Consider the following 72,089-nt stretch of genomic DNA (forward strand, 5'->3'; position numbering starts at 1 on the left):
ATACATTTCGAAAGTAATTACAACAATAAACTACACTTACCGTGGATTGACTGTTTTATCCTCCTGGTTCATCTTGTTTATTTCAGTTGAAGATGTTAATATGGTTGGCATTTTAACAAAAAACTTTTTTGGTGGTGATAGGCCTATGTGTTGGTGTGCTGTTGTGCTTCAGTTATTTCAGTTAATAAGAGCGGGATGTTTTCACAACCCTTTTTATGCAGTCTTTGCGTCATCAGTTTAGAATCACCTAACCACAAAAAAAAAGAAAGAAAAAAAGAGAGGAAGTTTTTTATGGTGACGCTAACTAGCTTAGACAGGCGCAATGTTTTTGTCTATGAAACCAGCTGCAGCAGGTCTGTGCAGAAGCAGAGATGCAAATCAGACTGGAAAGTTTATGGACAGATAAGCAAATGCTGACTTTTACATCAAACTTTTTTTTTTATAAGCGCTGTGTTTGAATGTAGAAAACAAACAATGTTTGTTCTTGTTTGGTCTTGTTTGCTTTTTCCCATCATTAATATACTATCATGTGGTGTATTTAAGGGTATAATTTCATCTGAACGGCTACAAATGTAACACATAACCATGTAACAAATTACTTAATTAGATGTATTAAAGGGGTGATGAACTGAGAAATCAACTTTCCCTTGAGCTTTTGATATATAAAAGGTCATGGTAATATAAGAATATAACGACTCATGGAGTGCTCGTGCTAGCTGGTCAACAACAATAAACATGCTGAGGAAGATTAAGATATTGCGCTATTCCTGGTTGTGGAAGAACTCAGTCGCTGCATAAGCTTCCTTCAGATCCTAATATTAGGATTTTTAATGAAGTTCAAGCTCATGATGAGAAGACATGTTCACTTCATTTCACTGCAGAATCGTAATTTCGTGCAGAATTGTAAACAAATCTCCGGTCGATGCTGGATTTGCATCCGACAAGAATGGTGCAATACACTTCCGTGAGTAAACATGTTTTTATATGTAATAGTACTGCATTGTTAAAGATCGTTTTGCTTATGTGTATGTGTCTAACAGAGCAAAACTTTAGCACGCTGGACTCAGACACGTATGGGCCAGGGCTTGCAAAGCCCGGCAGGCCGATGAATCTCATTATATTCCGTTCTTGTTCTGCTATTCTCTCTCTCAAGTTGACATCTGAAAAGCGGCACGCACGTGTATTTGTGTGTGCGCGGTTCGCGCTTATATCGTCTGATCTTGCGGGCTATGTATAATATAAAAATAATAGTCCAATCAATCGTGGGTCGATGAGAAATAAATGATTGTGTTTGTTGATAAAGACGTTTACGAGCCCTGTGATCGAGAGAATCATTCTGGTTGCTGCTTCTCCCTCAATCTCTCCTCTCCCTCGTGAACTGACAGGGGGGCTTAAGCTCATTAAATATGCAAATCTTATCCAATCCTATCCGTGGGCGATACTTCCAAGTCTCCAGTGCGTCACGCCCATCAGAACCCAGCGTTCAGGAGAGAGCCTTAAAACCAGTGTAGAAAATAATTACTTATTGGTTATGATGTTTTTTAATGTAAAAACCACACGGACATCATTAGTTGACCTCAGACAACAGTATATATATAAAAATGCCAGTTCATGATACCTTTAAAAAGGCTAGTTAGAACCAAGATATTTTGCTGCATCCTATTTTCAACCTTTGATGCAGTAAAATGTGTTAAATGTTCAACAGCAGTCTGAATATGCATAACTTAAATAGTTTTTATAAGATCTCACACCCCCTGTTTTAGGGGCTGTTTACATGCCACCGTTTTCAACTACAAAATTAATTTACACAACAACGGCTTTTGGTGGCCTGAAAAAAGCAAACATTTGAAAATTACAAAATTTGTAAACAATACCGTTATCATCAATGTGTGGACTGCAAAAACGTGATTTTGCACAACCGATGATGTCATGCGCATGCTTATTATGTGTTCAGCTTATAGGCGCATAGTGTTCCTTTACAATATGACCGCCAAATACTGGCCTGGAAGCAGAATACATCATTTTAGTGATCGTTTTAACAATGTTGCCATCTGGACCAAAAACAAAAACATTTAAGTACATTTTTGTTTTATACCCTTAGTAATAGGTGTCACAATGTATTTTTCTTTAGTTTATCAAAAATGCTTAAGTGTTTAGTGCTATGATAAACCAGGAGGCTAAGGTGTTTGCTATCCAAAGGAATTGTGGTCAAATAAAGAAAGGGCTGTTTTGTTGGTTGGTTACAAATGTGCACTGATGCCATTGCTGTGTCCCAATGATATACTCATCACTATTCCCTACATAGCGCCATGTATGTGCATGTGAATTAGGGAAAATTTTCAAATACAGCTTTCCGCAAAAACTCTACAATATCCCAGTTTTGTCATCTCAAGAATTGTGCTTATTCAGTAATGAGCTCCACCATAGTTAGCAAAGAGATGACAACAAAAACAGATGGTTAGCTAGTACCTGGAGTTGCAGGGATATTTGCTTGTGGTTCATAAGAAATATGATATAGCAGAAAATCCAGTAAAATTGTAAAACAATTCCAAAGATAAGGGATTTTTTTTCTGAGGAAAATAATGTAGACAAGCCACTCTAAAAAAAACAGAAAACCCCATTTAAGTCAACAGTTTCACTTCTGTTTTTGATGTTTTCTGAAACATACATACATATAGTCATGTGAACAAGGTGTGAATACTAAAATGGATGCAACTAAAACTGAGAAATAAGTGTTATATAGAATAATATATGAGAAATATATGTAAAATAGAACACACACACACACGCACGCACGCACGCACGCACGCACACACACAGTATCCTCCCATGCTCTGGATTGAGATCTGGTAACTGTGGAGGCCATTTGAGTTTAGTGAACTCATTGTTGCGTTCAAGAAACCAATTTAAGATGATTTATTTTGCTGGAAGTAGCCATCAGGAAATGGAAACACTGTGGTCATAAAGGGATGGAGATAGTCAGCAACAATACTCAGGTAGGCGGTGGTGTTTAAATAATGTTCAAATGGTACTAAGAGGCCCAAAGTGTGCCAAGACAATATCTCTTACACAATTAAACCACTATCAGTGGTTTGACCCAACTATCTGAATGCCACAGCAGAAATTGAGAATGATCAGACCAGGTAAGATATTACCAATCTTGTATTGCATATTTTTTGTCGAGCCCATGAGAATTGCAGCCACAGTTTCCAGTTTTTAGCTGACAGGAGAAGCACCAGGAGTGTTGTGCATTCAGAGATGCTCTTCTATAGATCTCTGTTGTAATTAAGTGGTTATTTGAGTTAGTGTTGCCTTTCTATCAACTTGAACTGGTCTGTTCATTCTGAGCTTTGGCATCAACAAGGCATTTTTTACCTACAGAACTGCCGCTCACTGGAAATGTTCTGTTTTTTGAACCACTATCTGTAATTGAGCACTATCTAGATATTAATGTATGTGACAATTCCAGTAGCAGTTTCAGAAATATGCAGATCAGACCATCAGGCACCAACAACCATGCCATGGCCAAAGTCTCTTAAATATCTTTTCTACCCCATTCTGATGCTCAGTTCAGCAGATATATATTAAAAACTTGTTCAGTATCTTTCAGATTCAAAGCCTATTGCTACTGTAAAAGAAACAAGGAAATATGAGATGCGTATGAACAACTGGCATACTGCAGCTTGTGCATGTTCATATTCAAATCTCTCTCAAGCAATTAAACAAGCAAATTGCGCTTGGTTCAATGCGCCTGTTGTACAGCAGGCTATCATTAGAGAGATTATTGGAGCAAGCACCGTGTTTTCAGAAGTGTTTTACTTCTGTTTGCAACCTTATGTGTGTTTAAAAATCTAATTTGATGTGAAATGTGTGGAGAACATGATGGTTGAGGCTTTGTTAATATAACTACTTTGATGTGTAGATAAACAGTCACAATGAGTGACAGTCAAGGCCTTTAGCTGCAACCATGTCTAAAAAAACAGAATGACACTAGAGTTTTCATTTTACAGCAGGTCAAACTTTAAGTGAAACAGCATCTGCAACACATTTTATTTCCGTAATGCAATATGCGGCAGAGTGAAACAAGATATTTAATAATATGAAAATGTAGAACAGGTATTTCAACCTGAAAAGTAGTTACAACACCTATTTGTCAATTCAATAATATTATGTAATCTAGGTAATGTAAGGTTGAAAAGTAGTTTCAGTTTGTTATGAATTTGTTAAACATGCAATGATAGATTTTACACAATAGGTCTAAAAATGTGTATTATGAAACTAACTTTGACTAGGGGTCAATTGATTTTACGTTAACTTTATATATCTATTTTCCTTAAGCCACATTCATATTAGTGAAATTTTGGCAAAATTCTATGGTCAAAAAAGGCCCATTGTTTATTGTCAATATTTTTGCAATAAATATAGCACAACTCACACAAAAGTCACTTTCATACTGTCATTATCCCAGCCTGTGTTCCCCTATTATCTTGAATGGACTTTCTGAGCCGTTCAGCTACATAATGCCCCTATGGGACCCTATTTGGACTCTAGGTTTTTGTATCAATTTGGCATGGCAGCTGAGTGGGTTTGCTTTTATTGTGGGTGTAATGGAGCATGAACATGAAATTCACACTGTAGCTGTCACGCCAGAGTCTACGGCCCTCATGTCTTCCTGCGGCTAAGTTCCCAGCTATCATGGGCCACCACACTAGAGTTTTCGGCAATCATGACCACCATGCTATAGTCTCTGGCCATCATGACCACCATGCTATAGTCTCTGGCCATCATGACCACCATGCTATAGTCTCTGGCCATCATGACCACCATGCTAGAGTCTCTGGCCATCATGAGCACCATGCTAGAGTCTCTGGCCATCATTACCAGCATGCTAGAGTCTTTGGCCATCATGACCACCATGCTATAGTCTTTGGCCATCATGACCACCATGCTAGAGTCTTTGGTCATCATGACCACCATGCTAGAGTGTCTGGCCATCATGACCAGCATGCTAGAGTCTCTGGCCATCATGGCCGCCATGCTAGAGTTTCTGGCCATCATGGCCGCCATGCCAGAATCTCCAGACATAGACGCCACAGCAGAGTTTTCAGCCGTCATGGACACCATACCAGAGTTTTCAGCTAGCATGAACGTTGCACCTGATGTCAGTGTGAGCTGCTGTGGTGTTCATGTCATTTGTGTTGTGCTTCACCGTGTCGAACTACAGTGCTGTCTACTATGCTATGGTGGTCTTCTACTCTTCTACTGTGGGGATCTTCAGTCGCATCTGCTGTGGTGGTCATCTGCCTAAATGTTTGCTGCATCTGGATCCTACTCTCATTCCTCTGATACAGCCACGGTTACACATCCCAAGCAGCATTATATTATTGGTCAACAGGGGGAATTAATGTGAAGAACATTAAAAAGCGAAATCTGCAAGGGCAAAAGCAAAACTTAGCTTAGACAAAACTCTTGATCATGCAGATTTCTATTGAATTGAGTTGATTTCCTATGCAACATTTAGAAAAAGAGTAAATGTGTATGCACAATAAATCAGACTAAATCATGCCAGAGTACCCGCATAAAAGTGGCTAAAACGGGTGGATTGCGACATTTATAAAATTTACGGGCGGGGATGCGGGCGGATAATTAACTCTGTGCGGGCGGGCGGGTAGTAGCGAGGATGGGCGGATGAAAAATATGTGCAATATTTCTGTGGCAAAGTGAGAGAGAGAGAGAGAGAGAGAGAGAGAGAGAGAGAGAGAGAGAGAGAGAGAGAGAGAGAGAGAGAGAGAGAGAGAGAGAGAGAGACCAGGGCGTGATTGTGAATGAGTGTCACCTGCGAGCCACACCGGTCTCGAGTCCTCTGAGGGAGCTCGGAAGCATATAAGGACGAGAGATCACCAGACCTGGATTTGACGTTGAGTTGTGTTTACTTTTTATTATGTGTGTGGGCTTGGCAGATGTCCATGAGGGGCTGGCCCCTATGGGCTGGCCACGTTACTTTCGTTTTGTTTGGTGAAAGTCTTTTAAATGTTCGCCGGTTCCCGCCTCCTTCATCCCCCATCGAACATATTGTAGGCTATTACAATTTCTATGTCCAAATTACCATTACACACACACACGCAACAACGATATGCCATTTGACCCATCACGTTACCACCACTGTGACATTGAAACTTTTGTTGATGCCTCTCGTAGCGCAGATGGAGCGAGCGTTGCAGGAGTAGCAATGGATGAATTAAAAGTAAAGTTGGTGAGTGGAGTATATGAAATTGTTGACAATGAGTCTTTAAAGGCACTTTTGCCTGTTTCATTAGCCCATTCATGACGCTGTTGATGTTGAGAGAGGTGCAGGATAAAAAATAAAGCATTTTAATTTGAATGTTTTAGCGTGTGTGATTTATCGCGGGCACGGGTCGGGTAACGGGCCAAATATTAAAAGGTCTGGGCGGGTACGGATTTAATTTTGAAATTTTCACGGGTCACGGGTCGGATCTGGTGCTAAACCTTCCGGGTACGGGCGGGGGCGGGTCTCCAAAAATGGACCCGTGCAGGACTCTGAATCTGGCTGCACTCTATATTAGGTTAAAGAGAATGTGCTTTGAGAAATAAAAGGGCCAAGTTCGACCTAATGAGTTGTGTGCACCGATTTGATCTGAATGCAGTGTGCACTCAATATAGCCCATGCTCATATATGAGCATGGGCTATATTGAGTGCACACTGCATTCAGATTATAATATGGTCTTTTTACGTGGATAGGTAAACAAAGAAAGGTTATGAAATTAAGTTAAGAAGAGATATTAAGTATTCTCTGCTATTTTTTTTATTTCAACTAAATTTGCAATATTGATAATGGGAACTAATTTTACTGAATGTCAGATGTTCTTCCAGTGAAGCACAAAATGCTCTTTAGATCATTATAATATCATGCTGGAGAACATGATCATGATGTTTTATCTTACAGTTCCTGCAGCTTGAAGGTGTCATATAATGAAAACACGTTTTAAAAGTTCATTATTTTGTTTATTGGGTGTAATCAGGCTTAATTAGTGATTAAAAGCTTGAGCTGAGGGATCTACAGGACAAGGCGGAGCTGATGATTGTGAAGCCCCAGGCAGATCCATGCAGCTGGCTTGAAACTGGGCTTATCCAGAGAGATGACTGCGATGATTTAGAACTGGATGGAAACTGCAGAAAAGACCAGCAAATATATCCTCCTCCAGCTCATCTAATATTAAAGGGATACTCAACCGCTTTTTCATATTAAACTGTGTTATTCCCTTAACTAAGATGTGTTGATACATACCTCTCTCGTCAGTGCGTGCACTTAATCTCTCTGACGCGTGGTGATCTGATAGCATTTAGCTTAACCCACTAAGCCCAGTTCATTCGGTATCGAACAGAGATCAAGTTAGAAGCCACCAAACACCTCCACGTTTCCCCTATTTAAATACAGTTACACAAATAGTTGAACAACCATGGTAACACAAAATAAAACGTGGCGCTTTCCTAAGCGGGTTAAAAAGGATAACTATAATGTATGGTGGAATAGCCTAAGTGCTATCAAAATGTCACCGCGCGTCAAAGAGATCGAGTGCACACACTGAGACGAGAGAGGTATGTACCAACTCATCTTAGTTAAGGGAATAACAGTGTAATATGAAAAAGCGGTGGAGTATCCCTTTAATTCCACAGTAACCCAGGTTTGTTAATGCACCCCAATGTTGGGAGTGAGGGCGGAGCTCCATTTAACTTTTTACAGGTCCATTTACAACCCTAGAAATTTTCCCTAGGATGTAACGCTCTGTTTTTGCCTTATTTGGAAGGGTTGTGAATATTAATGCAGAGTTCTCCTCTGATTGGCTGTTTCACTGCACAGCTAGCACATCTATACTATCCGTCATGGCAATGATTTTACAATGATATCTTCTTAACTGGGTACGGCTGAACTGGGTAGCGCGTAAATATGTTGTTTGTACAGTACAGTTACAGTTTGACAGTAGAGTACTGATTTAAAAGTCGATTTATTTAGCCAAACAAAGTAATGTGGAAGCCACTCAAAATAGTCAGTGTCATGTTTACTACTCACCCGCTGCAAAATAATCAAACTTCAGTTCTCAAAAATGTATATTTATTAAAAAAATTGACTACGCACTGCGCAGTTCCATCTGACAATGAACATCGGCTGACATGCAAATGTTAGGGGCGTACATATTAAGGATCCCAGCGATTACGTCACATGTGGAGTTATGTTGAAAATATTCTGTTTTTCCGTGGTGTTTTTCCCAAATAAGATTTACATATGAAGGAGGAGGCAATGGTGTTTGAGAATTACTGTATGTGATGTCCATGTACTGAACTCTTTTTATTTAACTATGGCAAGGTTAATTCAATTTTTAATTCTATAGGGCACCTTTAAAATTATTGTTTTCCTTTCTGTATTTGAAAGGTTTTCAACAAAACTACTCCATTTCACATGGCTTCACAAAAAAATGCTGTATTATGCATGCCAGACCTCTAGTTGGCAAGGTCAGACATATCATTAGTTGGCAATGTTGAACAGTGTCATGTAAATGGCATAAATCCCCTTTGTGGGACACTGTGAGCTTTGTAACTTTGCAGATCTTATATATGCACAAATGGATACATTTGTCAGAGATTCTAAATGAGGGAGGACCCAGGCACAGAATGAACAGTGAGATTTTATTGACAAGACTATAGACAGGGCACAAATAGGAGAACATTTCATACATCAGGGCAGGGGACAGACAACCAAAATGACAGGCAGGGAGGATGACCACTGAGAAGTCTAATGAGACACAGACTTGAAGACAGCTTGGGAGGCAAAACCAGGCAGGATGATGGCGGGAAAAAACAGGCAGGAACAGAAGGACCCCTGGGCTTGATCCTTTATCACTCAGAAGTATCTCCAGTCTTGGCAGCCAGGCAGTTAAAAACAGTGGCCAGGTAAAACTTAGGGCACAGGGGAAGAACCAACACAAGACACACACGCAGGCACACACGCAGGCACACACACACACACACACACACACACACACACACACACACACACACACACACACACACACACACACACACACACACACACACACACACACACACACACACACACACACACACACACACACACACACACACACACACACACACACACACACACACACACACACACACACACACACACACACACACACACACACACACACACACACACACACACACACACACAAGATAAAATAATAATAGTTTTGTCTTAAAGGGGTCATGAATTGAGAAATCAACTTTCTCAAGTTTCAGAAAACTTCCTTGTTAGTCGAATAACAGCTTTTATAGACACCAGGCCCAGAAAATGTTCAATTTCAGAATATGCCTCATCTTAACGTCATCGACTGACGAAATAATAAGCGCGTCTAATTCAGTAGCCCCGCCCACCGACTCATGGACCTGTTCGGATCACGCTAGCCAGCAGCAATTAACATGCTGAAGAAGATAGCAAGATATTGCACTACTCCTGGTCTCTGCATAAACTTCCTTCTGATCCTAATATTAGGAATGTGTGGTTGAACTTTCTTTATTTCACTGCAGAATCGTTTGTAAAGAAGTTTCAGGTCGATACTAGATTTGCAGATATATTGAAATTAAAACACAATGCTGTGCCTAATATAGGATTCACCAGGAATGGTGCAACATACTATGTGAGCAAAACATGTTTTTTTTTATATGTGACAGTATTGCATTGGAATTAGACTCGGACATGTAAGCTCGTCGGCAGGCCGATGAATCTTAAATAATGAAATAACATTCCTTTCTTGATCTACGTACGTCAATCACACTCTTGAAGTGATATTTGAAAGGGTGCGCGTGCACGTTTGTATGTGTGCGGTTCTTGCTTTTATCCACCGATCGGGGCCAATGTAATACAAAAATCATATTACAATCCATCGCTTGTGGATGAGAAATAAATCATTGTGTTTGTCTGATAAAGACGTTTACGATCCCTGTGATCGAGAGAATCATTCCGGTTGCCGCTTTTAAAACAATCCCTCCCTCATGTGAACTGAACTGACAGGGGAGCTGAAACTCATTAAATATGCAAATCTTATCCAATCCTAGCCGTGGGCGTGGGTGTTTCTCAAAACAAGTGTAGAAAATAGCTTTTTACTTATTCATTATGGTGTTTTTGAATTTAAAAACCATAAGCTGACCTCAGACGACAGTATAAAAAAAATTAAAACTAACACCTGTGACTAAAGCTGTACACCTTGTCAGATATCAGCTTTTAGACATTGTTCGTTTTTTTGTAATAAGTCAGAAATTACAAGGAGTCCGCTTCATGCAATACAAAGTCAATGGAGATGGTTGGTCCCCCCGTGGGCGTGGCTTTCAGATTATGACGCGCGACGCTCTGTCTCTGTCTCCAACAAAGGGTGCTTCTCAATTCTTGGCTGTGTCTAAAAACCTAAGCAGCTGACTCTGTGCCTCGATGCCTTATCAGACAATGACTCTGCAGGCAGCGTTTTTGCGTGAAGGCACCACACGAAATGGACAGACTTCTAACTGGCAAGAGCGTCAAGGTGACTGGAAGTCATTCATTTTCAATGGGAGCCGGCGGCAAGCTCTGGTAAGAGCAGCGCGTCGAGGAGAGTTGAAATTAGCTGAGCTTTATGCTAATGAGCTATGACGTGGTTTGGTGGCAACCAGAGCCATAGAGAAAGATATATGGCTCTGGTGGCAACCGGCGGCAACAAATCAGAATGTAGAAGTGCTTCGCTTGAGAGAAATCCAGAGAACGCAGGCCTGTAAGGTTCCGAACGCAGGTTCCGACCACATTAGTTCCCAAGCAAAATGTAAGAGAAGTTGATCATTGCTGTGCGGGTTTCCGTATCATTTATGACAAGATCATTAATAGTGATGTGTAATTTGTTAAGAAGGCACGCAACACTCTTTTATAGGCGCTAAAACGCTCATTTTTCAGCGGGAATGCAATTCATTTTTACTTTCAAATTTTAAACGATTAAATGAGGTTAACTAAGGGCTGTGCGATATTGAAAAAAAATGCGGTATGCAATATTCTTGTTAAATAATGCGATATTCGATATTCGATATGATATTGCTATTTGTGTGTAAAAGCTATTTAAATTACATATTTTTTTTTTTTTTTTAGCAAACATTAATGTCACAAATCGTTCACATTTGTGTGTGTGTGTGTGTGTGTGTGTGTGTGTGTGTCAGAAAGCGTGAAGACTGCAAGTTATTGTTTTTCACAATTTATTGTGTTTAATTCTCTTTAACGTCAAGCAAGTCCCATAAGTAACAGTCGTGTACCCAGTCTGTCGACCTAAAACATACACTTTTCACAATGTTGAAGTAGCATATAAAAATCATTCAGATATTGTGATATGCATATTGCGATATGTACATTTGCGATATTTCGATAATTTCAATATATTGCACAGCCCTACTTGTACCCTATTGTGGTCAGTCTGTCCATAAAAATGCTTGTTTGCTTTGCGGCGCCTTTATACAGTTTTAAAAAAGACCAATCATTCGATCTACGTCAGAGCCGCACCGGGTCCACGAAGCTTTCTACAGCGTCATTGGCAGGGCAACAAGAGCGAATTTTGACACTCTCGCCAGTGGCAGTGTGAATGCACGGTAAGGCAGTGTAACAGTTTAATGATCTACAGCAAAATAGAGAGAGCCTTGGTGAGAACTAAAATATGTAGGCCTAATTACTACATTAGTAATTTCTCGCTAGAAATCACATCAGAAGTGTAAAATGTTAGTAAAAAAAAGTACATTTATATCAGTACTTTAAGAGTGCGTATTAGTACCTTAAAGGTACATTTTATAACTTTTTCGTTTTTGTACCTTAGGGTACCGCCCCAGTGACAGTGATGTACCTTTTTTCCTGTGCTCAAGCACAAGACAAACAAAGAAACATTAAACAAGGACAAAACTGACAAAACTGTCAGGGCAGGATCATGACAACATTACATTACTAAAGGAAAAGGGAAATGTTAAAAAGCGTCATATGACCACCAGATTTGAATCCTACTGTGGGACAGTTTGAGATTTTTAGTGTGTGAGTTTTGGACATTGCAGTTATTTTTTGTACATGCTAAATATGTGGTGCTGATGTTTCCAGTGTGGAATGGAACAAACGATTTGGTTTGACCTTGCACATGGAAACTGATAAGCATCTTGAATTACATGACTTTAAAGAACACCAAGATGTCCTTAACATGAGACAAAACTACAAATACTAGACACTTCTAGATCCTAGATCACCTTGGTGCTTTAAAATGCAAGACAAGATTTTCTTGTAAACCTATATGCATTATATAAGCAAGCATCAATTGTTGGGAAATTTTGAAAAGTTTTTATACCCTATTAGTTTCAAACCTCTCACAATTTACATCCTAATGCCTGCACAGTCATTTCCTCTCACGCACCGCTGCTTAATCAAGAATGAGAGCTGAGAAAATAAATGAGTGAAAATGAGAGTGTCAGACAGGAAACTGCAACTGCAACTTCATTTGACATGGATTCAGGCTTACATTATCACTGTGACCTGTTCTTGCCCTCTTAAATATAATTCATTGATTATTTTTCACAAAAACTTTAAATTACATCATCTCAGAACAAACTATATAAGCAGATAGAACCAGATCTCTGGGATTGGATCCTATTTGCATAATTCTGTCCATCCCATTATGTATCAGACAATTTCACGTGACAGTATCACGTTCTTGCCTAAAGGGTGCAAATGCCTGGAAATGTTCTTTGTACTTGATGCAAAGCAGCTGTCTCTGTACGTCTTGTCTTGCGTACACGTACTGTATGTGTGTATTTGGGGCTTACTAAGGCAGACATCACTATTACTATTGTTCAGTGTTTAGAGGGTTGTTAGAATATAAAATGCATCCTACAAAAATAGTTTTCACCTGGTAGTAGGCAATAAAGAAACAAATTAATGAATATATTATAAAATATAATAAATTCCATAGACCAGCTGTGAGGCCAGAAAAATAAATAAAAATTCTGTGGACCTCTATTCTATGGCTCTATCAAATGATATTATTCGTAATGGACTCTGTTCAGGCTTCTGGGGTTCTCATGTGAAAGTCTTATATATTTATAATAAGGTAATATTATTATATTATATAAATATACCATATTTAGGTAAACTTTCATAGTGGTGGTTAATGGAACTAAAACAAATATGATTTTTGCATTTTCCATTTTCTCCAATAGTAAAAAATAAATAAAAAAATAATCCAGGATAGTGTTTCAATGACTTTACAAAATAGGACAAGAAAATATAGAAAGCTTGATTACGGAGGTCAGATAAGAGAAATATGTCAAATTTTCCATCACACCCTTAACCGTCGTGTTAAGAACTTACGCAGCAGCGTTAATTAGTTCCCTTTCGAGGGAACTTGACACTGCGTCATGGTGTTGATGCTATGGGAACACCTTCAGTGTGTGTTAAATGTGGCATGTCTATAAAAGGGCACTGGCATTAAACATAATCAGCTCCTTTATTTTCAGGAAACTGCTTGTTTTAGAGTGTGTCTGTAAATGAAAGGCTGCACGATTTTGGGAAAAAATTTAATTGTGATTTTCCAGGTAAAAAATGCAATTTGCAATAAAAAAAGTACAAAAATAAAAAATAAATAAATAAAAATATGTATATATCCGACCCTCTGAGGGCACCTCAAACACGTTTTAGTTCAGTGAACTCATTGTCATGTTCAAGAAACCAATTTGAAAGGATTCAAGCTTTGTGACATGGTGCATTATCCTGATGGAAGTAGCCATCAGAGGATATATACATGGTGGTCATAAAGGGATGGACATGCTCATAAACAATGCTCAGGTAGGCCGTGGAATTTAAACAATGCCTAATTGGCACCAAGGGGCCTAAAGTGTGCCAAGAAAACATCCCCCACACCATTACGTATCTCTCGTCTCGTATCTCTCATGGAGGAGCTCAGATGCATAAAACGAGAAGTGATGACAGTGAAGGATGAGAGAAGACCAGGCCTGGATTTTACGTTATGTTTTGTTAATGTTTTATAATGTGTGTGCAGCAGTCGTCCGTGAGGGGCTGCCAGCTTTACTTTCATTTTGTGTTCATTTTGTGTTACACATTAAAGTGTTAATGGGGTGGTTCCGTGTTTTTTTTTCTAGGCTTGGTTGTGTTTATGGGGTGCAGTATAACATGTCTTAATACTTAACCACTTAAAGCTACACTGTGTAACTTTTTTAGTTTATTCTTAGCTAAAAACACTTAGTTCTTTCAAAAATATATGTGCTCAGTAATGTATGTTTACTTCTTTCAAGTAATAAAGTATTCTCGTAAGTTTATAATATGCCATTGAAAAGACATAAGGGTGAGGGGTTCGAATGCCGGTCGCCATGTTGCCCCTCCATCTTGAAAGTACATTAGCCAAAGAGGGACATACCCATAAATTCAATCTTCGCCTTTCACGTTTTAACACTCGATGGCACCGTGTCGAATGTGAAGAGGGATTGAGAGGGACAGAAACTATTATTCACTGAATGGTCATATACCTTTTCACCGCTAGATGGGGGAAAATATCACAGAGTAGCTTTAAAGGGTTAATTCACCCAAAAATGAAATTGATGTGATTAATTACTCACCCTAATGTCGTTCCAGACCCGTAAGACCTCCATTCATCTTCAGAACACAGTTTAAGATATTTTATATTTTAGTCCCAGAGCATATGCAGTCTATGCACACTGTACTTTCCATGTCCAGAAATCTAATCATCAAAGTGGTCCATATGTAACATCAGTTAGTTAATTAGAATCTCTTGAAGCATCGAAAATACATTTTGGTCCAGAAATAACAAAAACTACGATTTTATTCTGCATCAGTCTTCTCTTCCGCGTTTGTTTTCAAACCTCAATTAAAGAGTCAAACGGCCATAAATCAGTAAATCGGTCAATGATTCGGATCGCCAATGTCACGTGATTTCAGCAGTTTGGCCGTTTGACACGTGATCCAAACTGCTGAAATCGCGTGACATTGGCGATCCGAATCATTGATCTGCCCGTCACGTAACATAAGAACTTTGTTACACTTATAACCCCCCCAACAAAGCAAGCGAAAGGCGACAGTGGCAAGGAACCAAAACTCCATCAGCTGACAAAATGAAGAAAAACAATGGGAGGTCAGTTCTCCTCTGGCCAAACAAACATAGTGTGATTTATGATTCAAGGCTGCATCACTCACATTAGTACACTGATATTATTCAAACTTTCCGCTCAAAGGTCTAAATCAGGTGGACAAAAGCAATTAGAGGTATATTTTTGGATTAACTGAATGCATCAGACTTCCTAACACATATATGAGAGAGAGAGTTAGAGAGAGAGAAAGCAATTCACTTAAAACAAACTTTCCAATATGAGAGAGACTATGTGATTCAGAATGAATCACATTCGCCAGATTTTGTGAGAGAGATCCAAAAGTGGTTAGCAACCTTAGCAAACACATTGCAACGGCTTGACGACTATCCACAACACCCTAGCATTGTGGTAAAACAATGTGCTAACTTAGTCTAAAAAGGTAGCTTAATGTATCATTGCAGAAAAGACACTGTTACAGTCATTGTTATTGATTAAAAAAAAGGTCCTAAGGAAAAAACAAGCATGACGTCATATCTACAGAAACAGCGTGTTCTTGTGATGATTAAGCGAACGTTTTCTCTTTGGATAAACTTTAAAAAAAAAAATAAGTGCAGAAGAGGAAGTCACTGGTACACAGGCACACCCACAAGCAGAAGGACATGGGCAGCCTGTCTGTTACCATGTCAACCACTGAGGCAAAGACATCCAAATATAAAAAGACCAAACAAAGAGGAAAAAGTGTGAAAACCATAACCGACTTAGCGGTCTGACTTCCCTTACCCTTAAGGGTCTTGTTGTCATAGACTTATTTTAATCTTGAATCGTAAAACTATTTAAAAACATGTTGACTAGCCAAACGTGTTAACACTGACTTAAACTACGCAGGCCTATTTACTGTAAGAAAGCAGGTATTGTTTTGGAAATTTCTGATAAGACTCTGCTTCCTTATTAACTTCTCACCTAGCAAGTTGTAAATGATGCAGCAGATACTTGGAACTACTTTAGATGCATTGATGGTGGTGGTGTTCTCTTTTTAGGTTGAAAGTACATGACGCTGTTACTGGTTTCATACGAGACTGTTCTGCTGTGTTTAGGTGTGCTGACGTAAAAACAGCCAGATATTTTGCATACAATGTCTATATTGTAACCAATGCAAATTTTTCTAAACAATTTGTTTGCAGACAGGCACATGTTTTCTCCTAAAACACATTCAAATGGGAAATTTTGATAACTGTGAACATTGTTCGTGAGTATATTCAATTGTCATCATGCCTTTTATTTACTTATTTATTTTTGTCTTCTGCACTGTAAAAAATTATATGTTCAATAAGTTATGACAACATATGTTTTTACATTGTTTTAACTCATCAAAATAAGTTAAGAAATGATAAACTTGTTTTTATTAGTTATACAAGGTGTAACTCATTTTTTAAAGTCAGTTTAACATCATTTAATTTGAAATAACTTAAACATCAAAGTCGATTGTACTGCAAAAGTTCAAAATTTGCCTTTTTTTTTTACAGTGTGTAAATGGGCCAAACGAACAAGCTAAATTTAGGCCTACTTCGTTCCAATGGGGCATCATCTTCCCTTTAAATGTTTGTGCTGGAAGTCCAAGGGAATATGACATATAAACTACATTTTGACTGCTGGAAGAAAATGGTTAGAATTTTTAACCCAAATCTCATATGTGTGTTAACCCGCTTTCTTCATGGAGTAAATTCATAACCGGGTAAAGCATAAACCGATCGACACAGCTATATTTTTGCCCATTTTTTTGTAAACATTGACATATGCACAGAACGTTCTTAGAACTTCAGAGCTTAAGCCAGCAATTGAAAACTTCTGGTGAAATGTCACTTGTTGGTGTGTCAGTATCGTCGACGTCCTGAGTAAACTTAAACAGCATCAGTAGTGAAATACTTAGTTTATAATCAGAATATAGTCACTTAAATAGGCAGACCTAGCATTAATTTAGTTATTCAAAAGTAAGACAATATAAAAAAGACGTGTTCTTTGTTCTCAGTGTTCCTCCTCAGCAAAAAAAGAAAGAAAAAAAGTCAGCACTGTAAATTAAACAAGATATATTATGCACTTTAGATTAATTGAACAATATGGTATGTATTTTAATGCAGTTATCACACTTACTTATTTGGTCAATAAACCAGATTTATTACTTGCAATATGGGATAACCTATGTTGCTAATGGGAGCATTGGAATAAGGAACACAATGTCTGTAATTGGACACACACAGGCTACATTTTTGTTCCAGCACTTAATTATTTTTATTTTTTTAAATGTGATGACCAAAAACATTATTTGTTCACCCTACTGAGATTTGTCCCCATTTATAAAACAGAAGATTTCAAGATATACAGCATTTAAAAATAAAAAATACATTAATTACCATTTTTATACCAATAGATGACGACAGAGGAGCATCCACAAGTTTTTTCACAAGTGTTTCGCTTTTGAATAAATATTATAAAAAAAGCAAGATCACTGATTTCAGCACATTTGTGAAATTTTCCATTTTGTTTAACAAATCTATCTTTAATTCTGTGTTTTGACACTTTTTTTCACAGGAAAGAGTAAAAACTACAGTGGCCCAGTAGTGCACAGCACAACGAAATTTAAAAAGCAAGCACATGTTAACAACAATGTAGTCAAGCCACAACACAAAGAATCAAGCCACAACACAACAGAATCAAGCCACAACACAACGAAATCAAGCCACAACACAACAGAATCAAGCCACAACACAACGAAATCAAGCCACAACACAACAGAATCAAGCCACAACACAACGAAATCAAGCCACAACACAACAGAATCAAGCCACAACACAACAGAATCAAGCCACAACACAACGAAATCAAGCCACAACACAACAGAATCAAGCCACAACACAAAGAAATCAAGCCACAACACAACAGAATCAAGCCACAACACAACGAAATCAAGCCACAACACAACAGAATCAAGCCACAACACAACAGAAACAAGCTACAACACAAAGAATCAAGCCACAACACGACAGAAACAAGCCACAACACAACGAAATCAAGCCACAACACAACAGAATCAAGCCACAACACAACAGAATCAAGCCACAACACAACGAAATCAAGCCACAACACAACAGAATCAAGCCACAACACAACGAAATCAAGCCACAACACAACAGAATCAAGCCACAACACAACGAAATCAAGCCACAACACAACAGAATCAAGCCACAACACAACGAAATCAAGCCACAACACAACAGAATCAAGCCACAACACAACGAAATCAAGCCACAACACAAAGAATCAAGCCACAACACAACGAAATCAAGCCACAACACAACGAAATCAAGCCACAACACAACAGAATCAAGCCACAACACAACGAAATCAAGCCACAACACAACAGAATCAAGCCACAACACAACGAAATCAAGCCACAACACAACAGAATCAAGCCACAACACAACAGAATCAAGCCACAACACAACAGAATCAAGCCACAACACAACGAAATCAAGCCACAACACAACAGAATCAAGCCACAACACAAAGAAATCAAGCCACAACACAACAGAATCAAGCCACAACACAACGAAATCAAGCCACAACACAACAGAATCAAGCCACAACACAACAGAAACAAGCTACAACACAAAGAATCAAGCCACAACACGACAGAAACAAGCCACAACACAACGAAATCAAGCCACAACACAACAGAATCAAGCCACAACACAACAGAATCAAGCCACAACACAACGAAATCAAGCCACAACACAACAGAATCAAGCCACAACACAACGAAATCAAGCCACAACACAACAGAATCAAGCCACAACACAACGAAATCAAGCCACAACACAACGAAATCAAGCCACAACACAACAGAATCAAGCCACAACACAACGAAATCAAGCCACAACACAACAGAATCAAGCCACAACACAACGAAATCAAGCCACAACACAACAGAATCAAGCCACAACACAACGAAATCAAGCCACAACACAACAGAATCAAGCCACAACACAACAGAATCAAGCCACAACACAACAGAATCAAGCCACAACACAACGAAATCAAGCCACAACACAACAGAATCAAGCCACAACACAAAGAAATCAAGCCACAACACAACAGAATCAAGCCACAACACAACGAAATCAAGCCACAACACAACAGAATCAAGCCACAACACAACAGAAACAAGCTACAACACAAAGAATCAAGCCACAACACGACAGAAACAAGCCACAACACAACAGAAACAAGCTACAACACAAAGAATCAAGCCACAACACAACAGAAACAAGCCACAACACAACAGAAACAAGCCACAACACAACAGAAATAAGCCACAACACAAAGAATCAAGCCACAACACAACAGAAACAAGCCACAACACAAAGAATCAAGCCACAACACAAAGAATCAAGCCACAACACAACAGAATCAAGCCACAACACAACAAAATCAAGCCACAACACAACAGAATCAAGCCACAACACAACAGAATCAAGCCACAACACAAAGAATCAAGCCACAACACAACAGAATCAAGCCACAACACAACAGAATCAAGCCACAACACAAAGAATCAAGCCACAACACAACAGAATCAAGCCACAACACAAAGAATCAAGCCACAACACAACAGAATCAAGCCACAACACAAAGAATCAAGCCACAACACAACAGAATCAAGCCACAATACAACGAAATCAAGCCACAACACAACAGAATCAAGCCACAACACAACGAAATCAAGCCACAACACAACAGAATCAAGCCACAACACAACAGAATCAAGCCACAACACAAAGAATCAAGCCACAACACAACAGAATCAAGCCACAACACAACAGAATCAAGCCACAACACAACGAAATCAAGCCACAACACAACAGAATCAAGCCACAACACAACAAAATCAAGCCACAACACAACAGAATCAAGCCACAACTCAACAGAAACAAGCTACAACACAAAGAATCAAGCCACAACACAACAGAAACAAGCCACAACACAACAGAATCAAGCCACAACACAACAGAATCAAGCCACAACACAAAGAATCAAGCCACAACACAACAGAAACAAGCCACAACACAACAGAAACAAGCCACAACACAAAGAATCAAGCCACAAGACAAAGAATCAAGCCACAACACAACAGGATCAAGCCACAACACAACAGAATCAAGCCACAACACAAAGAATCAAGCCACAACACAACAGAATCAAGCCACAACACAAAGAATCAAGCCACAACACAAAGAATCAAGCCACAACACAACAAAATCAAGCCACAACACAAAGAATCAAGCCACAACACAACAGAATCAAGCCACAACACAACGAAATCAAGCCACAACACAAAGAATCAAGCCACAACACAACAGAATCAAGCCACAACACAACAGAATCAAGCCACAACACAAAGAATCAAGCCACAACACAACAGAATCAAGCCACAACACAAAGAATCGAGCCACAACACAACAGAATCAAGCCACAACACAAAGAATCAAGCCACAACACAACAGAATCAAGCCACAACACAACGAAATCAAGCCACAACACAACAGAATCAAGCCACAACACAACGAAATCAAGCCACAACACAACAGAATCAAGCCACAACACAACAGAATCAAGCCACAACACAACAGAATCAAGCCACAACACAAAGAATCAAGCCACAACACAACAGAATCAAGCCACAACACAACAGAATCAAGCCACAACACAACGAAATCAAGCCACAACACAACAGAAATACTTCTGACCAATAGGGGTCTTTTGGAGTCCAATGGCTCAGAAAGGTCTCAATTGACACAAAATTAAATTTTAGTGCACTGATATTGCACTAATCAAAAAATCACTTTTTTTTTGTCGCTAATCACTTTTTTTTGTCGGCGCAACCCCTTTTATACACTGCATCTAATTTGCATATTAATGTTTTTTTTGGTGCAACATGAAATTAAATATGTAGTGATGCAAATAGTAGTGTAATAATGGGATAATTTATTTCCCTATTCCCTTGTTGTGTCTCCAAAATACCTGATAAACCTGGCATTTATGAAATCAATGCCCAGCTGTTATGTAACAGAAAGTCATATTTTGATTAGAAACCCCATAACATTTTCCCAAGAAGGGGATTTATAACAATTTGAAAATTAATCCAATTTAAATTATAATTACAAAATATTATTATATTTCCATAAGAGTGCTAAACATAAACATTTTGGTAGTATCCCCGAATGTGCTCTTTAGAGGACATCCAGAATTAGGCTAAGCTGTGATATGTAGGCTGTCAGAGAAATTAACTAAAAATATCGACTACAGTGGACAAAAGTCTGTTCTTGGGTCTCAGGTTATATTATTGCTGACTCCAAATCTTTCTTGACAAAAAAAAGTTCTAAAAATGTGTTCTCATTTCGTGCCGCCGAAGTAGAAGGGGCAAAGTCAAAATTAATTAACATCACATCTCATGTAATAAATGCCACAACAGAGAAGAAGAAGAAGAAAAAAAAACTAACACATTAAAGAAATTAAAAATAAAACACATTTCCTGATTTTTGGTTTGCTTCTTGTAAACCGGTAGAAAGGATTAATCCAATATGCTGACTTGATATGCTGTGAATTATCAGCGTATTGGTGTCTTGAGTTTGTGTGATACATTTGTTTGATGTTGCTGTACTACAGCAACTCTGTCGCCACCAAGTGGTCAAGTATATGCAATAAGTTTGAAAAATAACAAATAAATTGCTCTAACCTCTCAGACCTCTCATGGTCCATAACTTACCGTAATGTCCAAGGTCACTCCCAGCTTTATCCATATAATATAGTGCTCCTTGTGTAAACTATATAAATACTTGCTTAAAGGGTTAGTTCACCCTCCGTTCATCTTCAGAACCTCCATTCATCTTCAGATCACAGTTTAAAGGGTTAGTTCACCCAAAAATGAAATTGATGTCATTAATGACTCACCCTAATGTCGTTCCACACCCGTAAAACCTCCGTTCATCTTCAGAACACAGTTTAAGATATTTTATATTTAGTCCGAGAGCGTATCCAAGTGAATGCACACTATACTGTCCATGTCCAGAAAGGGAATAAAAACATCATCAAAGTAGTCCATATGTGACATCAGTTAGTTAATTAGAATCTCTTGAAGCATCAAAAATACATTTTGGTCCAAAAATAACAAAAACTACGACTTTATTCAGCATTGTCTTTTCTTGCTTGTTTGTGTTCAATCCTCAAATAAAGATTCAAACGGCCATGAATTAGCGGATTGATTCATGATTCGGATCGTGTGTCAAACTGCCAAACTGCTGAAATCCTGTGACACTGGCGATCCGAATCATTGATCGATTCACTGATCCATAACCTTTTGAATGTTTATTTGAGAATTGAACACAAACAAGCAAGAGAAGACAATGCTGAATAAAGTCATAGTTTTTGTTATTTTTAGACCAAAATGTATTTTCGATGCTTCAAGAGATTCTAATGAACTAATTGATGTCACATATGGACTACTTTGATGATGTTTTTATTCCCTTTCTGGACATGGACAGTACAGTGTGTATACACTTGGATATGCTTTTGGACTAAATATAAAATATCTTAAAGGGTTAGTTCACCCAAAAATGAAATTTATGTCATTAATGACTCACCCTAATGTCGTTCCTCACCCGTAAGACCTCCGTTCATCTTCGGAACACAGTTTAAGATATTTTATTTTTTAGTTTCAGAGCATATGCAGTCTATGCACACTATACTGTCCATGTCCAGAAAGGGAATAAAAACAGCATCAGAGTAGTCCATATGTGACATCAGTTGATTGATTAGAATCTCTTAAAGCATCGAATAATATTTTGGTCCAAAAATATCAAAAACTATGAATTTATTCAGCATTGTCTTCTTTTCCGCGTTCTTCCAAAAAGATTCAAACGGTATGAATCGATCAATGATTCGGGTCGCCAATGTCACGTGATTTCAGCAGTTCGAATCGCGTCAAACAGCCAAACTGCTGAAATCTCGTGACATTGGTGACCCACAGCATTGATCGATTCACTGATTCATTAACCGTTTGAATCTTTTTGGAGACACACGGAACAGAGGACAATTCTGAAAAAATTCATAGTTTTGGATATTTTTGGATCAAAATGTATTTTCGATGCTTCAAGAGATTCTAATTAACTAACTGATGTCACAAATGGACTACTTTGATGATGTTTTTATTATCTTTCTGGACATGGACAGTAAAGTGGGCATTGACTGCATATGCTCTGGGACTAAAATATAAAATATCTTAAACTGTGTTCCGATGATGAACGGAGGTCTTACGGGTGAGGAACGACATTAGGGTGAGTCATTAATGACATAAATTTCATTTTTGGGTGAACTAACCCTTTAAATGATAGGCTATTCTTTGATATCATTACCATTTTCATAAGATAAAGTACATGTGAAGTTGTTTCACAACTGTCCAGTGCCCTCTCTGGGTCATTCACTCCTTCACAGTGCACTACAGTAGCCTTCTGTATGTGGAATTATATACTAGGGAATAACTAATGAGCTATTTTTCAGACAATTAAGTTGAATACTTAAAACAAAAACTTCACAAATTTGCAAGCTACAATCTGATTGGCTGGCTAATACAAACCTGTATTTTAAATAAGTATGCCATCATGGTCCACAAAACTGCGAAGGTAAAAAAAAAAAAAAAAAAAAAAAAAAAAAAAAAAAATATATATATATATATATATATATATATATATATATATATATATATATTCCTTCTATATAAAGCACTCACACAATTGTTCATGTTTTACGTTCATTTATTTAAATTTTATATATATACATTTTTTTTAACCTTTTCATATAAGCAATCCAGGATGTTCCTTTGTAAAGTGGTCATATTGATTTTTTAATTCATATTACAAATCAAATTTCCTCCTGACGGTCATAGCATCAATCATAAGAAAACCTAAACAAAAAACTGTTTAATAAAAAAAAAAAAAAAGATTTACATCATTCTCATTAATAATAATAATAATACTAAATAATAATAATAATAATAATAATAATAATAATAATAATAATAATAATAATAATAATAATAATAATAATAATAATAAATTGTTTGACTGATAGGTTGTACTAATGATTTGTAGATGAATTGGCTGTACAAGTTGAGTTAAAAAAAGCAGCATTCAAATTCTAATTTTGTTATAATTCTTGATTTCTCAACAGTATGCTGATAACCAGGAAATTACTGAATTAGTTCAGGCCCATAACAGATCCTTTGAATCCCACATGGGATGATTCCTAACATTTTTTTTGTGATGCATTATTTTTTTCTGTTAGTGTTTGATATGAATTAAATGGTTTGATTTTCTGTGAAGTGGGAACATAAAACAAAAGGCAACAGTGCTTGCAATATATCAGAATACATCATATGACACTGTAAATATGTTTTTCCTTCAAAAAACTTATATGGCAGTATCACAATGGAAAGAAAGCTATTTCAGAGCAGTCCAAAACTAAAAACGTCTTGCTTACCAAATATAAAATCATTAAAAAAAAAAAAAAAAAAATTGTTGCTGGCAATATTTAAACTCAATGTACCATTAGTCTTCATGCAGTCAACTCATTCCATGCTTTTGCAGAATGGACTGGTAGATGTCAGACTTCAGAAACCTGGGATAGCAGTCTCTCGCCATTAGACTGAAGATCATCTTCTGTGCAGTATCAAATGAGTTCAGGGTCGGCTCCGAGATGTTGTTTGTAATATTTGTGCGAGTCCCAGAATCAATGTTGACCTGAAAATAATGGCAATAGTTTTTTTTTGTTTTGTTTAAAACATAAATAAAAATGATTGAACAAATTCACAACTCAATATTGTAACTTTACCCAACTCTGGTTTTGAATATAACAGGACTTAAGTCAGGCTATTCTCACGAAAATGTGAGTGTGCAATGTCATGGAATATATACGCCAAAACTCATTTTGGCATGTCTATGCCACGCTGTTTTTTGCGTGCAGATGATACGCACTTTATGGCGTATTATACATACGAACCCCCCACCCCACTACCCTAAACCTACCCAAGAGAGTGTCATATATACGCCATAAAGTGCGTATCATATGCAAGCGAAAAACAGCGTATCATATGCACGCCAAAATTAGTTTTGGCGTATACATTCCACGACATTGCACACTCGTACTATTTATACACATTTATGTGTGATCGGGTTGACTTAAGTAGTTAAAGGTACAGTAATGCATTACTTCCCATAAAAGTAACTAAGTAATGCAATTAGTTACTTTTTAAGGGAGTAACTCAGTGTTGTAATTACTTTTAAAAGTAACTTTCCCCAACTCTGGTTCTGGTTAATGCTTTACTTTCAATAAAAAATAACTAAGCAATTTTAGGGAGTAATGCAATATTGTAAAATATTACTTTTCTTCTTTTGAGTTTAGTTTCCCACTCGCTTGAGTTTTCTTATGTCACTTCGAAGCACTTTTAGGCAGATATACAGGTGTTTAGTGTATTAATAAAAGAAAAGTTGCGGGAGCTATGTAAAACACGTCTCACTCCTCCATTGCTCAACAGAGCCCCCCGCCCGTAAAATATTACTTTTAAAAGTAGCTTTCCTCAAAGCTAGTTGTGGATTTAATGGGACTTATGTAGTTAAAGGGATAGTAAAACATAATTTTTCATAAAAAGTAACTGATGCAGTTAGTTACATTTTTAAAGGTGCACTATGTAACTTTTCGTCCACTGGAGGGCGCCTATTCTAAACGGCTCGCGAGTACCGGGACTTTTATTATGACGGGACGGGACACAATCGCCGGGCGCACGCACTTCCGCTTTTTCCGGTCAGGTAAAAACTGCTATTTTTATCATATCAGATACATTTAAGGGGCCAAAGGCTTCGGCCATCCGTCCACTCTCTTCCCTAAACTAAAATGAAGTAGTGGGCTGTACTTTCCACATGATTGACATCAGGATCAAGTACGCCAGGTTGGCTGGTGGTTATGTTGCCCGCATACCGCCTCCCATGGCCGAGACTGGTATTACGATACCTGTCGGGCCTGGGCTATTAATGCTACTGCTAATTAAGGTTGATATCTCTGCAGCACTAGAGATATCAACTTGACATTTTTTTAATGACATCATCGCCCTTATTTCTTCTCATTCATTTGATGCGTGTAGGTCATTTTTTGGATTTTTTTTACCTCAATTTTTACACATGGCACCTTTTAAGGGAGTAATGCAATACTGTAACACATTACTTGTATAAGTAACTTTCTCCAACACTGGTTGTGGATAGAATGGGACTTATGTAGTTAAAGGGATAGTAATAAAAAGTAAATAAGCAACACAATTAGTTAATTTTAGGGAGAAATGCAATATTGTAACTTTTTTTTTTTTTTTTTTTTTTTTTTTTTTTTTTAAAGAAACCTTCCCCAAATGCTGGTTGTGAATTTAATAGGACTTTTGTACTTAAAGGGATAGTAACGGATTACTTTCCATTAAAAGTATAGTAACACATTAAAGGGATAATAACGGATTATTTTCCATAAAAAGTAAGTGTAATTAATTACCTTTTTAATGGAGTAAAGCAATATTTTAAAACATTACTTTTAAAAGTTATTTTTCCCAACACTGGTTGTGGAAATAATGGTACTTATTTAGCTAGGTAAAGAAAAAGTAATGCATTACTTTTTAAAGTAACTTTCTCTAACACTGGTTGTGGATAAAATGAGACTTGTGTAGTTATGGATTACTTTCCACAAAAAAGTAACTAAGTAGCGCAATTAGTTACTATTTTAAGGGAGTAATGCAATATTGTGTAACACATTACATTACAATGGTTGTGGATATAATAGTACTTATTTAGTTAAAGGGATAGTAACTCATTACTTTCCATAAAAAGTAACTAAGCAAAGCAATTAGTTACTCTTTTAAGGGAGTAACACAATATTGTAACACATTACTTTTAAAAGTAACTTTCTCCAACTCTGGTTCTGGATATAATGGGTGAGAATTATGTAGTTAAAGGAATAGTTCACCCCAAAATAAAAATTCTGTCATTATTTTTTTCACTCCCTCAGGTTGTTCTAAACCTGCATGAGTTTCTTTGTTCAACAACACAAAAGAATGGAACATGTAACATGTAACCAAACAGTTTCTGGTCCTCATCGACTTCCATTTTTTTCTTCTTCATGCAATAGAAGTCAATGGCAACTATTTGATTTCCCACATTCTTCAAAATATATTATTTTTAAATATATATATATATATATATATATATATATATATATATATATATATATATATATATATATATATATATATATATATAATATTTATATTATTATCCCACCCCAGGGATGAAAGTGAAGCTTGTCAACTAACTTTTGAGCAGCAGGACCTAATAGATTTCCTCAGTAGGACATTAGAGGAGTTCAGCACAGTTCAGACGGAGGGCTGTGATTCACCTGTCTGGGTGCTTCCGTTTGCACAAACTCAGTGTAGATTTGGTTTGCCATGCTGATCATCTCTGGTGTACTCTTGATCTTTTTGTATTCCTCACATGCCAGCCAGAACAGAATATTTTCCTCACTGTATTCCGACTTCAAGAAGTCCTGGAAAGCCATCTGTCCCGCTGTAGCATGACACCATTGTTAGAATATATTGTATGGCAAATAGTTTAGTATTCGATCTCCAATTTATATGATGAAACTGAATTTTTAAAAGTTTGAGCATTTGAATATAATTCAAGCAGCTAAATTTCATATAACTTACAATTATTTGATACATCTTTATACAGGAATGAGCCTGAAAGGACTTCTCCTTAACATGGACCACTGACTTTAGTCAAACATAATTTGACTAGTGTTTACATTTGCATTATGCAACTAAACACCTGGCACATCAACTGCACAATAATCCTCAAGCATCTTATACTTTCCAGACATTTAACAAACCGCAATAAATCTTTAAATGATTATCTATGGGGCTGTTACATGACCCTGTTTTCAACTAAAAATGGAAATCTGTTTATGCGTTTGGTAGTTCATGTGAACCCTTGTTTTATTATTGCTGATAAAGAATGTCAAAACCTTTAAGATTAATATTTAAGATTTTTCTTAATTAAACGGATCTATATCTAGTGAATGCCACAGAATATTGTTATCCATTATATTCAGAACTGAATTTTCTCACCTTTACAGGACAGAAGCTTCTCGATGGACTCGCCCCAGGAGTCCACATCATCAACAGGTTCCTGAGAAAAGCAACAAAATCTACCCTTGAAAATTACATGGAGATCCTTCACTGATGAAGCTGATTGTGATATAGATTTCAAATATATTGATTACAAAAACGCCCAGCATTTTAAACCATTTGCCTTCTGCCAATAATATTCCTAACTTCAAATCTTGTATACCATTTAAGAATATCATTAATAAGCAGGGACTCACTTTATGGCCATCTCTGTCAGCAGTGTCCTCTGCATGGAGTCTCCTTCACTCTCTGACTCTTTATGGATCTGGAGGGTCTAAACACATTGACTGGCATGAATGGAACACATGGAAATCAGCATGCAAAGCTTTGGGCAGGGTCACCTCCTCAGTTTGTAAGGTCATGTAGAAAACATCTTCACCACGGAGGTGGTGGCCTGCTCATCAGTGAAAACATTACTTCGGTTTATGAGAAAATACAAGTAAAATAGAGATGCTTATGAGAAAGTATCGTATTATTTAAGTATACCTGCTTTCATTTGTAAATGCAATGTGAAAAAGTAATCAAAAACAAAATGGCGTCAGCATTTTTCTGCGAGGCACTTCTTACAAATAATAAATTGATCAAATATATACAATTACATGGAATATCTTCATGGGGAAATTATAGCTGGATGCAGATGCTAACATTTAAAAAATAAACATTCTTCAGAATTTCTTCTTTTACCCTCCACAGAAGAAATAAATTCATACAGGTTTGGAATGACACTATGGTAAAAAAAAGACATTTTTGTGTAAACTATCCCAAGGCGAAGGCCATAAGCCCTCCATAAAGGGGAGATACAAAAAAAAAAAAATCATTGTTATTATAGTTTATATTTCAAGCTTATTTTGCTTTACATACAGTAAATGTCAATGGTAATAAATACATTTTTGAAATCTATTAGATATATAAAATGTTACTATTTTTAAAAACTATATTTAAATATGCAAATAATAAATATTCAGTAAATGTACCTACAATTCTGGGGCAATTAATGCATTCAAGATGGAAAATAAATAATAAACAATATATGAAATGGTATGCTATATTTAAAGATGCAAATAAAAATAATAATTTAGTAGCTATCTACAATTGAATACTTCAAGATGTAAAATGTTGTATTATTTATTCATTTTAATTCATGATTAAAAATCTATGGCAATAAATACATTTTATAATATAAAAAATATGTTAAATGTTAAATAATATTTTAAATAATTAGCCTGGGGCAATTAATGCATTTTGATATTTTAAGATGGAAAATGTAATATTATAAAATTATTTTAATTTATGATTTCATATGTGTGTTGTTGTTGTTGTTGTTGTTGTTGTTGTTGACGTCGTTATAGTATATTATGTAGTATGTTGTTATAGTATATTTAAATTTCCAAATAGTAAATATTCAGTAACTGTATCTAAAATGAATCAGGGGAAAGAAATGTCAAATGCATAAATACATTTCTGATTAATTGCTAGATTGCCTTGAAACCTGCTATGCAAAAGTCTACACATAAGAGCAGTTTAGATAAGTTTTGTGCTAGATAGCCACTAAGAATTCATCCACATAATATTCTCTGCATTTAACTGCAATTGTTAATAAATTATTGGTCACAAAGAGCTCATTATATTTAGTTTAAACATTGAATAATGTTTCAAATGAGTTTACTTGAGCACAAATACTAGTGCTACAAGTGCATAAGTTTGAACTTGGCCATCCCTGGATCTGGGAGGTACCACACCAACACCTGCCTGTGTGATTGTCCAGGTGGGTCTCCATTATTACCACATATATCCACAATATTGAAATGACGGAATGGAAATCCTGCCATAACCAAATGGCATGTGGTTGAAATAGACCTAAAATTATGTATTTGCCTATTTATGATCTAATACTGTCAATGATACCGGAATATAGGATCTCCCAATTTTCCGTCCCTGCCCATAATCAGAGCTACCGAACATAGCCAGTATCTCAAATATCATATATCAAATATCGACACACACACTGTAAAAAAATATTTAGAAAAAAAGTTACCTGGTTGCCTTAAAATTTTGAGTTCATTGAAATTGAAATTTTAAATTAATACACTGAAATTTTTTTGAGATTCGACAACCTTTATTAAAATATTACTAAAAGATATTGTAAGCATATTGAGTAATTGTGTGTTTTATTTCTGATGATGCAGTGAAACATGCCAAATAGTGCTATTTTCATGATTTATCACATTTTTTATGTGGTTCAGATACAAAAATATTTTGAGTTTCTATTTACTAAACAAATTTCCTTCATTGTATCAACTCAAATTTTTAATTTCAATAAACTCAAAATTTTAAGGCAACCAGGTTACTTACTTTTAAGTTAAACCAACAAAAAACAACCACATTTTTTTACAGTGCAGTTATGACAAAAAAATATTTGGATTCTTTAGAAGCACTTCTGAAAGTCATTGCATTAGATACAAAACACCAAACAAAGAGACATCTGCAAACAAATGATGCTGGAGCCTTTTTACAATGATTTGGTGATGACAAGGTGATTTGAGTTCACACAGGTTCACACCTTCATCACATCACTTCATCATTTTTAACAGTGTACCGATTGTTTAATCATTTAAAATGTAACAATCTTATTTTTATATATATTTTTTGTGCTTATACAGTATATATGTATACAGTACTATGTAGTCTTTATATGATGGTGCAAACAATCCCTTAAATAATCATTTGATATATTGGTTGTCTATTTGGATTAATAGATAATGAGCTGTGATTTTGAATACTGTGGAACCAGGGGTTGTTACATGCTGTCCTTTTTGCAGGAAAAGTGGAGCAATGGTCACGGCCGGGTGGCCTGTGGAAAAGTGGTATTTAAACTTCCTACCACAGGTTATGGGTTGATTAATGGTAATACTACATTTGAAGATTATGGAATAGATGAATGTACTTTTTTCCCCAAACTTTTTTTGACCCCTCTTTTCTATTTTTTGGACATGGTGCCCCAGCGGCAAACAATTCCCCAAACTTTTATTTTTTATCTCATCATATGCAAAAAAGAACAATTTCCAGTTGATCCCCTCTGAGCTTTTCTTTATTATTGTCTCAGTCTGTCAGTGGCCATGTAAATCTCTAGAAGCAATGGAAAATCCTTTGACAGATTTGCATGCATAATGACTTAGACATGGCCAGGAGAATTTGGTTTCCAAAAAAGCTGGCAAGAGTGAGGACATGCTCACCTGTGTTGACTGCCGAAATCAATGATTCACTCTGACGCACAAGAACACACACTTTCAGCTTTATTTGTCCCTTTACATTGCATCCAGGCACTTTGTGCTCATCTCACTTTTGTTCATATTTTTCATACTCTGCTTCATCCACTAATTTGAAAGTGGAGATGTGCACAGTTTCAGAAATGGTAAAACAACATTATTAATTCATATTTTCATATTTCCAGACTGGGTAGAATTGACTGTAATATATACATGTTTACACTTGGATGTGAAGTGAACACAGAGCTGAAAACATGTCTTTGGGACTGACTCATTTGTCTGTCATTTGTTTGTAGCACCTGTGTATACTCATGTGTCTGACGTCTGTGTGTGGTTTTTTTTTGTGTTCGACAGGGTCAGCGAGATCAGGCATTCCCTTTGTCAGGCTTGAAAACAAGAAACTAAATTTAGAATTCTCTTTGGGAGAATCCAGGTAAAAATCGAGCGGTGCCTGTCAAACGTTGGGTGGTAATAAGAAGTAAAGTCGGCTGATTTGGTATCATGAAATGTTTAGTCTGCCCATATAGTTCAAAATTTAGTTATATAAACAAAAATGCATAAAAATGTATAATTGAACATTTGAACATTGTTTAATATATTATATAAAAGTTTGGCCGATGTACACCATAAAGCAATTTTGTAGGATTTCGCATTAAGTATTCATTAAATGTTCTTTCAGACAATTGGATTATATTGGAGTCCTAGGCAGATTAGTTTCAATGGAATTAGTTTCAAGCACAGAAACACTGTCAAAAAGAAAAAAAGTAAAAAGCAAGAACCATACCTGAAAAATACAAAGACTTGGGTATATTTTTTATCTCTATAGTATATGCTATGCTTGTAAAAAAAATTTGTTACACTAAAAATATACGTACATTTTGTTACTCAAAATGAGATACAAATCGGTGTTAGATTTTGTTATATTTTATACACCGATCTGGCATAACATATTCCTAATATTCTGTTGGTCCCCCTTTTGCTGCCAAAATAACCCTGACCTGTCAAGGCAGGACTCCACTAGATTCCTAAAGGTGCAGTATCTGGCACCAAGATGTTAGCAGTAGATCCTTTAAGTCCTGTAATTTGTAAAGTGGGGCCTCAATGGATCGGACTTGTTTGTTCCGCACATACCACAGATCTTCGGACGGATTGAGATCTGGAATTTGGAAGCCAACTCAACACCTCAAACTCGTTGTTGTTTACATTTACATTTAATCATTTAGCAGACGCTTTTATCCAAAGCGACTTACAAAAAAAGGGGAGAGCAATAGAAGCAACGAAACAAACAAGGCCAACAAACTGTAAGAGCTGTAAGAAGTCTCAGTTAATTAGCAAAGTACACTATTTAAAAAAAAATTTTTTTATAGCCATCTACAATAGCCACCTACAACAAAAACTCATGTACGCAAAATACAGAACACTGTTGTGCTCCTCAAAACATTCCTGAACCATTTTTGCTTTGTGGCAGGGCGCATTATCCTGCTGAAAGAGGCCACAGCCACCGGAGAAAACCGTTTCCATGAAAGGGTGTACATGGTCTGCAACAATGCTTAGTTAGGGGGTACGTGTCAAAGTAACATCCACATGGATGGAAGGACCTATAGATTTCGCTGCCCAAAGCATCACACTGCCTCTGCCGGCTTGCCTACTTCCCATAGGGCATCCTAGTGCAATGTGTTCCCCAGGTAAGTGACGCACAGCCACGTGATGTAAAATAAAATGTGATTTATCAGACCCCTCTATCTTCTTCCATTGCTCCATGGTCCAATTTTGATGCTCTCATGCCCACCGTTGTTGCTTATAGGTGGTGGATAGGGGTCAGCATGGGCACCCTGACTGGTCTGCATCTATGCAGCCCACAACAAACTGATGCACTGACACTTCTATCAGAACCGGCATTAACTTCTTGAGCAATTTCGGACCTCGCGGGCCAGCCTTTGCTCCCCACATGCATCAATGAGCCTTGGCCACCCACGACCCTGTCGCCCGTTCACCACTGTTCCTTCCTTGGACCACTTTTGATAGATACTGACCACTGCAGACTGGGAACACCCCACAAGAGCTGCAGTTTTGGAGATGCTCTGACTTGGTTGTCTAGCCTTCACAATTTGGCTCTTGTCAAACTTGCACAGAATGTTCAGTTGCTCCCTAATATATCCCACCCACATGTGCCGTGATAAAGCAAAAGTTTGGGTTCATGGATATTAATACTTTTATTTAGCAAAGAAGCATTAAATAGTTTAAAAGTGACAGTAAAGAGTCATGACATTAAAAATGTTACAGCAAATTTCTATTTTAAATAAATGCCATTTTTAAACTGTCTACTAATCAAAGAATCGAAACAAAATGTATCATGGTTTCCACAAAATATTAATCAGCACAGCTGTTTTTAACATTGATAATAATAAGAAAACCGTTTCTTCAGCATCTCATTAGAATGATTTCTGATTTCATGTGACACTGAAGACTGGAGTAATGATGCTGAAAATTCAGATTTGATCAGGAATTAATTAATGAATTTGATCCTCTCCTCGGACAGCATGTCAAATACACATATTTTATATTATATCTGATTGTGTGAACCCATGAAATTGAATTTAAACTGTTTGCAACAGCCCACGTTTAGCAGGTCAATTACACTGTAAAAAATAATGTTGGTTTAACTTAAAAAAGTAAGTAACCTGGTTGCCTTAAAATTTTGAGTTTATTGAAATTAAAAATATGAGTTGATATAATGAAGGAAATTGGTTTAATAAATAGAAACTAAAAATATTATTGCATCTAAACCACATAAAAAATGTGATAAATCATCAAGTTGGCATGTTTCATTGTTTCTTCACAAATAAAACACACACACAATTACCCAATATGCTTACAAAATCTTTGAATCATATTTTAATAAAGGTTGTCGATTCTCAAAAATGTTCATTGTATTAACTTATTTTTTTTATTTTAATGAAATCAAACTTTTAAGGCAACCAGTTTGAAATATTTTTTTACAGTGGGGTATCATAAGGAGCATCCCCCAAAGCAAAGACGGGTCATGGCTTACCACTTTGTGCTAAATTTGTTGATAGAATGAACTAACAATTAAAAAATCACATATCTAGTATTTAGTTCTTTCCCCATATATCACATTGAGAAAAGATTTAGAAATACAGAGAATGCCCGTTTCGGGCAAGGCAGGAAACCCCTGTTGAATGTGCATGACCTTTGACCCCTCAGATGGCATTGCATGAGAAACTATCATGCTGCTGTGTTAGAAAATTGCAACATGGGCTCGGAAGTACTTGAAAAACCAACTGTCACTGAGCACAGTCTGCCGCTGGATCAAGGAATGCCACTTGAATCTTTGTTACACAGGGAGTAAGGCTTTACATCTGTTCCATACAGAGATGCTGCCAAGTTCCCTGGGCCCCAAATGTAGCCAGTGTGCTGTGGTCAGGTGAGGCCATGTTTCCGCTTGTTTTTGGGAAAAACTGACATTGAGTTCTCTGTCCCAAAAACTAAAGGGAACATCCATGCATTCATCAGTGACTGGTACAAAAGCATCTGTCATGGTATATGGGTGCATCAGTGCAGACGGTATGGGTGACTTGCATGTGTGTGAAGATGACGTGGAGAAATATTGCCATCATCATGTTTCATAAGCAAGACAATGCCAAGCTATGTGCTATTACAGAATGCCTTCTTTCACTGTAAAAAATTTTACTCACAAAAATGTAGGCTAATGATTATGTAGTTAACCGGACAATTAAATGCACAAAAGTTCACATAACCAGTGAAAAGAAGTTGGTTAAACAACTGTTGTACCAACCTAGTATTAATTGTAAATTCAATTTGTAATTGCAAGTTGAAAAGCATTCAAGTTACAACAAGCTACCAATGCATTCTGGGTGCATCATGCAAAACTCATCCATGGCTCCCAGCATGAATTGCGGCATGAAGCATGTCACCATTGTTGAGATTCATGGGCTGATTCGTGATTTCTGTGAGCAAATCTCACAGGGGGTCAAAGTGCTTAATATGCAGTCTAAAACCTTTCTAAAAAGTTTTAAACCTTATTCAGCTTTTTTGATTAAAACCGTACTGGATCTTTTCTAGAATCAAAATAAAACAAAGTTTATATATATTGCTCATATTAAACTCAGTCATAACATCTGTGAATTAAACCACTACACAATGATTCAATTCTTATTCAGCAGCCAGAGAAACACTATCTTTAAAAGGTCATCAAATTGCCCAACTAAATAAAAAAACACTAATCACCATGATACAACAAAATTCAACACAAAATCCAAAAAACAGATAAAACCTCAATCAGTTGAACAAAAGATCTTAAATTGGGATACATGTGACCTTACTCAGTTAATTACTCAGGAGTTTAGTGAACTACTCAGTGTAAAAGTTGAGTAAACTCAAAAACGCTGTGCAGCAAGTTACCACACAATTTAAGTTTTGTCAACTTTTTTTATTTAATTTTTTACAGTGACATAGTGCTTAGGGGCTTTCGTACCAGAGGAACGAAATTTACTATTGGCGGAAGTACATGCGTATTGCTGTCTTCGTACCACAGGGAGCTAGGAACAATTTTAGTTTTAGATTTAAGCGTTTTGGGGGGATTCATTTAGCTTCTTTAGAGAGGGTCTTGCCCAGAACAATAGGAACTTCTGGTGACATAAGTGTACATTCATTGGCTAAACACATGGTGCTGTATAAGAAACAATACCCATGATTTTTAAAAAGCTGCATATACTTAAAATACTTACTTCTTCTTCTTCTTCTTTCAGCTGTATATATTTAAGTATATATATTTTAAATTTATATACTTAAAATACTTACGCCTCTAACAAACTCCATAAACATGGATTCGCCAAAGTCCAGGCACTTTCTTTACCCAATGGAGTTGTTGACATTGTTGAATGCCACACTTGACTTTGCTGTCAGCCGGCTTGTCACCTCAGAGTTCCTACTGGTGGTGTGAATGCAGTCAGGAAAATTGGGGTCTAAAACATTTTGAGCTTGACCACTTCCAGAGGAAACTAGTGCAAAATACACTCAAAAAAAGAATACGTTGGATTTACTTAATTTGTTTATGTCAACAGGTTTCACGTAATTGGGTTATTTTGAATTTAATTAAAGTGGTTTATTTCATTAAACGTATCTTTTTTACGTAAAGTTAATTCAATGCCATTGAGTTAAATCAGGTTAACATTTTAATTTTGTCCAAAACTATTAAGTTTAATTACTCTGAAATGAATATAAAAAAAACAATTCAAGTAATCCAGTTTAACTGATAATTTTTATTTAGTGAAATGCTAATTTTTACAACATTTACAAAACCTTTTCCATTACAAGATAGATTGGCTAGATGGTTTTGTTTCATCCATGGCATGCCCAAAGTCATTGTTTTTATATTATTAAAACAACTTTAATTGTTATTAGCAGATAGCAGTGCTTGTGACCCCAAGCACACTCTCTAAACTTCACCACAATAGTAACGTCCAAAAACACTAACATAACACACACTTTTAAATACCAACATAACAGAACATTAAACATTAAAAAGTCTCTCCATTTTCTCATCTCGTTAGAAATGCATAAAATAGCACTTTATTTAAACATTTACTCTCCAAATTCAGCCAGTTTGCAAAGCATGATGGGAAGTGAAAGTCCTGTTTGATTGGGTTACTTGTCTGAAACATGTTATTTCAAAATAAAAACATCAAGTTATGTCAAAGAGTAACGGTTTTAAGTCAGTTTAACATGAATCAATTACATTGGAACCAGAAACCTGATATAATGGTGTTAAATCAAGATCAATTGCTTAAATAAAGTGGACAGCATCATAAGTTCATTTTTGTGAGTGTAGTGCAAACACTCATGTGGTCAAATGTGTTCGATCAGCCACAAAAAAGACGCCTACTCGCCGCCTACTGACCTAATGCTTAACCATTATGGGAAGTCAGAATAGATTTAAACTTTGCTGGCTAAAAACCCAAGTTTGGTTTGCACAAAACGTACCAAGCCATTCTCTCACCATTCCTGTTTTCTAACACACACTCACAGTGTTCAGTGTGGTTTTGTGGCTGTCAGAGCAGAAATGAAAGCTGATGCTCTCTGTATGTTTTTCATCATATATGTTTCAAGCTTATTTTGTCCATTACATGGAAAGATCTGAAAAAAAAAAAAACACCCTCATACATTTACCTGCCCATAGAACCTCCCCTCAAAGAAAGCAGGACAGAAGTGGTTGAAAGTGGCCAAAAGAGACACCAATACCTCGTCTACTTGTGATCCAATTGATCAAACCGCATTTTAATACCAGGTTTATAGGGCCTGAATTTCTAAAGCCTCTTTTACACAAATAACGATGACCTGTTGAGCAAAAATTCCACTAGCAAAACAGCAACAATTACTTTCCTCAGTATTTTATTGAAATATAAATACGTGATGTGGCAGTGGTAAATATGCCTGTCACAACTGTTTTAGAGACGTCAAAATCTAAATTATATTTACAAAACATTATTACAAATTAAGTTGTTCAGTAAAAACATTGAAAATCTTTTCTTTGTACTCTTGTCAGGTAAATAAAGTTAAAAGAGAACTAACAAATCACAGATTCTTGATTTTATTGCATTTTACAAAATGTCCCAAATTTTCTGGAAATGGGATTGTATAAACCACCACAGGAATAAACTTTTTCTCAAACTCCAAAATTACATTTATCCATTTGATCAAAAACCGTTTATGGCACAGAGTAGCTGTGTCAAAGTGTACACACACTGTCATCCAGCTGGGGGAGCTGTGGTTCCTAAATGATCTTCCCCTCATCTATGTTCCTCATGGCCTGCTGCGCAGTGAGCATCCACGTGCAAAACACTCCACCCCTCCACTCTTACAAGCATCAACAGAGATGAATTTGTGTTATCAGTTCACCACAAAAAAAAGAAAAAAAAAAAGAAAAGAAGCAAAAGCATCACGCACTGCCATGCCATCTGTCTGGTAATGGTAACACACAAACAAACATAAGGTTGAAGTTCTTGTTTGTTGCTTTTCTGTTAGTGTCAGCTAAAATATATCATTAACTGTCTATATTCTGCTGTAAAACTGTATAATGGCGGTATGGAGAGATGATGTGCTGTAAATGTTTATTAGTCTGCTCTGACAGCAAAAACACCCATAACCCTTTCCCCATTTTTGTCATTTGTGTAGCTCAGCAAGATGATGGTGGTATAAACGTCATATAGAAGAGTAAATAATTATGCTTTAATTTCGCAAAGCAGAGAGGATATTTCAAATTCTTGATTTGTTATTGTTGAACCCCATTCTTCCCACGAATGTGAATTCTTTCATCATTTACTCAACCCCATGCCTTACATGTTTGACTGAAACACAAAAGTAACAAGCCTTTAAACATTTTTTTCATTAGATGAAAGTCAACAGGGTCAAAAATGACATTCAACACCACTGACAATTATTGTATGAAGAAGAAGAAGAAGAAGAAGAAGAAGAAGAAGAAGAAGAAGAAGAAGAAGAAGAAGAAGAAGAAGAAGAAGAAAAAAACACCCACTAAAATATTTTTAATTTTCCAAGGAATAAATAAAGTCGAACAGGTTCGGAACGACATGAGGGAGAGTAAATGACAGAATTTTTATTTTTAGGTGAACTATCTCTTTAAGTGTAAAGCTTTTCTTTCCCGTCAGGGTCAAATGCTTTTGCAGAAACATCTGGTGTATCTAAAAGTAGCACTGTGGGGTGTTAAACACAACAACACATTTGATCATGTCACTGTAAAACTTATCTCTGTTACACTTCCCTCAATGAAAGTTTTGCCACTCTAGAATGCAAAAAAAGAAGAAGCTTTGTTTTAATATGTAGCAAACATCCATTTAGGTTACCTTATGGTAGGACATATTCTGTACAGTCTGAGCTGTAACCAGTCTTCTGTGTCTGTACTGACGACACATTTCTGCCTGATCTCACACAGCTCATGAAACAGTTCATTAGTCAACATCCATTTATGATTCATGAAACCTCAGTTCTTTCGCTTTAATAGCTATTAAAATAATCGTTCTACCAAGATGCTCGATTTTAGGGCTAATTATGATGATTACGGTTTTATGGTGTTAGTCTAATTAACTTTAAGACTGATAATGCTTAAGGCTTTTTAATGATTTATAGACTGCATCCTTAAGCATCTAATGGGGGATAATAAATTGTACATGCAGTTCAACAGTTTGTGGTTAACACTTATGCTTTTTGAAAATGTCAGTTGATGTTATCGCATTGGACTAAAACTTGCTGACTTTGTTTACACGGGGTATAACTACTTCCCAAAAATGTTTGGAGAATTTATGTGCTTTTTTGGTATTTGTCCGAGCCTGACGCCATCATACTCAGTTCTAGTGAATAGGAAGGCAAAGCTAGGGTAGTGAAGTCCCAAGGCGACGGCAGGTCGGAGCAATCTGAGGCACGAGGGAGCCGGTGTAGCTGGTGGACTGATGGTCCAATATCCTGTAAGGGTGCTTTCACACGTGCCTCATTTAGTTCGGTTGAATCGTACTAGAGTTCGTTTCCCTCTTTGGTGCGGTTCGTTTGGTCAGGTCTGAAAGCAGCAATCGCACTCGGGTGCGCACCAAAAGCGGACCAAACAAGCGTACCGAGACCTCCTTAAAGAGGTGGTCTCGGTATGCTTTCAAACGAACTCTGGAGTGGTTTGTTTGTGGTGAGAAGGTGATCCGACCTCGAACAGAACCAACTGCAAAAGTACTGATCATTTTTGGACTGAACCAGCTGCAATAGTTAGCTGTGCTGACATTGTGTGCATGATGTTATTACCCGATAGATCGTTGGCAATATTTTCGGAAGATGAGCATGTCAAGAGTTAATAATTAATGCACGCCTCCTCTTGAAGTGACGAGTGATGCGCGGTCGCCGTCTGCGGTGCATTAGAACGTAGTTTTCACGTCGCATCCGCGCTTCATTATAGAAAGGTATTTGCATACTGTGGTAAATATACACAGTGTAGTAGATTATGGCTAGGGACAAAACCAGCCCGCACAGTCGTCTCTTCATAGTGTTATAGTTTGCTGGCTTTGCCTCTTCTGTTGGAATTTTCCCACACGTAAATTCTGACCAATCGAAAAGCAGTTTAGGAAATACGCCATAGCCAATGAGTGACGTGGATGTTGTTACGTGCTTGCGTTTTGCTTCGTTTCAACTGGTTCGGACCAAAGCAATCAGTGTGGTGTGAAAAGGAACCAAAAAAGCTGAAAAATGCAACAATGTATAATTGTTTGCCCTTGGTTCGGACCAAATGAACCTTTGTTCATCTTCGGAACACAAATGAAGATTTTTTTGTTGAAAGCTGATGGGGAGAGAAAGGCTTCAGATAGGCTTCCATTGGCATTCAGTATATTTCCACTCACAAGACCCATAAAAGGCACTAAAGACGTCGATACAAAATCCATCTCACTACAGTGGCTGTACAATAATTTGATGAAGCGACGAGAATAGTTTTTGTGCGCAAAAAAATTCTAAATAATGACTTTATCCGCCAAGTTATTGTCTTCCGTGTAGGTCTCGGAAGTGAACTCACGCGATAGAGGCGCTCTTCTTTGCTTCCGGGTCATGTATCTGAACGGCGGAGCTGCGTCATATTCTTGCTCATGTGTCGAGTTCACGTCAATAACTTGGTGGATAAAGTCGTTATTTAGATTTTTGTGCGCACGAAAACTATTTTAGTCACATTGTAAAATGATTGTACAACTACTGTAGTGAGATGGACTTTGTATTGATGTTTGTAGTGCCTTTATGGGTCTTGTGAGTGGGAATGTACTGAATGCCAATGGAGGCCTATCTGAAGCCTTTCTCAGCCATCAGCTTTCAACAAAAATATCTTCATTTGTGTTCTGAAGATGAACAAAGGTCTTACGGGTGTCCAATGACATGAGGTTGAGTAATTAATGAAATAATTTAAATTTTTGGGTGAACTAACCATTTAATTTGGATTCCAATATTATGAATGCATGGATTTACTTTAAAAAAAAAATGAATATCCAGATCACATCGAAGGATATTGCGTGTTTGTTCCTTCATTTCACCACATTTTTTTTTTAAAAATTGTAAACAAGAGACTGGATTTGCAGACAGGATGAACATGAATGAATGAAGCAACACACTTGTGTGAGTAAAAAAAGTGCTTTAAAAAAAAAGTGATAGTATTGCTGTCACAGAGTCACAGCCAGCACCCACCAACACCAATGCATCATCACCACTCCACCCTCTCAACACTCCACCCTCTCGTTCACAGTCTCCTAAATACTAATCATCTACATCTGCACTTCATCATCAAGGACACTATAAAGACACTCACTCCTCTAATATCATTGTCTAGCCTCGTCTATACGTACCTGGACACTCTACTGGCTACTTACCTGAGTTTCACATCTTCATCCAGCTGTCTTCCATCTCCAGTTCTTCGTTCCTCGTTGATCCCTTCACCTGCAACAGCAATTCCAATTATCCTTCAGCTAAGTGAGTGTTCACAAAGTGCTTGTTCTCAACTCACCTGCATCCACCCTCTGCCTGTGTTCGTGTCTCAGTTCAAATAAACATCTGTGTCCACTTACTCCTTTGCTTCTGTCTGTGTCCTGACAATTGCATTGTTACAGATTATGATATCTATTTTGTGTATATGTCTAACTGAACATAACTTAGCATGCTGACAAAGTTTGAAGAATCCTTCATTTGAGGTGTTGTACTATGATTCATGTTCACTGATCAGACTCGGACATGTGGCCTATGAGTCCCGGGGCTATGTGTTTTCAAGATGGGCTACCAAGTGTGTTATTCACTCTCTCGACCTGATATTTGAAAGTGAAATGCAATTGCGGAAGTTTTGATCATGCTTTGATTTGGCTGAATCTGCAGTGAGGCTTGAGTGCGTGTCGCTGCACGTTTTGCGTTATATCCACCGATCAGACGGGCCAAGTAATACAAAAAAATATTCCAATTAATTGCGGGTGTTTGATAAATCATTGTCTTTGTTTGATAAAGACATTTTGTGAGCTGGGCGTCTCTTTCCGGTTGCTGTTTCCCCACACGCTTTCAAAACAATCCCTCACGTGTACTCACGGGGGATCTGAAGCTCATTAAATATGCAAAGCTTATCCAATCGTAGCAGTGGGTGTGTACTTCCATATTGCGCTGGGTGTATGATAAGGACCCATGGTGTTCCCAGTCAGAAATGACCAGCCTACAAAAAATAACTTATAAACTTCTTGTAATGCTATATTATCACCAAATATTGGATTCAATCTTTTTGTCAACTTGTATAAGGAAATGTTTTCTATTTATTTTTAAAACTGACTGATTGTAGGCCTCATTGATTTGAGCTTATATTGGTAAAACATTATCCATTGAAAACAAATGGGGGAGATCAAAAATTAGAGAAACGTTTAGTGTTTAGGAGCATATTCAATATCTTTATGTTCATGTGTGCTTGAAATACAGATTGGCCTCAGACCTGTGTGCATGCGTGGATATATGCACACTCATGTGAGCACACACATTCATGTCGTAATAGTGTTTATACTACATACTTTGTATTCTCTCCCCTTACACTAGTCATATACCCCTAAATCATATACCCATCACAAAAAGATTTCTGCATGATTTATAAGCTTGTGTCCTCATGGGGACACGAGTTCCTGTGAGTCAGTGTGCATTCAGGTTGAACTGTAGTCCCCACCGGGATAGAAAACATGAACACACGTGTACACTCATGTCTGGTTCACTATCTTTGTTGGGAACTCAACTAAGCAGAAGAGTTTTGAAACTAACTCACGCTTTCATTTCTTTGCGGCTTGACTTTTGCAATTATTACTACTGCTATCTATTCATCCAATTCAACTGGTCCAAAATGCGCCTGTCCGTTTTCTCACGGGCAGTCACAAATTGGATCACATTACGTCTATTGTTCATTGCACTGATTACCAGTCTATTATCGCATTGAATTCAATATTCTGCTGTTTGTGTACACAGCTATAAACAATCTTGCTCCTCCATACATCCCAGAGTTGATTATCGAACATAATAAACACAGATATCTAAGATCAGAGACCAGGCATCTGCTACAGGTTTCCAGATCCAGACTAAAATGCAGGGGTGACAGAGCATTGGCAGTTGTTGGCCCAATGTTATGGAACGATTTGCCATTATCCTTTAGAAAAGCTTCTATAGTGTCTGAGTTTAAAAGTGTATAAAACATAATTTCCATAATTTTGAAGGCGAAAGGGGGTCAAACACAGTGTTAGTATTATATATATATACATACACAACTCTATATGTATATATAATACATACATTCACAACTCTTTTCTTATTAACCCATTTGTGCCCACATTTTTCTGAATGGTTTTTATGCATAATTATAATCATGTTAATAGTGTGCTATGTGAACATGTTCTTTTTTCCCCTTTTTTCTTTCTTTCTTGAAATAGCATTTAAATGTGTGGCAACTGCCGGTGGGCAAATATGTTGTATGCACCCCTTCAATGTCAAATTTGAATATGAGGAGAACATTTGGCATCTAACTCAAAATAATTGCTTTTAGCAGATCAATCTTTATTCATAAACATAAATTTAATTCATAACTCATAAATGTATTATGTATAAAATTTGAACATTCGATACTCAAAAAAGCAGAATCTATCTTATAATCTTTTGAATATGTGAACACAACAAACAACAAATAAAGTCTTAAAGTGGTGGAACATAGTGCAGAACAAAGTGCAGCCATTAAGTTGCCTCATCAGGGCATTGTGTATCAAAAAGTAAAAAAAATTACATATCTTAAACAAAAAACAAAAAAAGTCCCATAGTATTCAATGGCTGATTGTAGGTGATTTCATATAATAATGTAACTGTAAACTAATTACTTGTCTGACTATACACATTATAATGGAATATTAGGGTCCTTGACCGATTATAGTGAAACATATTGATTCCAAACTGGATGAAAGGTCCTTAATTTGGCCCTTACTAGACATAATATCCTAAAATATTATATTTTTCCCTATTGAATTAAGGTCTGCTGTACAGTAGAGATGTCAGTTAAGGGTTATGTTTTAGGTGGTATATTATGAAAGCAAAAAACACTAAACATAAACAAAAACCTTGATTTATTAACCTGTTTATACAGTATACCCCATTTCCCCATTATATGTACTTTACAAGTCATTTACCCACCAGTAAATATAGTTGCCGCTTGGACTTTTGACTAAGTATACTAAAAACTATAGATCTGTTATAAGATTTGTTTTGTTTGGACGATTCTATAGAACGGGTTGCTATATAGAGATATAATATCTAGAAAAATGAAAAACATATAAACTATAGTTGCCGGTGGGCTTAAATGGATTAATTGAGATTAATTGAGATCCTCTGAATGTGCTCCTCGCGTATTAATTAGGTAAACTATCTGAACGTGCTCCTCCCGAACTCTGTAAATAAAACATGATTTCTCTACGATCTGCTTTCATGATATGTTTAGCGGTGGGGTTAGGGACGGGTCTTCATGCTTTATTTTCTAAAAATCATTCAGATTTATTTTCACATCATATGAATTCATATATGAAACTGCCACCATGTAAAAGTAAAAGCGTTTTCCTATGAGATCGGGTTGGTACTATTTGGCATTTACCTTGTACTTGAGGCCATACACTTTTTTCAAAATAAATGGTTCACAAAATGATTCTGCAGATTCATGCTGCAAATAGAAACTGATTAAAATGATGAATATAAATATTTTTTAATTCCAATCTGCTTGGTGGAACCCAAAGTGAGACATTATGCATTCCAGTAGTCTGTCTGCGCATGCATAATTGATGTCTGCTATGAGACACTAGCGGTCTGATTTGATAGGATGACAGTGGAGCAGACGTGGGCCTCGCTGAAGACAGCTGGAAGCCTGACATGAGCTCTAATGATTCACATCAGGAGGTATATGTGGCCATCTCCAAGAAAGTGATTTGTAGGGAAGAAAGAATAAATCACTGGAAATGGGATGAAATCTTGACAAATTGCAAACATTGAGTACCTGTTAGCCATGTTTGCACAGCACACTAGTCGCAGCCTCAGGCGGCACCTGCACACCGCCAAAAACAGACTTAACACAAAACCACTGCGAGCTCCAATCAGATTTCTTTCACTGGTAAAAGTGTCCGGTTTGTAGCTAAAACAACGGAGTACTGCAGGGATGATTTTTGTAGGCCAAAACCTGGAAATGAGTAAGCATTTTAAGCATCGTCCCAAAGTCAATGTTTTTTTTTTTTTTTTTTTGGTTAAATGACTGAAATAAGGTCTGTGGTTAAGATATATTTGTTTAAAGGGGTCCTTGATTATGATTTTAATTTTTAAACTTTAGTTAGTGTGCAATGTTGCTGTTTGAGTGTAAACAACATCTGCAAAATTACAATGCTCAAAGTTCAAAGGAAAGGGAGATATTTTATTTTACATAAACTTTGCCCCCGGGATAACGCAAACAAAGGGGATGAGGACATGTTGGACTGCTTTAGAGAAGAGGAAGAGCTGTTGTATTAGAGGACATTTGGGAGTCTGCTCAAGCTGTGGCATCCGTCTTTTCACTTTTATTGCAATACAGTATGTAACATAAGTGCAATAAGTGCAATAGCATGTCCTTAAAGCAAGATGACAGAATAAGTTATAACCGTTATTAAACTAAACTATACTGTTCTATCTTCATGCATGCAGGATATATTCTCTGGCTATGTAGGCATCTTACAACAGTTCCCACACAAGCGATTTATAGATTATCATGACAGAATATGCTAATTGAGGACTTAGTTGACCACAACAGCTGCATACATGACTCACTAGTACACTTTCACAGTTCAGAATCACGCCCTAGCAAACTATTAAAACTCAAACTTTTAGGGAAAATTTGTTCATATAAATCCGTCAGAAGTGGTTGTTGAAATCATGTAATAGTGGTTTAGTTTGTTTATAGTCAACCCGTACTCACTCCCAAGGCGGCAAAATCCGAAGCTTGGTCAAATACCTTCCGTGTCACAATGAAGACGTGAAAGGTACCTTAATTTTTGGACGCGTTGGGTGCTCCATTCCTTTCAATGAGAAACCTTTGGCAAAATTTTATTGGTTTATGATTTTGCCATTATGACATGTTGGAATGTGATTCTTAATTGAATCAGCAAGCATAATTTTATTTACATTTATTTTATTTGCACTATTAGAGACACGTTTAACACCCCTAAACCTACCCGTTTTGTTAATTTATTCAAAAAGTACAAATAATCTTAGTTTTCTGAGGCCAAACGATTGATTTTTTTGTGAAGAAAATCCCCAAAAGTGATCAAAATCTCCATCCTCCGAATATCATGCACACATCAAATTGTCATTGGCTCTTGTCTGTCTCTTGACCGATTGTGTCATGCTCAAGAGTCGTGTGTATCATTTGAATGAGATATGAATGAGTGCATTCACGGAACAGTGGGATCATCATTTCAGCGATTAAAACATTAAAGGTCCACTGAAATCAAAATGTAATTTTTTTAGCTTTTAGTATGACTGTGTTAGCCTTAAAGTTATGAATAAGCTGGTATGTTCCAAAACTATGACAAAATTTGCATTTAGGAGTTATAAGCATTCAAAATTTACAGTCTCCCACTTCCGTTAAAACGAATCTCAGATTTTGGTGACATCATCGCAGACTTCACTTTCTCGTCAAATCTTCTGTCCAATCAAAATTCTCTCTAGAATCTAAAGCCCGCCCCCTACACTGCCGAAGCTAAGGCTGAAATCGGTCAGTTGTTAACACACATTTACTAATTTCTACATGGTGAAAAGCACATAGCACACCATATATGTGATAGGAAACCATTCAGAGTAAATATGCTTTCATTTGAGGCGAATAAAGTCTGTTTTCACGTTAGTTTCACGTACCACAGCCGCACACACACCCCAAAGGCTCAGGTCTAAATTTAGACTACAGACACGAGATCGCAGCGCGGATCATATGCGCGAGTCCGCGCAGACAACAAAACCTATCGACCCATTTGAATTTTGCACAGAATGCTGCATTTCAAAGCGATATGGAGGAGATTATGATGGTAAACAGTGTTAGAGGAAACTGGCTTTACCAAACAGAGTAAGGTCCACTCTTGTGCTCTAGTCAAACTGTATATTAAAGAAACGCTATTGGCTGTTTCAAAAAAGGGGAGGAGCTGCTAACAGCTGAAGCCGTTTCAGGGGAAATTACGTCAACACATTGAATAATGCGGCGTGTTTCAAGGCATTTCAGTGGGCCTTTAAGATCAACTCTGTTCTTTACACAAAGATATCATGTGACTTCAAAAGACTTAGAATGCAACATGAGCTAATACTTTTATACTGTGGTCAGTTTTTCCAATAAATACCTATGACCTTTTATTTGTCTGTTATGTGTTTTATATTGTTTAGAAGTGGGTCAGGTTTAGGGTAGGAGTTGGGTTAGTTGCTCCAAAATATAAAAGTATCCTTTAAATATTAATAAAATCATTTCTGCTTTTACAAATGCAAAGAATTAAAGGGTTACTTCAGCGATTAGCATATGGCTTTGTATCAGTAGAAACCCTAAAATATATTCAAATGATTGTGCTCCCCCCCCCCCCCCCCCCCATATCCCCCTGAGACAAGAGATTTATGCATTTTATTTCTGGAAAAATTCCTCCTATGATGCAAATTGACGATATTTGCATCATAGGAGGACTGTTTGGCCAAAAGACTACAGCCAGCAGAGGGAGTCATTTCCGCATGTTTTGATCCCGCGTTTGGGGGATGTAGATCCCACTCAGAGCTCAGCTGGCAATGGCAGAGCTTATGGTGAGCAATGTAAGTCTTTAACTTCTCAAATTAATTTCTATGAAAGTTAAGCTTGCAAAGGCATGAACTGAAACCAATCAAGTTGGTGGCTTTGGGAATGGCCTCACAGGGCAGCGAAGCTTTCTGGGAATTGTAGTCTTTCATCCTCATGAGACAAAAATACATTTTCTGTCTTTTCTCAGTCTAGAAAGCACCAAATTCAAAAATAATTTCACATTTCTACTGCATTGATGACCCAGTTTAAATACTACTTTAAATAGATTCATCTTCCCAGCACTGAAGTACCCCTTTAAATGCATCTTGATCTGACGCATTAGGTAAACAACTGAAATGAATGGAGCATCCTGCACATCAATAAAGTGACGCTAAGTGATCAACTAAGGGTAACTTTAGCGTCTTCATTGTGACGCGGAAGGCACTTGAGTCTTGACTTAGATTTGGACGCCTTGGGAGTGAGAATGGGGTGTTATAGTCTACATTTTGATTTTTACTTCTGGTTATATTATTTTAGGTTTGAAAATTCATGAAGAAGATTATCATGATTAACAAAACTTGTTGGTTACAGGGCTGAAAAAAATGCTTATTTTCTGCTATAATCTAAAAGCCAATGGAAAATTCTATTTGTTTTTTGTTGAGGGAAACAAGGTTATGCTAACTTCTGGGTTGGCTTACAAGAACACATCATCACTGCAGTTCTCTGACATGCATTAGCATCCTCCCTTTATTAGCAGTGCAATTCTGATGCTTTTTATTTGTTCCCTTGTTTGAATTTTCAGTGAATCACATCTGCCAATTACATCAATCCACACTGCTGCTAAAAGCTTTAGGCTACAACCTGTTGAGAGTTGCCACCATGGTGAGTGATAAAAATGCTTTCCAGTGCTGGAAATGTAATTTTTAAAATTTAATACAGAAATTTGAAAAGGGTGCAAATATAACAGTTCAGTGCAAATTTTATTGACATTGAAGGTTTCTCTATTAATCTCTCTATTAGTTTGTCCCATTTTGACTGGCAAAATTTAACTACTAACACACAACGATTGGCCATTGAGTATAAATAATATTTTCGGTGGAATATAACTTTATTTAAAGGTGCCCCAGAATGAAACATTTAATTAACCTTGCCACAGTGAAATTATAAGAGTTCAGAACATGGACATCACATACTGTGAGTCTCAAACATCATTGCCTCCTACTTCTTATGGAAATCTCGTGTATGAAAAACACCATGGAAAAAGAAGTGATTCTCAACATAACGCCACCGGTGACGCAGTCGCTGGGGATCATTTATATGTACGCCCCCAACATTTGCATATGTCCGAACATTGTCAGGTGGAACTGATGGAGCCGAATCATTGAGACTGCAGGTAAACAAGCTTCACGCGAGGATAGCGAAAACGACAGCTCTCATGGACACAAATGTCTTATTTTTCAGGTTGTGCAGGGGACGTGAGGACTTTTATACCCTTCCCACAGATAAAACCCCCCTTCCCAGTCATGGTTTATGTTTATTATAATCAGATACCATAACAATCTAATTCAAAATTGTTCATTTGTTCGGCCCATTTCAAGCAAGCTTTGCTCAGCGTCTTAAACTGAAGAAAAGGGCAATGACAACTATATTCAGTAAGTAGCGATTTTATCCACTTATTGACTGTTTAAACAATTTCTGATTAAATTGAATGTTTCTTAGAGAGACCACATTGTAGATGACGCAAGATGCTAGTACAGTAACAATAGGAAACACCAAGTACCATACAAAAGTAAACAGTGTGTCTAATGACAAAGGTTAATCTTATTTTGTATTACAAAATACAACCGTAGTTGCGTTGCTTACAGATGTTCACTCGATCCTTCTAGCAAACATCACCTTTTCCAATACTGTATAAGTTAAAATGACATTTGACAAGGCTATTCATTTTGTAAACATATATATAATATATATATATATATATATATATATATATATATATATATATATATATATATATATATATATATATATATATATATATATATATATATATATATATATATATTTATATTTTTGAGAACTGAAGTATGATGTTTTTGCATGCTTGTATTTCAGAGTACATCACAATCACTGCTAGCCTACATTGTGACTAACGTTATATAAACATTGATGAAAAAAGTCTAAAATGTAGTTTAAAAAATAAAAACTTTAACAAAAACCACTGATTTTGGTTTTGTTGGAGGGAAAGAATAGCATTCTTGTTTGCGGTTGCCAGATTTTAGTCATTAAATCCCCCAATCAGAGCTTTTCTGTGAAAAGAACACGTATACTAACCGGTGTTTTACCTAAAGACGTACAATATGGCAACCATATGCACGCAAGCTCTCTCTCGCGCGCGGATGATCTGAAAACACCAATAAACATTGCATTTAAGCAATCTCCATTTGAGATGTTCTGCTTAGTGTCATTCAGTCGGTCTGTGTTGTGTCAGGACAGTCAGGACTCACGAGCCACTTCGCTAAACAACTGAACTGCTGTGAGATGTGAGCGGCTGAAATAAGCCAATCAGAGCAGAGCTCAACATTAATATTCATGACTGTTCCAAATAAGGCAAAAACAGAGCATTATATCCTAGGGACAATTTCTAGGGTTGTAAATGGACCTGTAAAACTGTATCTGGACAATGTTTGCCCTTAAATAAGCATCATACCCTCTATGTAGATATCAGAGAACAATTTAACATATTGTTTCAAATCATTCTAAGGCACCTTTAAAGAAAAAAAAAAAGAAATCAATCAATACCATGACAGTTACACTGGGAACATCTGTTTGGGGTGCCACTGAGAATGAAATATATTCTTGTTTCTGTTAGTTAGAAATCAATATTAAGGCTTATATGGTATAATGCGCCTTATAATGTATAATGTTTTCCCTTCATATAGTGTTAAAAGGAATAGTGTGATTATTAGAAATTGTTACTTTTTATATCAGTAAGAATAAAAACTTGTGTTTTTATTACAGCATAATGATCTAGAATTGTGTTTTCTCTTAAATGTAACAACATAAGTGGACTATCAAAATAAAGTGTAACCCAACATATAACTATCTCAGCTTTTTTAGAGGTTAAATGTTTGAAAATGTCTAACAGTTGAATACATAACATTTTAGAAAAGTATTCAAAAGTAATCAAATGTAATCAGTTACATTACTTTAATAAAACAAATTGAAACTGTTACATATTACATTTTCAGTAGGGTAACTTGTAATCTGTAACCTATTACATTTCCAAAGTAACCTTCCCAACACTTGCCAACCAAGACAGGCGAGGTGAATCACAACACTACAAATGTTGATTTGAAGCAAAAATGGTTTTGAAAATTTAACAGAAAGACAGATGAAGATGGAGAAATATAAAACTACTCATACAAATGTTTATTATATATATATATATATATATATATATATATATATATATATATATATATATATATATATATATATATATATATATATATATATATAAATATGTTATGTTTATTGCAAACTATGCATGTGTCTGCACACACACGCACGCACACACGCCCGCACGCGTGCGCGCGCACACACACACACACACACACACACACACACACACACACACACACACACACACACACACACACACACACACACACACACACACACACACACACACACACACACACACACACACACACACACACACACACACACACACACACACACACATGTTGGTCTATGTGGTTTACAGGGACTCTCCATAGGCGTCCCTAAACCTACCCATCACAGGAAACATTCTGCATTTTTACTTTCTCAAAAAAACATTATTTAGTATGTTTTTAAGGCCATTTGAATTATGAGGACATTTGATATGTCCTCATAAACCACATTTATAGTGTAATACCAGTGTAATACCCATGTAGTTATACAAATTTGTGTCCTCATAAACCACATAAACAGGCTCACACACACACACACACACACACACACACACACACACACACACACACACACACACACACACACACACACACACACACACACACACACACACACACACACACACACACACACTTAAGAATTTTGAGAGTGTAGATATCAACTGGATTACCATATGCAGTGCTTCCTGGAAGTGGGCGGAGCTAAAGAGTTATTTTGACATGCTGCTTTTCCAATCTCTGATTGGTGTTATCTTCTGTACAGCATTATGGGAAATGTAGTTTTTCACCATGAATTCCACTGCTAAAAATGACTATTTTAATCTGAAATAATGGGGGCTGACTCTTCAGCAGATGCAAACATCATCGATTGACCTCCTTTGTCTGTCTTTAAAGGTTTATAAGTTATTGCTCAAAATCAATTTCCCTACAGAGAAAATGTATGTTCTTACTTCTGGAACCCAACTATTGCTCTCTATTGGACAAGATTTTAAGTTTTAAGTCTGGCATCATCATCATCATCATCATCATCATCATCATCATCATCATCATCATCATCATCATCATCATCATCATCATCATCATCATAAAGTATAGATTTTTGATTATCACCTCACATTTTCCTTTGAAATGTAGTTTTATTTTTCAATTCTTAATATAATTATTGCTTTTTACTGTCTTTGCGACTGACACAGTTAGCTGTAGGCCTGTAATTAAATGAAATGTATATATACAGTACAGTTTATTATACACACCATTATGATTAAACAGATATTTACAATGTTTAGGAATTTTAAACATGTAGATTAAATTAAGATTAGAAGAAATCCTTCAAGCAGAACCAAATGTTTGACAATAATAGCAGAATGATTAGTATTTAAATACCAGCCCACAGGAACTATGTTAATAAATAGCTATAATGTGTCACTTGATCAAGTGCTATTGACAATATACATAAAACAAAAAACTAGCATTACAGTGCAAATCTACCAGGCAGCTGTGCCTTCAGGGCGCTCACTGAAAACGAAGGAGCGGGACCTTCTCCTGGTCATACTGGGTGGGCCTTTCCTCTTGGTCAGGGCCAAGTAGATGTCAGAGGTGAGGAATCGTGGGTAGCAGTCTCTTTTCATCAAGCTGTAGATTTTATCTTGAGCTGTATCAAAGCAGGACTTAGTCGGCTGGCGGATGTTCTTCTCAATGGCGGCCTTGGTTGAGTGGTCGATGTTGATCTGAAAGGACAGCAAAGCGTAAAACACGAGGCCATCAAAAATGTCATTTTCAGGAATTGCACATTGTGATGAAAGACAACATATTTAGAGTTATGCAAGATTTTTTGTAGCCAACTATGATTTCGCCATATTGCTGATCATGTTTTTTCTTCTGATTTATGAAAATAAGATTCTTCTCTTTCAGTCCTTTAAGTCAGCTTTTTGTTTTGTTTTTGTCATGTGAAAAAAAGAGAGACTGAAACAGCACTGAAAAACTGGATAAAAACAAACAAAACATCTATTAACCTGGAAATAGACAAAGTTTGAATATTTTAAAAACTAAACAAAGAAAGGGTTGGTAATACTTTATTATTACAGTTATAAGTCACTTATAAGTTATTAGTTAATGATGAACTAATCATTTACAAAACGACTACACATTCATAAATAATTAATAAGTAATAAGTAATGTGGTAACATTTTATAAATGTTTTGTTAATTTAGTTATGGCATTTAATATATCATTACTTATTGATGAACTAATAATTTACAAAACATAACTTATTAATAAGTGGTATGCTAATGATATACAAATGTGCTGCAAATTATAAAATAAATCAAACAGACCAATAGTATGGTTTATGAGTTATTAGTTGATACACTGTTTATCATTGAAGTATTTATGCCAAACTTGTTTCAGTATCGTCTCAATAAACAATGATTAATCTTGAACAAATTATGAACAGATTATTAGTAAATTATCAGTATAAACTGGTCTTTTGTTCAAAAGCGTGAACATGCAGGAAGCTAAAACATTTTGTAAGAAGAGTAATTTTTTTTAATTTTTTTTATTTATAAATGGCTCACAGTCAGTGGGTTTAATCAATCTAGTGATAATGTGAACCCTTTTCCCTCTTCCACTGAAGATCACACCAGCTGCACAGTGTTTAAAGACTCCATGATGTGTGTCAGAGAAGACAGTCTATTCCCTCACCAGTCCGCACTAACACTGCAGTACACACTAAGTGTTCAACACCTATTATAAATGATGTGTAGATCATTCACAAAGCGTTCTGCATCCCCTAATCTAAAGTGTAAACCATTCATCACTTGTACATTTTTACTGATCATTTTAGAGCTTTCTTACCTTTTTTACATTGCGTGTTTGTGTAAACAAGTCATTTACAGCATTTTGCACTCACTAATCTAAAGCGTAAACTATTCACATATGTATGCAGTATAGCACACCACTTATTAATAATGTATTAATGTTTTAACTGATAATTCATAAATTACATATCTTATGACTTATAAGTTAATATGACTTATTAATCATTTATGAATTTAGTCATGTTTTGTAAATGATTAGTTCATCAATAATTAACAATTTATAAATTACTAATAATTTAATTAACAAAACATTCATAAAATTTTAGTTAACATATTACTTATATTAACTGATAACTTATAAGTGACTTTGATGTTATTATAAAGATCTGCGGTAAAAAAAAAAAAGTATTTACAATTTAATGCCTGAATAAATAAATAAATAAATAAATAAACAAAATTTTCTTAGTTGTTATTTTCTATAATAATATCAACAACAACAATAATAATAGCAATATTGAATCATTTTATAATATTAAAATATATATTTAAGCATTTTAATATCCTCAAATAACATTATATCACCTTCACATCACAAATAATATCATAAAGTATTAAATCATAATATCAGTACATTTTTGGGAGTTTACAACCTGAACCAAATTTGCTTTCTCATAAAAAGGCAATTTGTGAATAAATTAACAGACCAGCACAATATAAGAGCATGATGTCCTTAACCCACTCACTGTAAACCAGAAAAGAACAGATACACAGCATGTTAAATGCTCTATTTTGCTGTACTAGCATAAAGTGCTATGCTAATCATGTTACCAATTAGCAAGTTAGCATTTATTGAATTAGCTAGTTAAAGCTAGGCAAGTATCACCACTAAAAATATTTAAGTTGATCATTGTGGCAAGGGGGGCGTGGTTTAGCGAGGTCTGCAGCGGGAGTGAGAGCCGCGGGACGAGCGGTAAGTGAGTGGATTGGACGCAGATTAATAACACCTGTATCTTGTTCCAGTGATGGGCGTGGAGAGAGGATAAAACGCCAGTGGAACCAGAAGCCAGGGAGAGAGAGAGTCGGACGGTTGATGCCAGAGACCCAGAGACTGAAGGTGTTTCTCAATGTCAAGGATGCTTCCTTGGAAGGACGAATCCTTCCAAGTCACTTCCTTCAGAGGCTAGGCGAGGCTCCTCTTTAGCATTCGGAGAACACGTAAATGGAACAGGCTAGCAAGTGCACGTCATTGCGTCATTACGTCAGTGAAAAGGTCCGTTGGCCATCAATAACATTATGTGTAACGTTATTTGTATATATTTTTATATCAATACAGTAGTAATTTGTACCGGCATTTAAACGTTTAACTTTACCTATATTTACTACGGTTATAACAAATGTTTGGTAACGTAAATAAAAGCATTGTGGTGGCAATCAGCGAGGTGAGGGACCATGAGAGCGGGCCGGTGGAGTGATAATGAGCGGCAGCTGATCGCCGCCACACCGGTCTCGGCTCACGGCAGAGTGATTGGAGTATAAATGGTGGAGTGTGGAAGACGAGAGAGGACTAGGCCTGGAGTTTATGTTATGGTTTGTTTATGGTTTATTATGTGTGTGCGGGCAGTCGCCCGTGAGGGTTTTCCCCGTGTTACTTTCGTTTTGTTTATTATTTATTATAAAGTTGTTCACCGGTTCCCGCCTCCTTCCTTCCCATCTCCAAACTCCGATACAAGCATATTTGCACCGTTCACGCTCCGACTCCGGGAACGTCAGAAGATAGCGAAGCTGCGCGCATAGGATTGTGGGTGATTTGAGAACGCGAAGTGCGCGAAGGCTACTCATATGCATCCTTTCCTGTATATGACATATTTTTCGAACGAAGGACTCAGTCCTTGGTTGAAATTCGAGGATCCTCGACATTGGAACAGTCCTTCGTCGGATGTCGATGACGTGGCATCCTTGGAATTCTGGCTTCCGAGGATCCTTCCTTGACATTGAGAAACACCTTGAGTAACCGGAAGCCGGAAGTGCCGACCCGGAAGTGATCGTTGTGTTTTGAGTTTGACTGAAGTCACACGCTTGAGTGTGCTGCAGAGTATTGAGATACAAAATAAAGAAAACATCAACCGTCCAGCCGACCCCCGTGTCCTCTTCCTTCCTCACATTCACGAACTTATTACAATCATTTTAATTTAAATATATGAATAAATTACTCAAATATTTGAAGTTTAGAGCAATTCAAATGTATGAGTAGAAAATAAAAATCTGCAAGTCTTGCTTAATGAAACTTTCAGTTTCTTAACTTAAAAAAAATTGACAGAGTGTCTCAATTTTTTTTCTTTTTTTTTTGAAGTTTGCCAACTTATTCGGGTTTACAGTGCTGGCAAAACCAAATAGAATATTGAGTTCATGAACATTTTTAATTTACATTTGAATACTATTGTGCTGATGATATGATTTATGCCAAATGTTAAAGAAAAAAGAAAAGATGCGGTTTCATTCATCTCAGGCTTTGCTCCCAGTTACCACAACAATTCCACTGACTCATTCTCCCTCTCTCTCTGTCCAAGCCACATTTGCTACTTCTTAAAAAGCATTTCTCCAAAAGTATTACATCACACTAGCACACGTGTCTGTTGAACAGCACTTCTGCAGTGGCAAATTCTCTCAGATCTTAATATAGGGTGCTAGAAGCTAATTTTATGCAAGCACTGCTCCTCATTTACGATACAATATTAAGGTTTTCCTTTACAAGCTCTGATAAGAAAAAGTTGGCTTTCAGCGGTGCTACTTTTCAGTCTTAGTTGTTTATTCACTCTCACTTTGATCACACTAGAGCAAGTGGTCCCACTGCCTCATTTTTACTTCTCAGTTTTTTTCAGAGTCTATTTTCTCAGCTGTGTGGGCGTCTTAGGGGGAGTTTTCAGCCATACTCAGGAAAACCACGCGGTCACATATCGGCCCCCAGTCATGCGGCCGCGGGCTGACAATGGCCTCTGCACAGACACAATGTCAGGTCTCTGATGCTAATGCAAAGCTGCACTAAACCGCAGATATAATTCAATTGAGCCTTGTTTGTTTTTATTATGAACCCCCTTGAGGTTACCCAAAGCGCTGCTAACATCAACGCACTGTCGCTCGTCACCAGCAACAAGGTGTTTTCCATAATGACATCTGTTTAATTTTTGTGGGGTCTGTAAATGTTGTAGTCTTAAATGAGTTAACTCAAAAAGGAAATTTATTAAGACTTGGAACATCGTATAAAGAATCTTTTGTCGAATGGACGTTCCATGGATGTTAAAGGTTCCATGAACAGATGAATAAAATTACACATATAACTTTAAAATAAATTAAATAAATACACATAGTCACCATAGTATACGAATATCCTGTAACTTTCACAACTGAAAACTTCCTTGTTTGTCGAAAACAGCTTTTATTGTAACTAAGCACAGATAATGACTCACTGTAGAATGCCTATATGGACTGCCTTTGCAGTTGAAAGTCAACGCCTACTTTATTGGCCCTGTCCCAAATGGCACCCTAAAAACCCTTATAGGGTTAGTTCACCCAAAAATGAAATTGATGTCATTAATGACTCACCCTAATGTCGTTCCACACCCGTAAAACCTCCGTTCATCTTCGGAACACAGTTTAAGATATGGACCGCGTGTCAAACTGCCAAACTGCTGAAATCACGTGACATTGGCGATCCGAATCATTGATTGATTCACTGATTCATAACCGTTTGTATCTTTATTTTGAAGAACACGGAAGAGAAGACAATGCTGAGTAAAGTCCTAGTTTGCTGGAGCTGTCAGGCAACGAGTTCTGGACTCGCGCCAAACCTTCTGTTTTAAAGGGGTGATGAATTGAGAAATCAACTTTCCCTAAAGCTTTTGATTTATAAAAGGTCATGGTAATATAAGGATATCCGGTAAGTTTCAGAGCTGAAAACTTCATTTTTAGTCAAAGAAAAGCTTTTATAGACACCAGGCCCGGCAAACAATCGTGTGCGCAACTTGACGTCATTGTGTAGCCTCAAAACCAGTGTAGAAAATAGCTTATTTCTTATAATATATGATGTTTTTGAATATAAAAACCACAAAAATGTCATTAGTTGACCTCAGACAACAATATATATATATATATATATATATATATATATATATATATATATATATATATATATATATATATATATATATATATTATATATATATATATATATATATATATATATATATATATATATATATATATATATATATATATATATAAAAAGCCAGTTCATGACATGACATGAGTTGCAATGACGAGATCGATGCATTCATGCGCTCAACATGTATGTGCGATCGGCTGCAATGCTCACTGCATCCTTTCATGCCACAATCTGAATTTAATGCTATACTTATCCCTTTTCATGATTAGTTAAATCTGCAATAGGTAACTTTTGTTAACTTGAAAAAAAAAGTTTTTTTTTCCATATTTGATAAATCTGTCATGATGTGCTGCCAGTAGAATATGAGACAGATAATCTGTGAAAAAATCAAGCTCCTCTGGCTAATTCCAGTGGTGCTATTGCCATTTGCAGAAATACACCGCTCCCGGTAAGAAACAACCAATCAGAGCCAGGAGGAGTGACTTAGCAGTGTTAATCATGCTTGTGTGCGCGCTGATCACAACCCCTCTCTCATGCACAGCCCGTACAGGTGTGCTTGCTCTATAGTGACAACAATGAGGACAAAATCATATGTGGATACCGGGAGCTGTACGATACATCTTCATACTTTATAGGCCGGTGACACACTGCAAGCTTGGGGTGAGCGTCTCGGCTGCTTGGCGTGTCCGTTTTTATTTTGGCTCCCATGTTAACAGGGTAGAGCTAGCACACTGCCCGCGTGACACACGGCTCGAGAAAAAGCGTGCATGCTATAAAAAGAAACAGTGTCTATTTTTCACATGACACGCAAGCGTGTTTGAAGCGTTTCCAAGCAAAAAGATGCAAAAAGAAGCAAAAAGATGTTTATATGTCATTTTGACACGAATACATTTTAATAAATTACATTTTGATGTTTGAAAGTCTCTAATGCCGGAGACACACTGTGAGCGTGGCGTTTCTGTTGCGTGTCAGCTGTGTGGCGTTTTCTATAATAATAATAATAATAATAATAATAATAATAATAATAATAATAGTAATAATGATAATAATTCATTACATTTATGTAGCGCTTTTCTAGACACCCAAAGCGCTTTACATATAGAAGGACGGAATCTCCTTTATTTTGCGCCAGAACGCCCACCGCACACCAGCTGATTGGTGGAGAGGAGACAGAGTGATTAAGCCAATCAGGATATGGGGATTATTAGGTGGCCATGATGGACAGGGACCAATGGGCAAATTTGGGGTTTTTAACAACCACAGAGAGTCGGGACCTCGGTTTAACGTCTCATCCGAAGGACGGGACGTCTCATCCGATGAATGCGAATTTTAGCAGGCAACCTTGCCGAAATAAAACACATTTTACCCCCAAACACCATTTTTTTCCAGAGAACCCTGGAACCCCCCCCGAGAAGCTATTGTTTAGGGCTAGTTGGCGCATTTTGTTGCAAAAACGTGGCAACCCTGTCTCCACGCACGCTGGAATACTATCCACTATCTTTGCGATGTTGTAAAAAAAAAAGAATTACCAGCACGAAAAGAGTACTTACCAACATGATCATCATTTCAGAGAGAAATAGTGAATGCATATACAAACAAGCTCTCCGTTTAGGATTTGAGATTTGAACAAATAAAATCCAAGCGCCTTTGATGGCATGCATGATTACATTACTGTTGATCATCTGTCCATCATTGTTTAAAGCCCGCCCTGATGATTTCATTGGTCCGAACAGTTTCTGTTCGGGCATAATTACTCCTCTATGGATTGAGTCCAGACCGAACTGCCTGAGCTCAAATGTTGTGGGCCGGGCTGAGTTTGGCTGGCATCCAGGCTAGGCAGACCATAGTCAATGTAAATCATATTGTTGATGTTTTGTCCATACAGTGAATGTGCCATAACTGTTTATCCGCCGTCATCGGTGGCCCTGCTTGTTTACTAGCCTGCACCTTCATGGCTGGCTCCGTTGTGATAGGGGAGGAACTGTGCAGGGAGGGCTGTAGTGCAGCAGAGAGCAAGGGGAAGTGACCTGTGAGTTGTGCTTGTTCAAATTTTCAGGCTAAGTCAACGTTTTCTAAAAACTCCCTACTGCAGCTTTAACCTTGACAGCTGTAAGAGGAAAAACTTGCTAAAACTCAGAGAGCTCCAGATGTAATATTTGGCTATTTCATATGCAAAGATGTTATCACAGCAGTGGGCGTTTACACTGAAGTCTCACAGCCGACACGCCCCTTTAAACAGAGTATTCAGAGCACATGGCTAAAATCAGGGTAGGAATAAGTAACCCTGACAAGCCAGACCCACATCAAGATGTTTGGTCTGGAAATTCACCATAGACAGGGCTCAATCCGAGGGGCGGGATAAACGGTTGTCTTTCAAACTCCCTCTGCACGCGATAGGATAGCGCTACAGACCAGAGCAATGAAGGTGAAGCAGAGCTTGTTGATAGATTAAACATTCACCGTATCCGGTCGGCTAAATTCCGAACACATCTTCCCTTTTTAAGAATGACTTTAGTGCCGTTCTTTGTTCTTTTCTCAGAGAAAAGCTTAACTCCAAGTCTTCCAGAATCGCGGTCAAAGCTGATTCGAAAGACCGCCATTCGCCAGTTTCTGTGTTTACTAGAAGCACGCAAACGCAACTCGGCCGTCGTCATTATGGCCCCGCCTGCCGACTCTATACACGACGTGATTGGCCCGTCCAGATTGTGAGGAATACAGCTCAGAAGGGTATTGAGAGTTCCTAGATGACACTTGCGGGCAGATTAAATTTGCTGCCGCTAGGGTGCGTCTAGATTTCTAGGCTAAGGAAAAAGGCCATTTATTAAAAAAAACAAAAAAACCCAAAACCTTTTATTTCTATTTTTTTTTGATCATACTCAAATCATACTAACATGGAATCCCACAGGAAATATTAACATTGCGATTCATGATCCCTTGTTCCCCACGGAACCATTGATGCAAATAAGAGCTTTTATTTATGAGAGTGGATGGAAAAAAGAGACCAGCACAATAAATAAATAAATAAATCTCCTTTTGTGTTCCGCAGAAGGACGAAAGATTGGAATGACATGAAGGTGAAGGTTTTCTAAAGTTTTTTGGAATTTTTGTAATTATATTTTTAATAATTTGTCAGCTGGACAAAGTGCACAGGTAGAGCCCATTAAAAAATCTGTTTCTTTCTTCGGTAGCAATTTATTTTACAGCCATGTTCCCCATGTACATACAATGTACTTATTATGGTTCTTACAACAATAACTAGGTCCTAACCCTGTAATATAAGTACCTTATATTAACCAGTACTTTCTTCTGTAAGTACACTGTAAGTACACGTACTGTAAAAGTGCAAACCCATTATTCACAGCCTCTTTTTCTTCTGTGCAAAATGAAATATGGCAACCACTTAAAGTCCTTACTGCTCATAATGCAAACGTGTGCGTACCTCTTTGGGGGCTTCTTTATCGATGAAAATGGCATGTATCTGTTTGGCTTTAGACTGCAGTTTGGTTGCAGACTCTGTGGTTTTGAAGTCTTCGCAGGCTAACCAAAACTCAATGTTCTCCTCGCTGAACTCAGTGCGCAAAAAACGCGTGAAGACTTCCACTCCGTCTGAAACAAGATTGTATGATTTAGACTTCGATACAGATGAGTAAATTATATCTGCAACACTTTTGTACGGTGACACATTCTAAAAATCATGGTTACGTTACCCTGATAATATAACGGAAATGAAGCTGCAGTAAGACCAACTGGTCTAAAATAATGAAACTTAATGGATATATTTTCTGACAGCCTTTGAACTACTTTTCATAAATCCACCACCTGCAGTAATAAGACTAAATCTGCACATCTCGCCGTTTATATTTATTGCTATTATCATCTATATAAATATTCCTGTAGACATAGACATGCACATACACGTCCACACAGACAGACAAAACACAGCAGGTGGCACACATCAAACAGTGCTTGTTTGTTGAATCAAGCGATTCACTGTTTAGAATCACATGAAAACCAGAAAGAACACTGTGTTGTCACGTGCAGGTTTTCACACTCTGTGGTTATGATGGGATGCAAACTTCTACTTTAACATACCGTGGTATGACAAGCGTTCATTATGCTAACTACAGTATAATACGCAGATGAGGTGATCATACCCGTGTGACTCAGCAACTCTTCAAATGAATCACTCCATCTCATAGCCATGTCTGGTGCAATGCTGTTGAAATCACACATTAGTGAAGTGTTTTAGTGATAGAAAGGTGCTTCACAAGTGCAGTCACATCTATATAGGCACAATATTATTACATCTGTTTATTGTGTGTGTTTACAGCATCTGAGAACCAAACCTTGCATATCTCTTTGTAACTGCACAGCTTTTATTCATAAAAGTATTTCCCTGTCACTGTGTCTGTTTACTTCAAAAGCAGATAGACAGATGTGTGTGATACAATATCGTAATGAGACATTTTATATCTGTGTCTTCACGACTTTCAATAGCAACTCCATTTCTAGTAAAATATTGAATCAATGTGTAAACATCATAAAGGCTTACTGGCTCGGTTTGGCGGGTGGCTTCTTCTCAGGACTGACATTTTCATGTGACCCAGACTTTGTCAGAAGAAGACTGAGTCGACTTTTTTTATTCCTGCAATGAGAGAAAGCAAAATATATCAGTATCTATCTATCTATCTATCTATCTATCTATCTATCTATCTATCTATCTATCTATCTATCTATCTATCTATCTATCTATCTATCTATCTATCTATCTATCTATCTATCTATCTATCTATCTATCTATCTATCTATCTATCTATCTATCTATCTGTCCGTCCGTCCGTCCGTCCGTCTGTCGCTATCTATCTATCTATCTATCTATCTATCTATCTATCTATCTATCTATCTATCTATCTATCTATCTATCTATCTATCTATCTATCTATCTATCTATCTATCTATCTATCTATCTATCTATCTATCTATCTGTCTGTCTGTCTGTCTGTCTGTCTGTCTGTCTGTCTGTCTGTCTGTCTGTCTGTCTGTCTGTCTGTCTGTCTGTCTGTCTGTCTGTCTATCTGTCTGTCTGTGTGTCTACAACCAACCCAACCTCATGATATTAAGAAGTATAAGGAAATTAGGTTAAGGCACATTATTGCATTTTGCATAAATATATGCATATACAATTAGACACTGCGTGTGTTACTTCCACCAGGAACATGCTAAACCTAATATTCGTGCCAACATATGGCAACTATAAGGGGAAGTGTTACCACAGTGTTTGCTGTTGGTATTGAAGCACAAAAGTCATTCTGATCAACAGCTATGAAGAAAAACTGCAAATAAGAGTAAATACGAGTTCTGGCCAAACATGCAACAGACAAACAAAATGACTATTGATTTCTTTCTTGAATCTCATTGCTTCACATTCATTTGTAGATAAAGCAATAGTTTTACTTGTTTCTGACTTTAAAATGTCTTCATCTTCTCAGCCAAAAAAAGAAAACAAAAAGAAAGAAAAGAAAAATGTTTTTTTTAGACAGTATAATTAATATAAGATAATATAAGAAGTAAATATAATATAAGAAGTGAAAACAACAGGTGCATTTTACACTGATCTACATTCTTTAGTTTAGGACGATATTCTCTTGCCTTTTTTCACTGAAGTGAATAAAATGTTGCTTTATTACATCCCAAAAAAGTGAAATTACAATAATGAAAGACAAATAGATTTGTGTTTGCTTACAGCGATGAGCTCCAGAAATAAAGGAAGTCACACACAACGAAGAGAAAACTAACCAAACTTAATATCAATGTACTTGCTAAAAGAATGTGAAAAAACCCCAGAGGGTGAATGAGCAAGATAACATCTCTCCCTCGCAATGCTTTCGGTGTTAATTTAAGAAATGTGTAGAGGAAAAAAACTGTACCTCAAGTGGGTCTCTTTCATTCTGCAGGCGAGCAGCTCGTCCTCACTGAGCATTTTGAAATATGCTTCCTCCTTGGGGGCAGAGAAGTTGAACTGAGGAAACAGAAACACAAAGATCTTCATGCTCTTCCCTTTAGTTGACACTCACAGATAAACACAGCAGGTCCTTAGTCTAGTGTAAAATACCAAAAACTGAAGCACATATTTGTATGTTAAGAGGTCATTTCCCATACCTGTCAAGATGACTTCCTGTCAGGGAAACTACCCAACGTTTACTGTAATATTCAGCAGAGGCTCAAGTTTCCTTGCTGTAGAATATCTGCTGGCAAAGTTGACATATACTGTATATATTTTTGTTTATTTTCAGGCACCTACTTTGGTCAAATATGTCCTAAAAACATATGTCCTAACTAAGTGACAGCCGGATGGTGGGCTGTCACCATGTGGTTTTCTGATGTACCGGGGGAGGACCGAAGACACTCAGGGCTGTGTTAGGATTTGTAAATCAGCATACATCATAACAGTCATTATTCATGCCTTATTTGCCAATCTATAGAAGACCCAAGGATTGGGTTAGTGCTAATTTATTTTCTTGTAAAGGTGAATGAGAAATATATCTGAAAATAATTTGCCTGTTCTTAAAAAAAGCATTGTATACACATTGTATAAAAAAGAAAGGCAGTTGCAAAGGTTTTGATTTAATCATTAAAATGCTAATTAAAAAATCTTTTTTGATAAGTTTTAAAGCTTTAAAATGAAGATTAGCCCATGATTTACTCACACTCTAGCCAGCTTAGGTGTATATGACTTTCCTCTTTATGACGAACAGTTTCTGAGTTATATTAATACATTCCCTGGCTCTTTCAAGCTTAAAGATGGTAGTGAATGGAGCCAACGAGTTTGAACCTCAAAAAAGTGCATCCATCCATCATAAAAATAATCCATACAGTTCCAGGGGGTTAATAAAGGCCTTCTGAAGCGAATAAATTGGGTTTTGTAAGAAAAAAATCCATATTTAACACTTTTAGTAAAATATCTAGCTTCTGCCAGACTGCTTTCCGTATTCAACTGACGAAGATAATGTAATGCCTCTAGCAGTTCAAAGCATCTGACGTCAGTTGAATACGGAAGGCGGTTTGGCAGAAACTAGATATTTTATTAAAAGTGTTTAATATGGATTTTTCTTACAAAACCCAGTTGGGATGGATGCACTTGTTTAAACTTCAAACTCAATGGATCCCTTCACTGCTATTATAAAGCGTGGAAGTGTAAGGATATGTATAACTCTGATTGTGTTCAGGGCTAGCTCTAGCTCCTTGGTTGCCCTAGGCGAGATTGAGGTTTGCGCCCACCCAACAACGAAAGACATTTTTCGACTTTCTTCTTTGAGATGAACACAATCAGGGCCGGGGTTTGCTATGTAGGCGATCTAGGCGGTTGCCTAGGGGCGACAATTGTGTTTGGGGGCGCGGGCGCCCTCTAGTGACGCCCTTAGGCCTACTTCCCATTAATCATAGAATGAGAACAAGCGAAATAAAACAATGTTCATTAAACATGATCATCCTAGGGCACCCCCTCAGCCACACGTTTAATTACTTGTCAACCTGATTATAAGATTGAATTGATAGTGATTATTGTCGATTATTGGTTACAGGGGTTCAGGCGTTAGGTCAGGCAAGTGCTCATCAGTAGCGCGTTCATCAAAAATGAAGAAAAAGAAAGGAAGATCAAAGGTAAGTCTTATCTCAGATTTGATAAGTAAACTCATTGGGTGGGTTTACTTATCAAAGAAGTGGGTCATTTTCATTTTAAAGTGCACTAATCCTTAGATCATATTAAATGAAATATGTTGTTAAATGGTTTAATCCCAGGAAGAAAAAAAAAAGGCATGATATATTCACTCACCGGCCACCGGTTTGGACCCACTTTTGCCTCTAGAACTGCCTTTATTCTTCATGGTATAGATTCAACAAGGTGCTGGAAACATTCATTAGAGATATTGTTCCATATTGACCTGATCAGCATCACAGATTTGCTGCAGATTTTTCAGCTGAATATCAATGATGAGAATATCCAGTTCCACCACATTGGAGTGAGATCTGGTAACTGTGGAGGCCATTTGAGTTTAGTCAACTCATTGTCACGTTCAAGAAACCAGTTTGTGATGATTTATCCTGCTGGAAGTAGCCATCAGAAGATGGGAACACCGTGGTCACTCTGGTCACATGGTCAGCAACAATAGTCCATTAGGCTGTGGTGTTTAAATGATGCTCAATTGGTACTAAGAGGCCTAAAGTGTGCCAAGAAAATATCCCACACACCATATCAGCCTAAACTGTTGATACAAAGCAGGAAGAATCCATGTTTTCATGCTGAATGTTCCAAAAGAAATTGAGACTTATAAGAACAAGCAACTTTTTTCCAATATTCTATTATTCAATATTTCTAATATTCTGTATTTTGTTGAGCCTGTGTGAATTGCCTCAGTTTGCTGTTCTTAGCTGTCAGGAGTTAGCCTAGAAATCTAGACGCACCCTAACGGCAGCAAATTTAATCTGCCCGCGAGTGTCGTCTAGTTTGCGTGCTTCTAGTAAACACAGAAACTGGCGAACGGCGGTCTTTTGAATCAGCTTTGACTGCGACTCTGGAAGACTTGGAGTTAAGCTTTTCTCTGAGAAAAGAACAAAGAGCGGCACTGAAGTCATTCTTAAAAAGGGAAGATATGTTCTGAGTTTAGCCGACCGGATACAGCGAATGTTTAAACTATCAACAAGCTCTGTTTCACCTTCGTTGCTCTGGTTGGTTGTAGCGCTATCCTATCGCGTGCAGAGGGAGTTTGAAAGACAACCGTTTATCCCACCCCTCGGATTGAGCCCTGTCAATGGTGAGTTTCCAGACCAAACATCTTGATGTGGGTCTGGCTTGTCAGGCTATTTAGGAGTGGCACCAGTGTGTCTTCTGCTGTTGCTCTTCTGTTTGAAGGTTTGGTGCGTTGTGTGTTCAAAGATGCTCTTGTGCATTATTTGAGTTACTGTTGTCTTTCTATCAGCTCGAATTAGTCTGGTCATCTCCTCTGACCTCTGCCATCAACAAGGAATTTTCGCCCACAGAACTGCCGCTCACTGCATATTTTCGGACCATACTCTGTAAATATGTATATATATGTATATATGTATATATATATATATATATATATATATATATATATATATATATATATATATATATATATATATATATATATATATATATATATATATATATATATATATATATGTATATTTTAAATCCACTGATTTAAAATAACATTACAATATTATAAGACTTATAATATTATATGCCATTTTTTTACCCCCAAAAATCTGATTTTAACCAAAGATTACCAGTTACAAAAAAAAAAAACCTGAAATAGCTTATGAAATAGTTCAATGCCTGAACCCCTCTAACTGCTATTTCAGTTTTTTTTTTTTTTTGCTGTTGTTGTTTGTGTAGTGTTAGTTAAAGGATCAAAGAAACCGAAGAGAAAGACAACCTCTTTTACTACGGCTGTTGCTTCTGCAGAACCATTATAATGATGGACAAAACCATTTCGGCACAATAAATGAGAGGAGGGGATAGAAATGTTCTCAGACAGAGACAAGGGTGACATCTTCATTTAATCAACAGCCATAGAGGCACACCGGCAAAACCACACAATCCTCAGAGTGTCCTTTTGAGGTCAGGATCTCAAGTGGATCACTTAAAGGCTCTGGGCAGCGGTTAGTAATTTTGTTTTAAATTTGCATACATCAACCATTGATGCATTAGCAGAATTAAACACTTCTACTTTGTTGACAACTGTAACAATCTTTAGTTGCTTTCAGGCAGGCCAGCCTATTCTTCAAAATGTTTGGCAAATATATATATATATATATATATATATATATATATATATATATATATATATATATATATATATATATATATATATATATATATATATATATATATATATATATATATATATATATATATATCAAAGAATACATCATAAAATATTTAAACTTTTTAAGACTTCTTTGTTAGGCGTTTAAACACTTTTTGGTGAAATTATTGCTAAACTATTTTTTTTTTACAGCAGTATTTCATGTTATTTTCATGTATACTACTAACTATATTCAAATGTTCCTCTGTCATGTCAAATATTAAACAACGCTGCTTTTGGAAAAGTCAGACCTTCCTGATTTACACACTAAAAACATAATTACCATAAGACAGCTTTTCATGAGGAACTGAAAAACAAATAGGTTTAAACTGTGAATAAAAAAAAAGGTTTTTGACACCTTCTAATTTGGAAAAGATTGCAAAGTAAAAGTTTATGTACACAGTGAAGGGAACATCTTTTCTTTTTGCATAAAAAAACAAAACACTTTTGGTGTTTGACTGGTATGGTTCAGCAATGAACAGTTTTAATCTCGTATTGAGTCTGTGTTTTTATTATGGAGTTATTCAGAAGCTCTCCTCTCAGGATGTTGTTCATCAGTCTTTTACATCAAAGTTTTACTTAAGTGTGATTCATTTGTTACAGCCGTCAGGTTCTCATAATCTCTTGACAAAAAAAAGGGAAATGCAGGAGAGACAGAAATTGAAACTGAATGCGCTGACGAGAAGAGCTACTTCCTGTCTTTAGCGCTGGTGAAAATACATCTACTGACACTGTCAAATGCCCTTTGACTCCTGATTTGCATTCCAACTGCAGCGAGTTTTGCAGTTTAAAGATTGCGGATTATTCAAAAGCGAATGATGAATGCCTTTGAAATTCCAGTTGACATCCTGAATTGCATTTTAATTCAGTCAAAAAAAACAAAACAAAAAAAAACATTACAATTTTATTTCGAGGAAGTAGGATAAAAAATAGTTGAAATTCAAAGAATGACATGTATCTGCTGTATATAATATTTCATTTCAGTACAAAATTACTCTGGTTGCTATCCAATTGCGTGATGAAATTTGAAAGACAATGTTTATCCCGCTCCTCGGATTGAGCCCTGTAAATGGTGAGTTCCCACACCAAACATCTTGATGTGGGTCTGGCTTGTCAGGCTAGTTACATGCAAGACTCACATCAACAAGTACAATGCCAAGTATTAGATGTTTAAAGCATGCCATCCGGTGCTTTAAGTGGCCCAAAAGAGGTGCCGGTACTCTATTATTATTATTATTATTATTATTATTATTATTATTATATTTTATTTTTTTTATAAAAAAAAAAAAAAATTCTGATTGCCATTCTCCCCTGAGGTAACAACAACTATATTGAAGAGGTTTTATGTACAGCGTAGGGTTGCCAACTTCTGAAGAAGAAAATAAGGGACAATTGTGGTTCTTTAGGAAAATAAGGGATATAATAAGGGACACTCAAAATATGTGTACTGTACCATACAGTGTATTATTTCAGTGTCTGCAGTTAAGTGTGTATATAAAGGCTCTCAGACAAACACATTTGAGTCATTCTGTGTCAAAACCTGCCAAATTTCAGAACATTTCCCAGATTTTGTTAATTTTGTTTCTGAAGAAAGACAGTCATAAATTAAGAAAGAAAAATTAAATTTAGAAAAAGATAAATTATTTAATGTGATGGATGGGGTCAGAATGACTATTTTCACCTGGGTGTAAAATGACTTTTGAAAGATGGCAGCATCATTATTTTATTTTCACACAGAGATTGGAAGGTCTATTAGTGAAATCTGTTGACTTTATAAATCTTGCCAACGGTGACATTTCAAAAAATGGACAAAGCATTCGTGTTTTTTTGATCAACGTTTGCACGCCTGTAATTCATTTTGAAGATACCTTAATATCCTTTTAGATTCTAATTCTTAAAACACTTTTTTACTTTTGGTTCTTTAACTTTAAGGCCCATTAGTTTCCAGAGATATAGAGATATCAATGTGGCTCCATGAGTTAATTGGTAAGCATTTTCAATGGTCTTATATTTTCTTAACAACAAATAAAATGTAATTATAAAATCTTTTTTTAAAGATACATTTCTTTTAGTGCCATCAATAGCCTACTATTTTTCCCATACTGTGCCTATAACTCTAAAAGTACTAAATATATCTCAATATACTTCTATATTCTTGTTCTTAATAAAAGTTTCTTTTGTAACCTTAATTTTAAAGGCCCTATGGTTCAGTCCCACAGGCATAATATGACTCCATGCTCAAATTATTGAATATTTATTTTCTACCCCAAGGGATATTACATTTCATCAACCTCTAATCAAACTTATAAAACGTAAAAGGTCTTCTCTCTTTATTTTTTATTATTATTATTATTTTTCCTCAGGAAGATACATAGATGACATACAATTTGAAAGCATAATAACTGGACTTTGAAACTTCAGCCAATAAAACATTTTATAAAACAATGGCACTTAAAATGTTGAACTAAATGTTGTATGAATAAACCATGTATGAATAAATGAAAATGCATATTTTTCAATTAAAGAGAACTTAGAGGGTTACTTTTGGTGCTAGAGACTTTATTGGTTATTTTGTGTTTGAATAGCCTAATGAGTTTATGAATGTGACAAGTTACTTAAATATAAAATGTTTTTTGTTCTCTCTATTTAACTGTATTAACTTACAATAGTGGAAGATGATTACCTAATTGGATGCAGTTGATGGATGAAGTTATGAAACTTCACTTTGCCCTCAGTCAAAATGATTTGGGAGACAAAAATAGATTAATTGGACCAAAGATCGGCCCATTGGATGTACACAAGACAAAGTATGTCATGTTTAACCTCTACATAGACATCCGAACCAGCGGCAAACGGCTGAAGGACTTGCCGAGAAAAGGCTGCTCTCGCTGGGGTTAACGAGCGCTGAGCGCCCGGAGATCGCCTGGATCTCACAACTCCAAAAACGCAAGAGTGTGTTCTTTTTAAATAGGCTCTGTCTATGAGTAAAACATCCTAGGTAAACCACATATTTTAGCTTTAAACAACTACATTATCAACTGAAAAGCATTAAAACGTCTCGGTTACGTATGTAACCCTAGTTCCCTGAGGGAACGAGACGCTGCGTCGAAACGCTGTGA

General features: G+C 36.7%; 3 protein-coding genes across 4 annotated transcripts in view; all 3 read right to left on the bottom strand.

The window, feature by feature from the left end:
• Nucleotides 1-197, bottom strand: part of rgs13a (regulator of G protein signaling 13a) — a 3,914-nt gene extending 3,717 nt beyond the window's left edge. The window contains exon 1 of the mRNA XM_067454241.1: nucleotides 41-197. Coding sequence (XP_067310342.1) covers nucleotides 41-111 — 71 coding nt within the window. The 5' untranslated portion in view covers nucleotides 112-197. The remainder of the gene's footprint in view (nucleotides 1-40) is intronic.
• A 24,290-nt stretch (nucleotides 198-24,487) lies between these two features.
• rgs1 (regulator of G protein signaling 1) lies at nucleotides 24,488-28,748 on the bottom strand. Its single transcript, XM_067453155.1, has 4 exons — nucleotides 28,700-28,748; nucleotides 28,443-28,522; nucleotides 27,716-27,882; nucleotides 24,488-25,029 (listed from the first exon to the last, which is right to left on the bottom strand). Exons 1-4 carry the CDS (start codon nucleotides 28,732-28,734, stop codon nucleotides 24,853-24,855), a joined length of 459 nt encoding a protein of 152 aa, XP_067309256.1. The 5' UTR covers nucleotides 28,735-28,748; the 3' UTR covers nucleotides 24,488-24,852.
• A 23,756-nt stretch (nucleotides 28,749-52,504) lies between these two features.
• rgs18 (regulator of G protein signaling 18) lies at nucleotides 52,505-65,382 on the bottom strand. Of its 2 annotated transcripts, XM_067454243.1 has the most exons (6): nucleotides 65,240-65,382; nucleotides 65,008-65,099; nucleotides 63,633-63,725; nucleotides 63,235-63,296; nucleotides 62,520-62,686; nucleotides 52,506-53,832 (listed from the first exon to the last, which is right to left on the bottom strand). In XM_067454243.1, exons 2-6 carry the CDS (start codon nucleotides 65,058-65,060, stop codon nucleotides 53,590-53,592), a joined length of 618 nt encoding a protein of 205 aa, XP_067310344.1. In that variant the 5' UTR covers nucleotides 65,061-65,099; nucleotides 65,240-65,382; the 3' UTR covers nucleotides 52,506-53,589. The 2 variants fall into 2 exon arrangements, with proteins under 2 accessions (XP_067310343.1, XP_067310344.1); XM_067454242.1 differs by lacking the exon at nucleotides 65,240-65,382 and having other exon boundaries at nucleotides 52,505-53,832; nucleotides 65,008-65,160.
• Nucleotides 65,383-72,089: the final 6,707 nt, after the last annotated feature.

The sequence above is a fragment of the Pseudorasbora parva genome, chromosome 9, assembly GCF_024679245.1.
Source record: "Pseudorasbora parva isolate DD20220531a chromosome 9, ASM2467924v1, whole genome shotgun sequence".
NCBI lineage: Eukaryota > Metazoa > Chordata > Actinopteri > Cypriniformes > Gobionidae > Pseudorasbora > Pseudorasbora parva.

Coding starts and splice junctions, on each gene's coding strand:
- rgs1 (XM_067453155.1), bottom strand. CDS start 28,734: ATGCAGAGGACACTGCTGACAGAGATGGCCATAAA. Junction 28,523..28,699: donor CTGACAGAGATGGCCATAAA/GTGAGTCCCTGC, acceptor TTTCAAGGGTAG/ATTTTGTTGCTTTTCTCAGG. Junction 27,883..28,442: donor GAAGCTTCTGTCCTGTAAAG/GTGAGAAAATTC, acceptor GTCATGCTACAG/CGGGACAGATGGCTTTCCAG.
- rgs18 (XM_067454242.1), bottom strand. CDS start 65,129: ATGAAGATCTTTGTGTTTCTGTTTCCTCAGTTCAACTTCTCTGCCCCC. Junction 63,297..63,632: donor CCACCCGCCAAACCGAGCCA/GTAAGCCTTTAT, acceptor TGATTTCAACAG/CATTGCACCAGACATGGCTA. Junction 62,687..63,234: donor AGAGTTGCTGAGTCACACGG/GTATGATCACCT, acceptor ATCTTGTTTCAG/ACGGAGTGGAAGTCTTCACG.